Here is a 72089-nt window from a genome sequence, read left to right on the forward strand (position 1 = left end):
TCTATGTAGCTCATTCCACTCGTTTTTAGCGTACAAATAATCTACATCTTAAATATTAATAGTGCGCGCAGGTTGATCACATATTATATTTATGTGTTGATCCTTAACATTAAAACTGCGCGAACAGGGATCTTATACTTTGCGAGTGTGCATATTTGGTTGTTATGTATTGGTGTGTGTACACTGTACACACTCAAACCCTAAATATCCCTTCAAACCTGTATCCCCAAACTTCAACCCATAATTGATACCGCACAAATGCAAAAAAATGCATTTCTCTAGCAAGAATGCATCTCTCTTAAAGAGCAAGTTTTGGGGGCGTTTTCCCATTTTCGAGGGATAAAGATGTAGTTTATGAAATTATTGGAAGTATTCTGTTAATTTAACTTTATTTCGGGTCTATTGATGAAAATCCCATCATCCTAGCATTAAATACAATTTTAGAACCTAATCTTTCTAGCATGTATAAAAAAAAAAACGTAATTTAAGGAGGTGTTTTTTTTTCGAATTTTAGGGGGGTTTCGATGTGAATAATGAAATTTTTCGAAGAATTCAGTTAATATGACTTTTTATGAGTCATGGTTGAGAAACCCATCTTTCACGTATAAACTAAAAATTGCAATTTTAGGGATTGTTTTTTCATTACTCCGGGTGGCTGCGATGTTTTCAATGATATTTTTGGACATATTCAGTTAATTTGACTTTATTTCGAGTCGATTAGTGAAAAAGCCATCTTTCTAGGATGTATTGAACAGAAAATCGTTATTTGGGGGTGAGTTTTCCTATTTGGGTGGGAGGGAGTTGCAATGAAAAAGTTTAAGTTTTCAGTTTTTTCCTGTAGGTTTCAAGCGATTTAATGTCGAATGCAAAATACCGCATGTTTCTATCATGTCTAGAAGTGCCTTATAATTAATATACTTTGGTCAGTCCGTCAGTCAGCTTCACTTTTAATAGAAGGGATTTAAAAAAAATTTTTTTCTCTACGATTGTTGTCTGTAATTTTTTAAGAAAAGTCCAATTTTAATATTTCTTTCTGAAATTTAATTTTTTTGATTTAATCTGAGCGTTTCTAGGGCTGAAAGTGTGCATTTTAAGGGAAAATTGGTCTGAAAAAGTTAGGCCTAAAATATGCTCTGCAACTTTTTTTGCTATTTTCAAAATATAACTCAAAAGTGGTATTTCGGAGTAGTTTTTCATTATTTTCACCCCCTTCCCGGGTGCTGAGAACTTTTTTACATTGTCCATCGTTTTTTTTTTTTTTTTTTTTTTTTTTTTTTAATTTTTTTTGCTTATACCCATATAATTTTAACCGTATCAGAGAAAAACTCGATATCAGAGTCTTCTTTACTGGACTAATCACCAATATACTGCTACAGTCTCCTAGAGAAGAATCACATTAATCCATTGATGATATTACAATACATTAAGAACTACCCTCAAACAAAATTATTTCAAATTTAACAACAAAATATACAGACAAACATCTGACCTTGGTATGGGATCCCCCTTAGCCCCTTTTGACTGAAATTTACATGGCGTCATTTGAAGAAGAAATATTAAAATCGGACCAAGCAAAAAATATCAAGTTTTGGTATCGTTACGTTGACGATATCATAATATGCTTTGAAGGATCGAACAGATTGTTGCAGAATTTAGTGGTTTGGTTGAACATTATCAACTCTTAACATTATCAAATTAAGTTCACATTAGAAAAAGAACTGAATAGTTGCATCAACTTTTTAGACTTGGCTGTTATTAGAGCTAATAATGGTTTAGAGTTTGACAACTATAGAAAACCATCGTTTAGTGATGTACTGATTCATGCCACTACAATCAAGAAAATTGCTACTAACAACGGCTTTGAAACCAGTACGATAGACAATTTGCTTTTGAAAAAAAAAAATATCGCATAGCCCTGATGTCTGTAATCCCTACTACACAAGAAACTCTGATTCCCTTCAAATCAATTACCTACTTCGGAGTTATATTAGTTAAAATAAAAAACTTGCTACAGCTAAATGGTCTTAATGTTGTATTTAAGTCCCGTATACAATTCGGAAAAAAAAATTATTAATCAATTCTAAATCAAAAATTGATAACATGAACCAGTCGGATATCTATTTTGGGATTTCATGTGGGAACTGTGATGGAATTTACATCGGGCAAACAGTTAGAAACTTCAGCACTAGGAAGAAAAAGCACCTCCGGTCATTTAAAAAGAAGAAAACAGATTCAGCTTATGCCAATCATCTCCTTGAAAATTTACATAATCCCTCATCGTCAATGGAAATGTTGCTCCAAAAGGATATAAACTTGACGTCTAAGCGGCAATGGAAATTTACAAGTATAATAATGTTGATAGTACTCTGCTTAATGACCAAACAGAAGTCATGACATCTTCTTTAGTTTGACAATAGATATTTTTAGAACAAAAATTTAAATGTAAAAATTGTTCCCTATTAAAAATAAACAACTTTTGTTTGAAACACTTTTTCGTAAACATCACTTTTTACCTGTGAAGGCGCAAATTAGGTTAAAAACACAAACTATTACAAAAAGAAACTCGCGAAAAAATTTTGACTTTGAACACAAAGAATTTTTTGCTATCAATAGTAGCGTGTACTTTGACATTAAAGAGTTAGAAGATAAAAGGCAGACCAGTCCAACGACATCAAAATCATCAAATTTGAATGAATAGAACCTTAAGATATAAGTCAAAACGTAAAGAAATTCATTTTCCAAGATGGCGGCGAAAGGGTAAATTTCCCTAATACGCAAAATCAGATTTAAGGTCTCCAAACAATCCCATATCGAATGAGCAAATAAAAAAATCTAGCGTCAAAACTTTTGGGTCACACCTCTACGATTTATGCAAGTGCACTGGACTAAAATGTCATCATATTTTCAAATGCATATAATTATTGAAAATTGATATATTTCGTTTATTTCGATAATTCCTCTCAGAGTCTCAGAACACAGAATTGGAATTTCCAGGTTGCCTCGCATGAGCCTGTCACACTCAAATGTCATTAAGATAAACATTGATTGGAAATTTCGACGTCAAAATTATGTATTGAATTAAATGAGTACTATGTAGGAGTTGTTTTTTTCTCAAGAGTTAGGAGATAGGAACTTGTTCGGAGGAATTTTAAAATGTATGGGATTTTCTATGTTATCGTTGTTATTATTTAATAATTCAAAATATCTACTCCTATTAGAAATTTTGTTGCTAGGAATAGGATATAGTCTACAGTACGGTGTCCTTTTTAATAAATAATTACTGACAGACTAACTGGCTTCATTATGGAAAGACTGTAACTTTTTAATTTTTGGAAAAAATTTTGGCAGATTTTTTAATTGTCACATTTATCAATCATTTATCACAATTTTGAAATTGATTAATAACCGTTTATATATATATATATATATATATATATTCTAATAAGGAGATAATTGCAATAAAAATAGAAAAGTACGAAAAAAGTGCGATAAGATATTTTACAAAATAAGGTATCCGTCATCCTACACACAAACTTTCCCGATGTCGACGACGTGAGGTGTTGTAAAATAACAGAACATTTCACTTTTCTATTTATTATTTAATTAATTTCTTTTTATAGGCTAAAAAACAAAGGTTATTAATTAATTTAAAGACAATTTTAAACATTTTCGGAGTCAAGCGAAAGAAAACTTTTCAGAGTTTTTCCAAATGAAAAATATTCTAAATATCTACATCACATACGAAATTTCAGCCTATTAGTAATCACTTAGAAAAAAGGGCGTTATACCGTGGAATAATAATATTACTAAATTTGTGTTGTTTATTATTTAATCACTATTTATAAATAAAATAAAATTTCTTTTTATTAAATGGAACAGTTTCTTGTGCTGATATTTTTGAAAATGCTCAAACTGCCCTAAAAGAATAAAAACAAAAAATTTTGAGTCGTTTGAATATACATAAAAAATTAAAGCAGCTAGGTCAATTTTCGCATTACTTAAAAAATAAAAGCAGCTAGAACAATTTTGACATCACTGTCCGTCAAAAAAATGCACTTGAAAAAATTGCATTGTTCCCAGAATTTCAAACAGCTGTAACTGAGCGAAAAATGAACAAATCCGTTTTACTCACAGTTCTATCGAAAGCTTGTACTTTTCAGTTTTTGAGTTGCTAGCTCATAAATTTATTGGGCTAGGGGTTGAAAATATGAAAAAAATTATCCCTCTTTTTTTTCAGAGCAGACATTATTTAGCAAAATATTCAATAAAATTGTCCTTTTTAATAAATAAATTTTGTGCTTTTCCGTACGCTGTTTTTTGACCGAGTTTTAGACTGAGAAAGCAAAATTGACGCTTTTGAATTGAAATTACTGTATCTAACATTCGGTCTTGTAAATTAAATTTCTCCTCTTGCAATTTTGGTAAAAATAAAATATATCTTTTTTTTTATTTATTAGTTTTTTTTTAAAAAGCAGGTTGCAGTTGCTTTTCGTTCAAGAACAGATTTTATTATTGAAAAACAAAGAAAAATAATTTTTAATTGCTGTATCTCTGAATAAAATTGATCAACAAGGCTTTCTTAAAGTTTTTACTTCTTATTTTTTGTAAAGTTAATTTAACAAATTTGGTTACACCCCATTATTATATTACAAACATTAGCATATGGTCTAATAAAATTAAATAGAGTATTAAGGTAATAAAGAAAAAATTAATGTATCTTTGAAATTTCCCACAGCTGTTTATTAGGTTGTTAACACTTTATCAAAAAAGGTCGACCTCTAACCCGAGGCGTATCTAACCCCCTTTTTGAGGGTAGATGGGATTTAAATTACAAAAAAAAAAACAACTAAGCATCAATCAAAATTTCTAGCTGTGTGTAGTTGTACACATTTTCGTTTTTTTCGACTTTCTAGCTTCAAAATTGACTGAGATATGCCAATTTTAAAATGAAATTTTTTTTGCCCATTCAATCAAATGAAAAAGTATCCATCTTGTAGTAAGCCGTTAGAGATAGAGAAAAGTTTAAATGTAAAAATTACTCCTTATAAAAAAAATTAACAACTTTTATTTGAATCATTCTTTCGTAAACATCACTATTTTAATCGTGAGGGCGCGCGCAACTTAAGAAAAAATTTTAGTGTCCATTTTCTCCAAAACTATAAAAACAGTGTGTTGATTTTTTTCAGGTTAACTTGAACTGGTTTTGTGAAACATTTTAGAAAAGCATAAAAAATTTCCAGAAAATACAATATTTTTCGAAAAAAATTAATTTTCGAAAAATATTTTATAGAACTTTTTGCTCATTTCAGTGAAATGAAAAAAAAAGCCATCTTTGTAAACCGTTAGAGAATAGAGATAGAACAAAAGTTTAAATATAAAAGTTTTTTCTTATAAAAAGTTAAACAACTTTTGTTTGAAATATCTTTTTCTAAACATCACTTTTTACCCGTGAGGTCTCCAAAATACTTTAAAAAATTTCGAAAATTTCCAAATTTTTTTTTTTCTGGAATTTTTTTGCATAATATCCACTAGTTGAAGTTAACCTGCAAAAAATCAACACACTTTTTTTATAGTTTTTTTTTTTATATCTCTAACGGTTTACAAGATGGATACTTTTTCATTTGATTGAATGAGCAAAAAAATTCCATTTTAAAATTGCCATCTCGCGTTAATTAATTTGAAGCTAAAAGTCGAAAAAAAAAAAAACGAAAAGTTGCACAAATACTTCACCTAGAACTTTTAATTGAATTTTGTTTTTTAATTGATGAATAGTTTTTTTGTAATTTGTAAAAAACTGATTAAAACCCTCAACTCTCATCTAAAAAAGGGGGTTAGATACGCCCCTAAGAGGTTGACTTTTTTTGTCGAGTGTTTACACCCTAATAAGCAACTGTGGAAAATTTCAAAGATGAATTAATTTTTTCCTTTTAGATATTTAGTTTATGGTCCTAATATAACAGCAAGTTTTGCTATGCAAATAACAAAATATGTATTACAGTTGAATTCAAAATTTCAGTTTTACTTTGACAGTGATTAAATCTATAAAAACGGGCATTACAAAAAGAAACAAACAGGTTTCCGAATGTATTTATTGGATTTATTGCAAAATAATTTTAGGTCGTGTATATTTTGAAACTCATACAGAAATTAAGTGATAATTTTCTCACTTTTTCAACTCTTAGCACAAAGCTGCAGGATATAAATCATAATTTTGAAGCTAGTAATTCAAAAACTAGAAAATGCAAACTACTAGTTATTTGAACTTTTGAAAAAAAAATAAAAATTTTCTTTTTTTCTACGGGGTAGTGTAGTTTTGCAGTTTACAGAGCAAAATTTTTTCATTTCAATAGAATCATCATGAAGCAAAGAAATTTGTCATTATAATTTTTTTAAATAAAAAATATTTACAGAAAAACTAAAAAAACACATGCAAATTAGTTGTTAATAATCATGTCATACATTTTCTTTGCTCTTGCTTTCAGAAATCAACATTCAAAAACCAAAACATTGTTTATAAAAAAATAATAATAATAAAGGTGAACTATACAAATTTGTAAAAAATTATTCGTTTATTTATCACATTTCGTTTTTACAATTGGAATGTACTTTTTAAATAGAATCTATGGTACCCTCTTGTCAGGGGCAATTTTTACTTTCAATACATATATTAAATAAATAAATAAAGAATCGAAATAAGTAAATTTTCGAAAATTATGAAAAATATTTAGAAAATTTATCGAAAAGGTGGTACATCGTTCTTTCTCCGTGTCTCATATAATATTGTAATATCAAATTTTTTTTATAAATTTTAGAAAATAAAACTAAACGTGTCCGAAAACTGATTGCTTTTAAAGTGTTAAAAAAATAGTCTTTTATACAATTATTACTTTACGAGATTACGTAATTATATTCGATATTACCCCAAATCATCATGAATTGTAACTACAGATATTTTATTAATTTCCATTTTCAATGAATTATATTTTACTAATTTTAAAAATAGTAGCTATAGTGGTATAATAATTTATTTATTCTTTTTTCTCTTTACTGTAACTTAATTTTTTATTTTTTTGTTGAAAACTTGAAAAAAAAACTATGGTTATAAAAAAAATTGTTACACCATCAGCCAGCCATTGAGGTAGTAAACGATCTGCTTACATATATTCAAAGTTTCAACTAATAATAAAATATAGTAGACAAACCAGGTTATAAAAGATTCTCAAAAAATGGGCTTCATAATATTTAAAACAAAACATTTTTAAATCTTAATACTTAAATAGTTTGTATTAAAACAATGTATGGGACAGAGAGAAAGGTCGCGAAATCAGCTACATTTTTTCATTTGTGACATCACATTTTCCAAATTTATTGAAGTATATTCATTTAGTTATTCCTAAACCCTAGCGGTTTCCAGAATGTCGTAAAAATACCGTAATTATTTGGCATTTACGCAATGCCGTACATTTACCGTTATAATTCGGTAATAATTTGGTTATATTATAGTTGTGTTGGCCAGTTTTTATACTATAGTTATCTATACATACACTGCACTTACGCTGTTCAGTTACCAAAATTATACTACTGCATTAATACCCAAATTTAAACTAAAAAATAGCCGCAATACAATAATTTTTCTGGCCATCATAACCTCAAATTTTGAATCATTTTTCGCGATTAACATCATTTTTTGTACATTGTAGATCAGAGAATGGACGCACTGAACATCATAACCTCAAATTTTGAAATATTCATTTTTTGCGATTAAATAATATTCATTTTTTGTATATTTTAAGCATATTTAATATTAAAAAAGATAATTAATAACTTATTTTAACTAACGTAATTCATTTGTTCATTGTTAGGTACGAAAGATTACTTTTATTGACAATGAAAATTTGCGATTTTCGATAATTAAAGAAAAACTGTTTATTTTCACCAGCTTCGACAACGAATTCGCAACCTAAGTAAAATATTATTTACCATAAATCTATATATATAAAAAGAGAGTGTTTGTTTGTATGTCCCCGATTTTCCCTAAAACTAACCATTGACCTTCGGTAGGGGATTATGTCATTGGGTAGCCCTTAGGCTCCCATTGTGAATAAGAGAGTTTGGTGGGGGTGGAATTAAAAATGATCTAGGAATTCATAGAAAATAGATTAAAAAAATAGTTCTAATAGTACAATAGGCCCCACTGTCAATAGTACAATTTTCACTAGATGGCGCTACTGGCGCAAATGTCTTTCGATTTTTCTCGAAAATTCTGGAATGTTCCATGGATTTCTATCGAATTTTCTCGAACATTCTGGAATGTTCTATGGATTTCTATCGAATTTTCTAGAACTTTCTCGAATATTCTCGAATGTTGTATGGATTTTTATTGAATTTTATCAAACTTTCTCGAACTATCTGGAATGTTCCATGGGTTTCTGTCGAATTTTCTAGAATTTTCTCGAACATTCTGGAATGTTCTATGGATTTCTATCGAATTTTCTAGAATTTTCTCAAACATTCTGGAATGTTCTATGGATTTCTATCGAATTTTCTAGAACTTTCTCGAATATTCTGGAATGTTCCATGGGTTTCTATCGATCTTTCCCTTACTTTTCCGTACACACAGAGTGTAGACATAATATTGGGATCGGGCAAAAAAATCTTACTGTTCCGTATACACAGAGAGAATTAAAAAAAAAGTCTTTCATTTAACAATTTTGATATTTAAATGTGCAAAAACAACCCAGCGAAGCGGGTTTAACAGCTAGTGATACTATAAATATTTCGTATCTGTACAGTATTATTGCTACCTATTTTACCACCTTATTGTCGTAAACATTTCGTAAATTTACCTTAAGTATATCGTAAATTTTTCGCAATGTTTCGAAGAAAAAACTGACCGAAACAACTAAACACTTGCTGAAAAATACAGTATTAATACTTTATAACTGCGATATTTTCGGAACTTAAAAACCCGCTAGAGCTAAGTCAAGTGTGCCTAAAGAAGTTTTACGTCAAAAGTCAAAGTATTTTTCGTCTTAATATAAACAATTTATAATTTCTATCTAACTTTTTAAAAAAATTTTCGAAGTTGTAGATAAATGTTGAAGTTGTAGATAAATGTGTAAGTTAACGCACCTATTTTCACTATCTTTACAATCAATCAGAGTTAATAAACATTCAAATTATTCATGATCGCAAAGCCAACCTATCTACAATAAATTATTGAAAAATGGTTTCAAAACTCATTATTGATAATGTGTTTTTGTGTTAATTGAATAGGTCACTAAGTTGTAAGCAAAAAAGATAATTATTATTCGGAGGAAGAGAAAGAGGAATAAATATTTAGTTAGTTAAAAAGTTATTCAAACAAACTGCAGTTATTTTGTAAACACAGCAACAACGTATTCTTATTCATTTACCAAACACGTTGAGATGAGTTTGCTATATTATTTATAATACTCTGAACTACATCGGTACTCGTGTATGTTCCACCCAAATCTGAAATTATCAAAATCATCCATTATTTATTTATATTCAATTTACATCAATGTTTTAAGGTACACTGAAAAAAAATTAAAATAATGACAACCTCATCCCGAAGTTGACCGTTTCATATTGAAATAAAGTAAAAATAATTTCAAACAATTGCCTAACGATTGGAACAAGTACAGCTAAATATTTTTATTTACAATGGAATGGGATTTAATTTAAAATATGAATTCATTGATACAAAATCACTGAAGTTAAATTAACAAAATTATTACTTCTATGAAAGAGATTAATTTTAGTTTAAAGTCATGCATTTTATTGATGGAAAAAAAATTGTTCTTATTTGGAATATATAATCGTGTAAATAAAGCGAATCGATGCATTAAAAGAAAATTTCTTTGCATTTCTTTAAATAGAGTTTTTGGTTATTATGATCGCATATTTATCTTGTCTAGTCCATATGTGATTGAGCCAACTTCATGAAGATTGTTGTTACCAGTTTACAGAGAGTTTGAAATAAACATTGATCATTTTTATATGATTTACCATATTTTTTGGTACATAGGCTTAGAACAAGTCTACAGCTTAAGGTAGTACCTACACGAAAGTGATATTCCAAGAATTTCTCAAAACTCAGAATATAAAATATTTAATTCATAATACACTTGCTGTTAAAATTACAAGATGATTTACCATGCCATACATGAGATATTAGCAATTAAAAGTGACGCAATTTGTACGTGTACATGGGAGAAGTGTATAAAAATACACAAATTTACAAATATTATATTTATTTACCAATGAATGACGTCCACCATCTCTATGAAAAACTAATATAATGTAGAATACTTTATTTAGAAAATATATAAATAAAAATAAAAATTATTTACCATATAGTTTCGATAAAAAACTTAAATAAATAACTCGTTTTAGCGATATTTTTTTATGGAGAGGATATAATAACTAATGGTAAAGTTATATATCATAGTATGTGTGTGTATACGTATAGAAGATTTGTTAGTGAGGAACTACAGTCTTGTGAAAATAATATACGGTATATGTATAATAGTCATAGCACAGTTGATGCACTGAATGATAGTATTAGTCCAAAACTTTTTGACTGGACGGTCGCGGAGGAACTACCTTAACAATATTGATCAGTAATCAATAGTAATCCATATGTTGCTGGTTCAAATCCGATTTGAAGAAATCTATTTTTTTTAAATTACCAGGTATAAATCTTTTTTTTTTTACCTGCTCATGCAGTTGTGACAATTACATCACTATTTTGTTACAATATTTATAAGTGTTAGAACTAATCAAAAAGCGATTGTTTAAAACTATGCTGCATTTCAAAACAACAATATTTGAAATTTGTTAGACAGTATATTACTTTCATACAAACAAATCATTACGTTAGGTTGAGACAACCTCATATCAATTTTGCTTCCTGATCAGATAGACATATTTCATAACTCATTGTCAGAAATTAAAAGTCACCTTAATAGTATTTAATCTTTTCAATGCAGTTTATTCTTGTTTTTAATTTAAGTTTTGGACAAAAAAAAAACTAATAAATTTATTTTATTTATTTTTAAACTGTTATTATTGTTGTTATTTTATTTTTGTTGATGTTATTATTATTGTTACTATTTTATTTCTTTTTTTTTAAATTTTAATACTTTCATTCTTGTTATTTTATTATTCTACGCTGTTAAAGCCATCATTTTATAATTAACTATTGTATAATTTTGTAACTGGGTATTACCCGTTAAATAAATAAATAAATTGGTATGAAGAATTTTTTTTCAGTGTGGACTCATTGAATCAATTATATTAAAATTACCAAAATGCTTACCTGGTGTATGGATGCGGTCAATACTAATAGTTTTATCAATTGCTCGTCGTAATATACCAGCATGCTGTTTGTGTCCTAAATGCTCCAACATATCAACACTTGCATTCAACATGGCAATTGGATTTGCAATATTTTTTCCAGCGATAGCTGTACCCGTATTTCTGGTACCAGGTTCAAAAACCGCATACTATAAACGAATAAATAAAATACATAAAAATACAATAATTCAAAATGATTATAATGGGTTTAATTTTTTAATGGCTTAAATTTTAGTTTTTGATTTTGTGATTTCGAGACAAAGTTACGAATGTCGTGTCCATAACTATATACGCAGCAATTAACCATGATTAGTATTAATTTAACTAACACAACAATCACTATTAATAAAAAATTTTCAAATAAAAATTATTAATCTTAACTCTTGGACCCTAGTAATTTAGAGACAAAATACAGAAAACGAACTGAATTTTAAATATGTTTTAAACGATAGTAAGTTTAGTCCTATTGAAAAAAAAATTCGACAATCTACAAAAATGTCACCAATAAAAAATTCGATAGTGTGCGATTGAATTTTAATATGGTTCGCTAGCTTAGCTATCCGTAACCAAAACTATTTACACGTCATCAATAAATCTTTTGAGGAGAGTCTTTTTCCTGGCCAACTAAAAGTACTGCCATTAAACAAAAGTTTTGCCATTACACAAGAAAGGTGACATTAATGAACTTGATAATTTTAGACCTATTTCGATTTTTCTAAAATAATAGAAGCTATTATGAACGACCGTCTGGTTGGATATTTTGAAAAGTAATTAAAACAATACCGAGTTATCAAAAACTAAACATTCAACATAACAAGAAAGAAGTAGATTAAACAAATTCAATACAATAACATGTGATCATAAATTATAAAAAATAATTTGTGACTACTGCTGGATTTGAACAAGTAATGACTAAAATAATAAAACACATACTCGTGACGCTGCTATCTAATGCATAAAGAATTGACCATAACATAAGATATATATTATACTAATGTCATTACTATCATTATACTACAATATTTTTCATAGCTTTTTCGTTTTTATTCAAGGTTTAAAACTGAATTGACGTCTGGCAAATAAATTTTAGGTATTTGTATGCTTAAATAACATAATATTAAAATAGACGTACTAAAATACTTTGAATTTTTTTTTAAACAAACAAAAAATTTGCGTATAGCACATACTTTGCAATATAAAAATGTCTGGCAACAACAAATTTATGTCTGATAAACCTATCTTAAGTCAAAAATTGAAAACTAGACTTCTTAAAATTCTTTTAAAATTTAGGATTATTCCCTAATTCTTCAGGTAGGATGGTCACTGCTAAACGCAGCGAGATGGCCCAAGCTCTAACTGAAAGAGCAAGAAGAACGACATATCATAAAATCAGCTGACCTGAAATTCTTGTTTTCCCGACGTTGCGAGCTCCAATATTATTCATTTCACTATTTTCTCATCATCCTTGTTATTATTAGGGGACTTAATAATTGAAATAATGTATTGTAGTAAAAAATTTTATTCCATATATTTTTGACTTCTCAGTTGAATTCATAGCAAAGGCCATTGCAATTATCATAATAATCTTTAGCGATTAGTATCAATATCGATAAAATGGGAGCTAAATATTTTTAATCATAAAAAGATTAAGATATTACATTAAGAAACAAAAATTTTTAACATAATGAAATAAAGAGCAAATATTATCAATACCATTTATTATCATAATCGACTACAAATATTGCATATAACGACTAAAAATATTGCATATATAACTAGCAGCATTTATTATAAAATCGATCCCAATTATTATTAAAATGTAAACCCTTCAGGCTGATCATCTTTCGTACCACAATCATTACTCTTGTGATAAGAGAAAATCCCATGCTATTCCGCAAGCACGAAAAACAAAATTTCAACTTTGTTTACTTTCAAAATTTCGAAGGATTTCGAGTTCTGGCTATCTGAAAATGACGTTTTTTTAATGTTCGATCGGCTTTAGATAGCTATAACTTAACAAAATAGAAGCAATCAAGTAGGTTAGGTTGGGCTAGAGTCCCTGTCCTGGGGTGGGACACACTTAGACCATAGGATCCGTTGTAATTCCGAAAAAGGGTTGGCTCATCCCCGGCTACTACTCCATGAACCCTTTGGAGCTGTTTGAAAACAGCAGGAGTGCTTTGAAGTCGACGTACCTTAAGCCGGAAAGGTCGTCAAAGAGAGTCTGGCGCAAGTTAGTCCATCATATAGCAAGAGTTGGGCAATGACCGAGAGGGTGAGACTTTACCTCCTCCTCCTCTCCACTGTGACAGCTCCTGCAGTAGTCGTGATACACTGCCAGGCTCAGGCGTTCAGCATGCCTGTCGCCCAACCAGGGTCCTGCCTTAGCCACAGAAACTTTGCTAACAGAGGCCCTTGAAAGGAATATAAATAAGCTCTTCGGAACGCCTACGATTGTACTCGGACCATGTCTGTCTTGTAGTACCACAAGTGCGCTCCTCCCTCCATCTAAGATTGACCCTTTTTAAGGTATTATCTTTAAAGAGCAGCTTGCAGTTATCGAACGAAACTCCCGGATGCCTATTGATGCTTGTGTCCGACAGTATTTTGTCATTTTTAGCAAGCTCGTCGGCTTCACAATTTCCTGCAATTTTTCTGTGTCCCGATATCCATACCAGGTTTACATTCATTTGTTCCGCCAGTTCATTTAACAACCTACTCTCCTCTGTAACTTAAATCCGTCGGTATAAAATTTGATTTACGTATTTTAAAAATAGGCAAAATTTTTCCAAAACAGTGGCTTAGAGAGCAGCTCCCAGCGAGAACGGATTTGAGTGTAAACCAATGACCAATTTTTTTCTTAATAGTAGAGGGTTTACAGGGAAGAATGTCTTCTCAAACAAGTCTCTCAATTGTATAGATGCTGAGATATAGCCTTTTGAATTTACTGAAAAATGGAATGTTTTTCAAAATCAGAATGATATTTTTTCTGATGTTCCTTCGAGGTAAAAATCGGTATTAAAACCAGTGACCCATCTCCGCACACTTTTGTCGAAAAGTTAAGAATCTGTCCATATACATATAATATGTTATATATTTTTTTAATTCTAGCCACTAATTTGCAGAAACTCTCTCTATCACAAATGCAGAAATTCAGACCCATTTCAATAGTTATATAGAGATCCGTGCTGAATATCTACCTGTATATAATTTATAATATGGCGGTTGAAAACTAAGGAATATTTAAGTATTTCGAAGCCATCCGAATAGGGTATTCCACTATTTTTGAAAAAGTACTTCAAAATGTTGATTTTGCTAATAAAAAGCCACCAAAAATTTATTTGGGAAAAATACACCCACTTTCTTGCCAAAAACTTAAATTAAATTTTAAACCTTTTTTAAACTGTCAAAAACGCGGGCATCCAATTTGATGACGTAATATGGGTCTCACTATACGAAATAACACAAATAAGTTTGACAGATATATTCATAGACATCTGATTATAATAAATATAAATACTTATTCTCTATGAATACATTATACCCAGCTGCCTACATTGAACTAACTGATGGTTTATGACTCATATCGCTATGACATCACAGCAGGGCTTACCCGCGTTTTAGGTCACGTGATATACAGTTGAAAAATAAAAATAAATATTTTAAAAGAAAAATATGCTTTTATGACTCGAAATCAGAATATTTAAGTATATTTTTACAAAAATTTTAACTTTTTCCAAATTTCATGATTTATTTTTGACTAACGATAATACCCTATTGCGGTGATTGAAGTGATGCGAAAAACTCTCACAGACGTTAATAAGTGAACTTTTAGTTTTAAACTAAACTTTTACTATAATTTTTTTTGTTTGCTTTATATTTTGAGTTAAAATTAAAATAAATTTATTCACTATCCTGTAAATCATAGAATTTTGTAAACGTAACAAAATCTTGAAGTGCCCATTCCGTTAGAAATATTGAAAAACTTTTTTTTAAATAAACTTGAGAGAATCTCTCTACGAAACCGTTCATTCTGAAGGGTTAACTAATTTAACAAAGATATTAAAATAACGGGACTTTGAATCCAGTGTATAGTACTCTCAGGGGATGTAATGGGGTTTAATCTCCGTTTTTCAGACATCCATCTATAACAGAGGCAACCCACATCATTATTTTAATATTTATTTATTTTAAACTACATTCGATTACACAATTAAATTTATAATGTGGTCGGAATCGGTTACTTCGTACTTATTGGAAGGACGATAGTGTGATCAATTTACCTCCCGTTAATGATAATTGATCAGACTGCCGTTGCCTGGATTTGAAGCCGCAACCTCTAAGTCAGTAGTCAAACGGTTAAAGGCGATTGCGCCTTTACTCGCTCGGTCACTGAGCCGAATCACTATGAACAACATTGAAATTGAATAATTATTGTTAATGGAGTTCCTGGGAGTTTTGACCTCGGATTTCCGTAATAGTGAATGAATTTGTATGGTCGAAGTGGGATTGTATTTTTTATAACATAAATTGCAAAGTTTACCACATTTTTTCACGCCTTCACAGGTAAACCAGTGATGTTTACGAAAAAATATTTCAAACAAAAGTTGTTTATTTTTTTATAAGAAATATTTTTGATTTTTAAACTTCTAAAACTTCTAAACGGTCTATCTCTATCGGCTTACAAGATGGGTCTTTTCTCATTTGAGTGAATGAGAAAAAATTTTTTAAAGTATTTTCTAGACGCCTTCACGGGTAAACAGTGATGTTTACGAAAAAATATTTCATATTTCAAACAAAAGTTGTTAGAAAGTTAGAGTTGTTTGAAAGTTACTTTTTTAAAAGAAAACTTTTGTTCTATGTCGAACGGCTAGCAAGAAAGGTTCTTTTTTATTTGATTTAATGAGCAGTCAATCAATTTTGAAGCTAAAAAGTTGACAAAACAAATAAAATTCAGATATCATAATTGTGTTGGTTATTTGAACCTTTAAATTTACCGTTTAAACGATAGTTCTACCCTTTTTAGCCATTTCAACCATTTTACAGGCTCTTTTCTGAATCTACCGTTTTTTAGAAATTTTTTTGGTAAATAAAAATAGGAAAATAATTTATATATAAAAAATGGAAAATATTTACATAAACAAGTATTCTATTTCCCGATTTCTATCTCTATATAAATTAGTTAGCTTTAACATGTATTAAACTATTTGAATTAATGCAATTATTAATTGTTTTCAATACGAAATTTACAAAATTAAAGAAAAAACTGACTAATATTAGTTTAGGGTGCGGAAACCTAATATCGCACTTGAAACGTAGCTAAGAACACTCTCCATTAAATTACCTTTGTTACTCATAGCTTTCTCCAAACTGAACCGATTTTGCTTATCATCGCCTCTTTTTAAGTTTGTTCGTATAAGTAACCCTAAACTCAGATTTGAAACATAACTAAGAACGCTCTCCGTTATTAAATTTCGATTTTTGGCCCAATTTCCTAGATCAGTTATTTGTATTTTATAAATACGTATTTCGACTACCAATTAGTTATCATCAGTACGAATTAGCTAATCGTAATTACTCTAATTAAGTATGTTACTCGTTGCTAATTTGGTGGCGGAATGCACACTGATATTTTCGTGTACCTACAATTTATACTGTTCAAAGTATCTGTCAAATGTAGCGTCAGTAACGCCAGCCAATCAGCTTCCTTCAGTTGATTAGTGCTTGGCCAATGAGCATGATTCGTATGCGCAAGCCTATTCGAGTATTTTTTACGTTTCAATTTTGACGTTTAAAATAACATATTACAAATCAAATTTAAATTAAAAATTATAAATAAATCATAAAAGTAAATAATCTTATATTTTTAAAACGCATTAATAATTTGAGAAATTTAACCTTGATTTTGCAATTTTTATTAAATCCCAATTTGGAATAGGTACCTTGCCCAAGTTCATTATTTTTTTACCTAGTTTTTGAATGTGGATGCTTTCATAAGCGTCTAATTCGCAAGGATTGGGTACTGACTTTAGGAGTTTTATGTTCGATTTGTCAATTTTATGGTCATTTTCGATAACGTGAGCGGGTACACATGATTTTTCTATTCTTCCATTCATTAATTTGTCTTCTACTTTGAAGTACATATTTCTTCGAACAATTTTGTTATCCAATGCAACAATGTGTATTCCCAATTGTTGTTCGATGTTAACTTGATCTTTCGGATTTCCAAGTAATTGTTTCAATTTAGTTCTACTGATTGGAGCTATTTTCAGATCTCCGTTAATTTACATTTCGAACAAAAAAAAAAAGTCAAAATCGGTTCATCCGTGTAGGAGCTACGAAGCCACAGGCAGGCATGAATAGCAGTCAAACTTATAACACGCCTCTTCGGCGTGAACTTTTTCATATATATTATATGTCAGCTAAACATTCTATGCATTTTTATTTATTTTTTATTCACTATCTCGGATATTCGAGCTTTTTATGTTTTTATACTCCCGGAGGTCCACTATGAACATTCAATCATTTACTAGTTGATGCTTTACTTAACAGTGTTTTAAATATATTTTTTAAAGCTTGTATAACAGCAACATCGTGCGTATTCAAATCAGACAAATCATTTGTACGAAATTCCCAACGTTGTTTAATTTGTAACCAAACACGTTCGATAGTTAAACCCATTGGTATATTTAATAAAAGATTCCAATCTGGTTGCCATTCTTTTGTTAAAATTCGATCAAATGATTTATCATTAATATAAAATGCATTATATAAAAAAGGTACTTCTTGTATACGCATATTATTTGGTTCAATATTTACACTATTTTGTTGATTTTTATCAATTAAATCATTATATAATTGTTTAAATATCCAACTTTTATTATGTTTAATAAAATGATATAAGACTTTTAAACAAAATTTCCCAATATATGTATTCAATATAGTATTTGTTTGAATTTCAATAAAATACGTTGTCTCAATTAAATTTTGATCATCATTGAATTGTTGTTTTTGTTCATGTTCTAATAATTGATCATTTGTATATTGAATAAAATCATTAATTTGATCTGTATGTTTGTTATCTTCATCAATTGTACATAAAGATTCTAATAATATATTAATATTATTATTATTTGAACTAATCATAATATTATATAATTTCTCATATAAAGCTAATATTAAAAATTGAAATAATACTGAATTATTTAACGGGTATACATTAATTGGTATTAAATTTGTTAATAATTTTGCTATAATTGATATATTAATTGGTATTAAATCCCATAATTGTTTAAATAATTCAATAATTATCGACATACATTGATAGATTGATGCACCCGTGTTAAAAGCATTTAATAAATATTTAATTATAATTGGTAAAATATGATTAACATTTATTAAAATTGATTGAAGCCATGCGGGTTTATTAATATTCCAAATGTGTTTTTTATCTAAATATAAAGCCCATTCGTCATTATTAAATGATTGTTCTAACGTAAAAATAAGTGTATCTTTAATATTATTCGTAGGTATGTTAATTATAATATAAATAATTGAATAAATAATTTCATAATAATAAGAGTCAATATTAAATGGTTGATATTCACAACATAATTTATCCATATCACATAAGAATTTATCACATTTTACATTTCTTTGATTACTGTTATTATTATTTATTAATAGAATCGATTGATATGGTTTATTTGTTTTATTTAAAATATACTTTAATATTAATTTCGATATTTTATAATCATGTATTAATAAAATTTTTAGTAATAATGACCAATTTGTTTGAGGTTGTGATAATAATATATAAATTTCAAAGTAAATTGATTCATATGTATTTAAGGTTATGTTATTGTTATTATAACTAAATAATTCTGGTAGTGTAAATAATAACCAATGATTTGATGATTTATTTGTTTTAACATTAAGTACACCCAAATTTAAGTTATATTTATTAAAAATTTTATATAATTCATGTAATGGAATTGCTCGAAATAGGAAACAGATAAATAATTCATTACATTTGGAGTGTATATCTTTAATTATCTTATTATTAGGACTATTATTAATATATTCATTTATATTATAAGTGATATATGGTAATAAATACGTCACAGATAATAAGATATTTGATATATCTGAGATATATTGTATGTGATTTAATTGGTTCGATTGAATTTGTGTATAACGAACTGTTAAAATCGTTAACGATTCGTTTAACATTCCACTGAAGATACGTTGAGATATTTTGGGTGAGACTGTATGCCATAAATCGTTTTTGGTACCATACATATAAAAATACCACATTTGGATTGTATAAGAAGATCGTTCATTATCATAGAAGATTTTATTCGATGTATTATAATTAATTGACTCGTAATCTTGTAAAATATACAATGATATTAAGCGTATATGTAAATCTAGTAAACGTTCTGCTAACGATTCGGACATGCTTGTATAAAATTTATAACAGTTGTATAAGTCTTGTATATCAGTTGAAGTGTATAATTGAATATAATACCATAAACTATTTTTGATTAACAGTGCGGCACCTAATGTAGAGGTTAGTACAGTTAAATCCGCATGATCTAGCGCCTCTTGTGTTAAAATGTGTAAGTGTTTTAACAGTTGATCACTTGATTTAATTAACATTGTTTTAAACTTGATAGGATCGGATGATTTCACAATTCCACCACATCCAATGATGTTGTTAATATCATCGTTATTTAATTCATCATCGTTTAAATCCGTCACATCGTTTTGTTTTAGATCGTTGTTGTTGATCATTTTTAATAATCCAGAACACTTATTATACGCTGCCATATATTCTTCTTCCCACCATTTAACTAACTTGACGGATGCAAATGATGCATTATGGGGGAAATCTAATTTACCACCAACAACATTTGGACACATTGATTCTTGAAGTACGGTTTGATTATCTCTATAATATTGTAAATCTCTTTGGATAAGTATATGGATACGATCCATAAGATTACCTTCTTCCATAACCTCCATTTTGATCGATGTTTATAAGTTACTTTTATAAACAGCTATACATACAATTTATCTTCTACTGGTTGCAAAAAAGACACTGTTTTAAAATTCTTTTTAACTGTTAATGAACATTCAAACATTTTATCACAAGAATTTTTTTTTCTTGGCAGAAAACATCAATATTATCGGTTAAACATCTAATTTTTTTTCTTTTGATCGCAAAAAAAAAATCAGTTAATGAATTTAGCATATACACATTTTAATTTTTTTCAGTAAGTAGTAGAAAAAAGTACTATCCCTAGCGGTTTCGAGAATGCCATAAAAATACCGTAATTATTCGGCATTTAAGCAAAGCCGTATATTTACCGTTAAAATTTGGTTATTTTATAGTTGTGTTGGCCAGTTTTTATACTATAGTTATCTAGTATGCATATTGCACTTACGCTTTACAGTTACCGAAAATATACTATACGATTACTACATTAACACCCAAATACGATACGATTACTGCATTAATACCCAAATACGGTACGATTAACCCAAAAAATTTCGAATAATAGCCGTAATAACACAATAATTTTGCTGGACATTATAACCTCAAATTTTGAATCATTTTTCGCGATTAACATCATTTTTTGTACATTATAGATCAGAGAATGGACGCACTGAACATCATTACCTCAAATTTGAAATTATCATTTTTAGGGATTAACATCATTTTTTATACATTTTAAGTATATTTAATATTAAATAGGGTAATTAATAACCTATTTTAATTAACGTAATTCATTTGTTCATTGTTAGGTACGAAAAATAATTTTTATTGACCATGAAACTTTGTGATTTTTGTTAATTAAAAAAAAACTGTTCATTTTTACCAGCTTCGACAACGGATTCGTAAACTACGTAAAAAATTATTTACCATAAATAATACCATAAATGTCTCTTATCTGTATAGTTTTATTGCCACTTAAATATAGTTACTTTACCACCTTATTACCGTAAATATTCCGCAAATGTTTCGTAATGTTTCGCTGAAAAAACTGACCGAAACAACTAAAAAATATGCTGAAAAATACAGTATTAATATTGTATAACCTGATATTTTTTCGGAACATACAAAACCGCTATTGATTATACCATGTATATATGAAATATATCATAGTATATTAAGTTTAGTCCCAAGTTTTTAACGCTTAAAAATTTTGATGCTACGACCAAAATTTTGGTATAATTGTTCATAAAATAGGCTAATTAATCCATTTTCGGTTGTCTGTCCGTCTATCTGTAAACACGATAGCTCAAAAACGAAAAATGACATCAAGCTGAAATTTTTTCAGCGTGCTCAGAACATGAAAAGTAAGGTCGAATTCGTAAATGGCCAACATAGGTCAGTTGGGTCTTGGGTCCGTAGGACCCATTTTGTAAACCGTTAGAGATAGAACAAAAGTTTAAATGTATAAAATTTTCCTTATAAAAAAATAAACAACTTTGTTTGAAACATTTTTTTGTAAACATCAGTGTTTACTCGTGATAGCGCAAATTATATGTATTATATGGGAATATCATTTATGCATGTGTGGCATGTATATATGTGTAATGTGACAGTGTAATCAACACAGTCTGTCTATACATGGTATTTCAACAATTAACCCAGCAATTGTTTATTTTCACTTGTTTTAAAATAATTTTTTATCGTTTTTGTAATGATAAAATATATAATGATATAATGACATTCGAAACAACTGTACATCAAAGTTTTTTCGGTTGATGGCAGAAAATGCACTATTTTAAGATTAATTATATCTGTTTTTCATTAAGTTAGGAACAGCGGCATTCACCTTAAATTTTTCGAGTTTAAAATATACATAACATTGGCAGGGTTTATAGTTACCTACTATTTAAAAAAAATTATTCAGAGCATCATAGTTAAGAGAAAAAATCAGATATTTTTACCTCATCGTTTAACAGATATAATCGTTTAACTTACAATTATGGAAAATTATATAGACTCTTATAAAAATACATATAATATATAAAAATGGTCTCTGTTCAATAACGCCGAAAACTGATAGTTTGTAAAAAATATTGGCGCATTTAATAAAAAAAAAAAAAATTGAATGGATTATAGCGCGTTGGATTCAGAATGATGTCTAGAAAAATATGCTAGGTCGTTTTTCGACAATATTTCATAAAATATTAATATTTAAGAATAAAAAAATTCTTAAAAAGAAGGAAATTTTCAATAAAAAACTCCCACTTCCGAAAATATATCTCCATTGTTTATAATTTTAATTTAACGCTGAAAATAGCTCTTTTTACGTCATTTTTAGATTGTAATATTAACATCAAAAACGAGATCTCACTCTAAATAACTTTTTAAAGGTATAAAATATTAATTTAAAATTTAGAAAAAAATTATGGTGTATTCTAAATACTTTAAAGAATTTATTACCGTTGGAAATTTATATTAAAGTTAATTTTCAACAAGCGAGACAATTGTTTATTAACAAAATTTTCTTTAATTTTTGTTTTCATTGTAAACTAACAAAAATGTTTAAATAATTGGCGTAAAATTTTTTTGGTTTAGAGGAGCACTTTAAAAAATTACGTCAAAAATAAGTTAATACTTTTGTTACTTTTGTGATATTGTTAAGCAATATATATATATAAGAAAGACTCACGTCAATTAAAAAAAAAAAAAAATCCACGAAATTTTCTTAATAAACAATTGTCTAACTTGTTGAAAAATTACCTTTAAGATAAATTTCCATGTGTAATAAATTCTTTAAAGTATTTAGAATACGCTATAATTTGTTCAAATTTTTAAGTTAATATTTAATAACTTAAAATTATTTTTAGTATGAGATACTCGTATTTTTTACAATATTACAACAATATAAAAATGACGCAAAAAAACCTACTTTCAGCTTTAAATTAAAATTATAAATAATAGAGATAGACTTTCTGGAGGAGGAATTTTTATTGGAAATTTAAAAATCTTTTTTTTAAAATTTATTAAATATTAATATATTATGAAATATTGGCGAAAAACGAAATACCTATAAGCAATTAAAGATGAAAAAAAAACACCTTTAATTGTTTATAACTTTTACAATTTTTTATTTGCTGAAAAATGTTTCTGGCACATTTTTGTAGACATCATTCCGTATAATTTTGATTTAATTTAATTTTTATTATAATAACTAACGGCCAACACCCGCTGCGGTGGGCAAACAGTAATGTTTACGAAAAAATATTTCAAACAAAAGTTATTGTTCCCAAATCAGTTTTCTCAGAAATTATTATGAATTATAAATTTTACAAATAAACCTCATTAAAAAAAATTTTAATTGATTTGTGCTTTGTGATTTTATTTTGTTTGTTTTTTGTTTGTTTTTTTGTTTTTTTTTTGTTGTTAAAAATGACGTAAGTAGTTGTGGATTTAAAAAAGAGGAATTCGCCTGTGATTGAATGATCAAAAAAAATGCACGACCTTAAAATTGGCATATCTAGGGCCAATTTTGAAGCAAGAAACTCTAATAAAAAACTAAAATGTGTACAATTACTTCTGCTATAAATTTTTATTTTTATTTGCAAAAAAGTGATTTAATAAACCAAATAAACAACTGAGCCAAATTATTGTAGGTAAAAAATTTTCCTAATTTTTTGTTTGATTAAATATTAATTCTTTAGAGCTTAAAACAGTACACGAAACTAGTGTCTTTTGTTATACTTTGTCGGTTTTGCATGTTAATTAAGCGCACTTTAATTAATAAAAACCTCGTTAACCTCGTTCACAATCGATTGAAAAACTTTCTTTTTCGATAAATTTTTTTTTCGATAAATAAATTAACACTAGATTTTAATTTCATCAAATTCTTAAGAAAAGTGTGTTTTTGACCAAATCACGCTAAGTGAGTTTCACACAATAAACACTATTAAGTTAAACTAAATTTTTTAAAATTTTTAATAACTTTTTATTATTTAAGTAGGCATCTCACTTCGAGAACAATAATACAGTTGGACTTAATAAAATTATTTTGTTTTCTTTCTTATATAATGCTTATTTAATTGATTTGTTTACAAAATTATTGATTTTTTTAGAATATCTGTATGTAGGAAAATAGGTTATTTCCAGCGCATATATTTGCGTTTATTAAATATAAATATGTTTTATTCAATGCCGATTGATATAATGGGTGATTCTATGAAAAAGTGTACCATGAACGGAAAAAAATTTTACTAGTATAAAAAAATAAAGCATTTAAAATTGCAATTTTATAAAAAAATAATCGGAAAAAATAGAGGGAACATTTTATAGACCCGGAATATTGTTATAATAACGAATTGGTTTGGTTGAGTTTGTCGACTTTAGACGAGTTGATTGGGTTCTGAAGTTTTTAGGTCTTGCGTTCAAAAATGGGACACTATTAAAGAAATTTTTTTTTGGTGTATTTTTTCCTAAATCCTTATAGAACATTATGATTTTTTTTATAGCGCCCGACCCAAAATTTTCGCAAGTGTGTGTAGAACACACATAGGCAAACGTGGCTTAGTGAAGTTCCTCAGACTTCTGTAACTAATATACGATACGACAGTGATAACCTATTCAGTAACTACCAAAAATACGAGTAAGACAGAGAGAAATCATTATTTTCTACCTATTAGAGAAACTGGGATAGGTAGAAGAATCGTATATCCGTCTCGATTCCTCCTCTGTGAGCAATGCGGACTTGGATAAGGAGACACACATTAAAGTTTATGGCACACAATAAGGTTATAACAATGATTTAAAACAATATTTGTCTCTTAACTTTTACCCTCACCGTTTTTGATAAATAATAAGCACTATAAAAAATTTTAAGAAAAAATTTCGCAATTTTATGCTAAAAATTTGTTATCAACATAATTGACGATTATTCTATAATCAAAAATAAGTGATTCTACGACTTTTTATTTTCAAGCTTAAGGCCTAAAGTTTAAACATTTAATTTAAGTATCATGCATTTCTCAAATATTGTTTAAAAGTTTCTTCGGTTAAAAAACATGAAATTCTACCAAAAAATTGAATGTAATTTGTTAAAATGTTTTTTACTTATAGTTAAAAATAAAATACGAACAAGTGAAAACAAACAATTGACTGAGTTAATTGTTAAAATACTCTGTATTGAAAGTATTCAATATCAGTGCTTGCATTACTTTTTATAAATTAGAAGAGTTTAAAAAACTAACAAAACTATGGCGCTCTTTCGGCAGCCATTTATCTTGTCTTCGAATTTTCGAAGTATTTTCTAGAATTTGTTTTTTGTTTTTCGAGAATGTTTTACAAGACTACTAGTTGAAACTGCCTGCAAATTTTCAATTCTTCATCTTTTTTAGTTTTGGAGAAAATGGACACGAAAGTTTTGTCCTAATTTGCGCCCACACTAACAAACAGTGCAGTTTACAAAAAATGTTTCAAACAAAAGCTGTTTAGTTTTTTAAATGGAACATTTTTTAGATTTAAGCTTTTGTACTTTCTCTAACGGTGTACAAGATGGGTCCTACGGACCCAAAACCTAATTGACCTATAGTGCTCATTTACGAACTTAGCCTCCTATTTTTAGGCACACCTTTTTTTAAGTACACCTATTTTTAGGCGTTACAAACTTGGGGTTAAACTTAATATACTTTGATATATATTACATATAAACAGGGTATAATACTATAAATATGTCATACTAGAAGACATACATATATTTTCCACTTTACTAAACATCAAGTTAAAGATATCTAGTAAAGTGGAAAGTAAAGATGTCTAGTAAAGTGGAAGATTTTTCCCGGAGATATGATCATTAGAAGATAGATGCCATTACTCGAATTAGCCGCATTTACTGTAGCAGTAATTTTTTTTTCAATCACTTGTATCTCAAAAGTGGTGAGTTTTAGGAAAAAATGTGACGAGATAAAAATGATTAGAATAGCCCTATATATAAAATACAATTTCATGGTTTCTTTTCATAATTGACTTTTCTCACATTTCATGAATTTTCAACAAAATTAGCTTCGGCACACACATCGTAAAAGCACACTTTCTAATAAATATGACTTAGTTCTACACATTCATACGAACATTTTGAACCGGGTCCCATAAAAAATCATATTTATCCATAGAATTGCAACATTTTAGCACTCATTTCTTAGATTATACTATTTTTAATGGTAAAAATATTGTAGTATGATGCCAAAATTGTTCCAAAATGTTAAATTTTCATTAAAATATTTAATATTTATGTTTGTAAGAACGTTAAGATTCCAATTATTTTAAATTGTAATAAATTTCAATTTTTTTCCCAACTTCCTAGATCAATTTTTGTATTATATAAATATATTTCAACGATTTGATCCAAAAATAGTAAATAATATTCAACAACATTTAAACAATCCAGAACAGCACATATATATGGCAAATGCTGCCACGAATGTGATACAACTACCATACGGGGTAGAGTGGTAAAGTTGATACAAGCTCATGACTTGTTTGTATGAAAGTATGTAATGTCTTAAAAAATTTCAAATTTTCTTGTTTTGAAATGCTACATAGTTTTAAACAATATTTTTTTAATTGGTTCTACCGCTTATAAATATTATAACAAAATGGTGACGAGATTGTCACAACTACAAGAGCAGGTTAAAAAAAATAAAAGATATCTGTTAATAGCTTTATTAAAAAAAAAATTGATTTCTTCAAGTGGGATTTGAACCAGCGACATTTTGATTACTATTGATTTTAACTCTCCGTTAACAGGTAACAACAATCTTCATGAAGTTGGATCAATCACAAATGGACTAGACATGATATATATGCGATCATAATAATCAAATACTCTATTTAAAACAAACGCAAAGAAATTTTCTTACAACTCATCGATTCGCTTTATTTGCACGATTATATATTCCAACTAAGTACAATTTTATTTTCCATCAATAAAGTACATGACTTTAAACTAAAATTAATCTCTTTCATAGAAGTAATAATTTTGTTAATTTACCTTCAGTGATTTTGAATCAATGAATTCATATTTTAAAATGTAAAAATAGCTCCCATCAAGTAGAACTAAATTTAAAAAATTACTTGGGAATCCAGAAGATGTGGGTCAAAGTAGAAGACAAATTGTTATCAGATTTAAAAAACATATGGGAATCTTAAAACATTGTAGAATCGAAAAATCATGCGAAGCCGCTTACGTTATCGAAAATGATCATAAAATTGACAAATCTAGTTTAAAAATACTAAAATCAGTACCCAACCCAAGCAAATTAGATGCTTATGAAAGCATCTGCATTCAAAAACTGGGCAATGAAACAATGAACTTAGACAAGGGACCTATTTCATTCGGATGTAATAAAAATTGGAAAGTCAAGGTTGAATTTCTAGAATTAATAATAGTTTTTAGGTTAGGATAGGTTATATTGGCTGTCCACAAAGGGTACAATTAGGCTATACAGCCCATTGTGATACCATATATGTGTTTTACTTTTTCCGCTGCTAATTTCATTTATCAGCAACTCACTTATTTTGAGAGGCTGAATGCACTTACTTCATACATGCAACGGCGGAAATCGAAATTGCCACCCTAAGCATGCCGCATACGGAATTTATCAAAGTGATAAATTGTTTACTTCATGATTTATTTTTATACCTTGTATATATGAAATATATCATAGTATATTAAGTTTAGTCCCAAGTTTGTAACGCTTAAAAATATTGATGCTACTACCAAAATTTTGGTATATGTGTTCATAAAATCACCTAATTAGTCCATTTCCGGTTGTTCGCCCGTCTGCCTGTCGTAACCACTATAAATCAGAAACGAAAAGACATATCAAGCTGAAATTATTATTTCGTTCTTAAGACTTAAAAAGTGAGGTCGAGTTTGTAAATGAGCAAGATAGGTCAATTGGGTATTCTCTCTTACTATATCTTGTAAACCGTTAGCGATAGAACAAGAGTTTAAATATAAAAAATGTTCCTTATAAAAAAAATTAACTTTTGTTTGAAACATTTTTTCGTAAAAATCAGTGTTTACCCGTGAGTGCGCAAACTATGTAGTATGTATTATATGGGGATATCAGTTATGTGTGTGTGATATGTATGTATGTGTAATGTGACAGTGTAGTCAACACATTCTATGCATGATATTTCAAAAATTAACTCAGTCAATTGTTTGTTTTTACTTGTTTATTTTTAACTTCTTTTTTTTTTAAAGGTCAAAATCAGAAGACCAAAGATTATGCTCATTGGCCAAGCTCTTATCACCTGGTTTGAGAATGAAACCATCAATGTGCAGTCCGTCACCAAATTAGCAACATACACAATAATAGTATTTGTGATTAGCTAATTTATACTGACGATGACAATTTGGTAGTAGAAATACGTATCTTGATAGTTAAAATCACATTTATATTTTTGGTTCCTGGACGGCGTCATCCTGAAAATTGTAGTTCTAACACACTAAATCAATCATATTATTATTAAGTAATAATATTTAATGTAAATGTTAAACATGTAAATATCACCTAATTTTAGTATTTATAAACACAAATATATTTTCTAATTATTTGGCTAGTCAGCAAAAATTAAAATGAATTATTTTGATTTTACATAATATTTGATATACTAATTTTTACATTTAAAGACTCTCTAAATGATTAGATTTCATATAGTTATTATACGAACTTAGACATTAACTACTGTAATTATAAACTTTGAATCAACATACTCTCACACGTCTACGCTAACTCAATATAACCGTTCAAATTCGAAACAATACCAATAGGTCAACAAATAAAATATTTATAGTGGTATATTTGGGTTTTTTTCTATTTAGTTTTCTTCAAATAATCCTCAAGGATGTCCAAGTCTGCTTTATAAAGTTTTATCGTCTACAGCCCTTAAAACTAGAGGGTACTTAATAATATATTACAAAAATAATTCTAGGAAATTGAGGCTAAAATTGAAATTTATTTCGAAATATTCTTTGTCATTTATTATCTTTGATAATATTGACTGCACTAACATGGGCTACATTCCGGAGGTGTTTTTATACCACCTGCACCGGTTATTCTTACATGGTTTTTCCGTTTCCCAATACGTAGCTAAGGTAAATTACACAATGCCCCTCCTCTTTTTATTGACGTATTCTTATACAAAATTTATATTTAAAAGAATAAATGTTTTTATTATCATTATAATTTTTAAATTTTAAATTGTATATATAAGTGACTTTTTGATTCTTATTACCTGTGCTCAAAAATGGGATTTTAGTACATTTTCATATCTTTAAAATGGTTTTGAAGTTGCTATGTTGTGTCCTGTAATATTAATTTTCTAAGGTTTCTTTTAAAATACAACTAGCAATTGAAAGTGACGGTAGTGCCAGCCATGTTTTGACCTGTACTATCAGTAACGATTGATTTTTCTAATACATTTGATTCTAAAATACTTACGGATATATTTTACCATTTTCAAATAATTATTTGAAAATGGTAATTTTCAATTTGTTTTATGTAATGTAACACCAGATACCATTTAAAATTGTAAATCTTGCGCATAGGAAGACATTCGAAGTTTAAAAACACTCTCGAACGCGACTTTCTTTTGCAAGTAATGTCAGTCACATTTGCATTTTCTTAAATAAATCATATATCATAAAGTTTTATGATCACATTTTTTACTACAGAGGAATAAATGTAGAATCAAAAATAAAACTACTAAAATTAAAACCGTTAACATAATAGTATTCATAATAAGACGCATTTAATCAAATGTAGTCTTCGATTCTTCAAAAAAAAAGATTATTCGAAAAAAAAAAAACATAGAATTTCAAGCAAATTGGAAATTCATTATTCGTGTATTCAATTATGAAACGAGCAGTGTAAAGTTGCACATTTTCAATTTATTATAAAACAAGTGAAAAGAAACAATTGACTGAGTTAATTGTTGAAATATCATGTATAGACAGTGTTGATTACGCCGTATATAAATTATATATTACCGTCTTTTCTTTACGTATTTACGTATCTTCTTCTCTCTTCCTCAGTGGATATAGTATATGCTATAATAAATAAACACACACATAGTATATGTAACGTATAAATTTTAAAAAATTTACAAAACCTGTATACATGTCTGTAGGATTCATTATTTTCAAGCCAGGCTTGATGGTATGTTCGAAATGCTTGTTGCGTTGCTGCTCCTCCAGTCAGGGGCAAATTTTCTAATTGAAATGAAGATTTTTCAGAAAAATTTTTATTAAACTGAAACCTCAAATTAATCAATTTTTTGTTTCTCTTCCGACTCTAAAAATATGCGATCAATTGCTGACCAATGATTGCAATATTACTATATCAGCATCTCTACTATAAAAAAATATCAATCAGTTCGCTCAAATTTTGCATTTCTGCAACAATTTTACTTTTGATCTTTTTCCTCTTCTAACAAAACCACCCAAGAAGTTGGATCGCAGCCAGAAATGCGAGATATTTTTATATAAATTTATTTTATAGCAGTTGGATGAGTAGTAGGTATCTCTTATGTTACCCGATACTAGTTTGAACAATTAAATGTCCAAATTTTCATTGGCGTAACCAATGACAATTAAGTAACTATAATTTAATTGGTGTAACAAAACAAGATGATCGATATCTTGCCCAACAACAACAAAACTTTTATCATCGTCGGCAATTTAAAATTCAGTATTAATTATTAATGAATCTGTCTCTTCTTCTGCTTGAATAGATGTAAATACTTTATCCTTTAAAAGTTTCTGAAAAATATTCATTTCAAATTTTCCCTTGACTGAAGGAGCTGCATCGCAACACGCATTTCGAACATACCATCAACTTCAAGCGTGGCTTGAAAATAGACTGATTCCTACAGACTGGGTCTAGAAAACATCAAAAGAAGATATTTTATTGCCAAAATATTCAGATGACAGAATGATTCCCGAAAACCTACTGAATAAAATTTGTTGCAAATGTTGATGTACAACTGAGGAGGTATGACCGTGATTGAAAATGAAGAACAGCCAAGTTATTTATTAAACATTCAATTTAACGAAGGAATGACTATAGATCCAGCGTTAATAATCGACCAGGAAAGGAAAAAAACCCGAAGAAAAACGAAGAAGAAAATTAAAGGCGGCAAAATAATTGAATGACTTACTTAAATATGTATAATATTAAAAATTTGTATAATATAACTATTCCAAATTCAAAACTTTTTAATTTTTCTATCAATTATTCTTAAAATCTAATATTTCATTCCTAGCAATGATAATGGAATTTTTTTTAATAATTATACATAAAATGACAGATAACAAATAGAGAAAGTAAAAATTTTAATTATGAAAACGTTTTAATTTTTAATGTTATATTATATCATAGACATTATACATTGAAAAATGTATACATGAAAAATTGAATTTTTAGTTTTTGGCGATTTTAACAATGTTTTTCCATTGCAATGATACGTTTTTATTTTTTAAAATAAAAATATACACTCGTACGAAGAAAATGAGACCATGTTCAACTCTGTACGACGAAAAAAAATAGATTGTTCATCGAGCTCGAAAAAGGGGTAGTTTTTGTCAAAAAATTGAATATCTCAAAAACTATTCAACTTTTTTGAAAAAAGAAAAATTCTACTTGTTTTTAATAAAAAAAAAGAACGTTTCCTGAAAATTTCAAAATTTTCCGATTTTTTTTCTGAAAAAGAAAAGCTAAAAAAATTAGTATTTTACATTTTACTCGTTAAATTTGAGGTTATGTAAAAAAAAAAATGGTAAGTACAAAAATTACAGATTTTTTTATTACCAAAAACTTTACTATTTAATTTTTTTCTCTAAAGTAAATACTTTAGAAACAAGTCGCTAAAAACCTCCTATCACTCTTTTTCACCCCCGGCGCACCCCTTTTCGGCCAAATTTAGCTGTTTTAATCAGGGTTCGAGGATATGTATCAATGGATATATATCATGATATATATCCGATAAATTTCACGTGAATTTTTATGATATATATCAATACAAAAATGATTTAAAAAAATTTAATATTATTTAGTAATTTTTGGCGTTTATTACCGTATTTCTACTTCTCAAATTTTGATGGCATTGGAGTAGAGTTAAAACCTACTAATACTAAGCTCTAATCGTGTCGTGTCAGAAAAAGGTCGTTACTAAAGAATAAGTTTAAGTAAGCTTCATAATCGGAAGATGATCTAGCTTTATCTTAGTTGCAGTCAAACCAAGCACAATTATGAAAAGACATTTTTTTTTTTATTTGATAATTAACAGTTTATTACGAAGGACTGATGACTGATTTGATAATTAAAAGACTGATTATACTCTAGAATTATTATTTGTAATGTTTATTGTTTAGTTGCCTAAGTGTAGCTATGACCACTGACTGATAACAATTTATAAAATTGTTTTTTGTTTTAAAGTTGATTTTTATTTATAAAAATTTTATGATTTTTAATTGATTTTATCTGATCTAGAAGAATATTTTATGTTTTGGTTTCATTTGTCTGATTTGAAGTGCCTAAGTAAATAAAACCAATAAAAAATTTTAGTTTTTTTTTAATATCAAAATTTTGATATATATCGGATATATATCAAAAATATCCGATATTTTGATATTTATAATAAATATCGGATATTTTCGAACCCTGGTTTTAATAGGGTATTCCACTATTTTTGAAAAAGTACTACAAAATGTTGATTTTGGTAATAAAAAGCCACCAAAAATTTATTTCGGAAAAATACACACGCTTTCTTGCCAAACACTTAAATTAAATTTTAAACCTTTTTTAAACTGTCAAAAACGCGGCCATCCATTATTTAAAAATTACGATTTTTGATTTTAATATTTTTAAAGGAAAAGTGTGCTTTGATGACTCGAAATCAGAATATTTAAGTATATTTTTACATAAATTTTAACTTTTTTCAAATTTCATGATTTAGTAAAATAAATGACTAACGATAATATCCTATTATTTTACCTGAGTTATATATATTATGTCCTACACTAAAATATGGGTCCGGTCTTGCAACTAATTTTTTCTAAAAATAATTAATTTCAGATATATTTAGCCTAGTGTAATAGTACAAAGAAACTAAATATCTAGAAGGAAAAAAGTGTGGCACCTTTGAAATTTTTCCAGTTGTTTATTAGGTTGTAAAAACTTCTTCCCAAAAAATCGGCATTGCTGGGATGGCCTAACCCCCTTTTTGGAGATAGTAGGAGGTTTTCATAAATTTTTTACAGATTACAAAAAAGCAATGTACCAAATAAAATCAAAAACTGTTCTAGCTGATTTAATTGTGCACATTTTTGTTTTTTATCGTCTTTTTAGCTTCAAAATTGACCGAGATATGCCAATTTTAAAATGGTACATGACTTGAAGATTTGCAGGTGGTTCAATTTCCTAATTATTGGAACAAGAACAGCTAAATATTTGTATGTACAATAGAATGGGATTAATTTTAAAATATGAATTTATTGGTACAAAATCACTGAGGTAAAATAAACGAAATCAGTACTTCTATGAAAGAGACTGATTTTAGTTTAAAGTCATGCATTTTATTGATGAAAAATAAAATTGTACTTAGTTGGAATATATAATCGTGTAAATAAAGCGAATGAATTGTAAGAAAATTTCTTTGCGTTTGCTTTAAGAAGATGTGGTTATTACGAACACATACCAGTGAAGTCTAGTCTATATGTGATTGTGTCAACTACATGAAGATTATTGTTACTAACTTACAGAGAGTTTGAAATAAACCTATTGATCATTTTTATAATATATTTGTGTACATATATAACAACCATAGGTAATGCAGTTGGTACAGCGTTGGTATAGCATCAATATTTTGTGGTAGAACCAATCAAAAAAACATTGTCTAAAACTATGTTGCATTTCAAAACAAGAATATTTGAAATTTCTTAGACAGTATATTACAAACAACTCATGCGTTTGTGTCAACTTTAGCACTCAACTCCAGACGGTAGTTGAGTCACATTCGTGGCCCTATTCGACATATTTGATCTCGCGATGAGACAACCTCATATCGATTGATATTAGGAATATTTTTCCAGTCCAATATTAATTGTCCAAAATTATTATTATTTTTATTATGACGTCATGTATCATGGTGCACGATTCTGAAGTGTTTTAATGTCACAATTTTTATAAACGAGTATATTTATTGCAATACACTTTTAAATGTAAATATTTTATTATAAGAATCAATTTTTTTTGCTCCTACAATGGATTCGACGTTTTTTTGGTACATGGAAAAATTTACTGGAAGTGTCTATTATTATCGAATTTTTTCCCAGATTCTTAAATAACATGCTGTAATAATTGTGGACCCACACAACTTTTGTGGGTCCTGAAGCGGATATTTTTTAACAAAATGCATAATACAGTCCACAGAAATGGTCATCTTAATTTGAATAATGCTATAATAATTAGAAGAAGAAAAGAAAATTTAATTATGTACAATAAAGATTTTTGTCTTTTTTGGCCTTAAGTGCACGATTGTGCAAGAATTATGCTCCCATATCATACTTTTGTAGAAAGGATTTTAAGAATGGCGGGTGTTTAATTTTAACTGCGAACAACTTTGTTGGAAAAATAAAAGTAAAAGAGAGTCTGAATAATTTAAGCATTGAAAAAGTTTTTGAATGCGCAGCTATCGAAGCTTCTATTGACGATAAGTCAATTGTACTAGTTTGTATTTATAGACCACCTAGTGGTAATATTGAAACGTTTTTTAGTAGATTGTAACAATGTCTTAATATTATTAAAAGTGAAAAAAAAACACTTTGTGGTTTGTGGTGATTTTAATATAAATCAACTAGATATTCAGGATGAGAAGGTTAAGACATTAGTTAATTTGCTAACAACTTTTGACAGTAAATTGGCAATTACTGATAATTTAACAAGAATTACTACAAGCTCTTCCAGCTTGTTAGATAATTTTTTCGTTAATTTACCAAACTTCTGTGCTTATGTGGAAGACTGCGCATTTTCCGATCATGACTCCATTGTTCTGCAATTTAAGGCTTTGAAACCACAATCTAAGAAATGTAAAATAACGGCAAAAACATAATTGAAATAAAAAATTTTGAAAAAACTATTTTTATTGATGAAATCGATTCCCGTGACATAGAATAAATTATTGGAAGTATGAAATGCAAAGACTCCATGGACTACTTAGGCATTTCCAGTAATGTTTTAAAATCGGTTTCAAAAACCTTATTGGCTCCTTTAGTCGAAATTGTTAATTGTATGTTAAGGGAGGGAATATTTCCTGATCGTGGCAAATTTGCACGAATAGTACCCCTTCAAAAGAAACCCAATAACATGGATGTCAGTAATTTTCGTCCGATATCATGTTTACCTATCTATAGCAAAGTTCTAGAGAGAGTTATATTTAATAAAATTTCAAATTTTCTAACTCGGTTCAACATATTGACACCCGATCAATTTGGATATCGAGAAAGTACAAGAACTACAAATGCAATTTTTACCGTCACGGATCATATTCTCACAAAAATTAATGAAGGTTTTAAAGTAGCCTCTTTATTTTTTGATCTTTCTAAAGCCTTCGATCGCGTGAATCATAATTAACTCCTCTCCAAAATTTATGCATATGGTATTCGTGGCCAATGTTATAAACTTATAGAGTCATATTTATCTAATAGAGCTCAATTTGTTGAATTAAACATAAACGGAAATACTTTCAAGTCAAGTTGGGGTGCAATCAGGTCTGGGGTCCCACAAGGGTCTATTCTTGGGCCATTACTGTTTCTCCTATTTATTAATGACTTGCCAAATTCATTTAGTAAATTATTTTGTAAAGTTGCACTCTTTGCCGAAGGTACGACCATCGTTGTTTCACATAAAGATACCGATGAACTTATGAAAGTCATTAACAATGTACTGGAATTAATGGACAGCTGGTGCCATGAAAACGATTTGCTTCTAAATCGTAACAAAACAGCAATTGTGTTTTTTGGTGGTGGAGTCACCTTTACGCATAATGTGTTTGTAAGTAAAACGACTTTTCTAGGAGTTGAAATAGATGCAGAAATGAATTGGAAATCTCATATTGACACCTTATGTGTAAGATTGAGCCGAGTGTGCTTTCAATTAAGAGCGTTAAGATCAAGAGTTGACCAAAAGACACTACTGTCAGTTTACTATGCAAATTTTGCTTCAATTATGACATATGGCATAGTAATATGGGGTGCTTCAGTAAATGCCTCAAAAATATTTAAAATAAAGAAAAGAGCCATTAGAATTATTTTTAACTTAAAAAAAAAACTGAACGTTGTAAAATATTCTTTCTGAACAACAGAATACTGACATTTCACTCTCATTATATTTTTGAAATCTACAAATTTTTTATCCAAAATATAAATGTGTTCGAAATTAATATACATCATATACAATCGTTATATGATTTGAAATCCATCTGAATATGTTCATCCCAGGTGTAAATATTCATTTAAAAAAAAAATACGAGGTATCTTGCAATTCTTTTTTATAGTAAAATCAGTAAAGGGTCAACCGTTAATGACATTATGAGAGATAATAGAATGGCTCCGATCAATGCAGTTCGAAGTTCCCTGCAACAGCAGTGTTTCTATTCATTGGAGGAAGGACTAAAAAGTAATTTTTAAACTTAATATATGTATTAAGTAATTGTATTTATAATTTTTAATTTCTGACACTTTTCGTGATGATCTTTAATCACCGGAATTCGATAATTTTATATTAATTTATTTATTTTTTAATTAAATGACATTTACCGTGGAAATTTTTGTATACACCGGTAATCATATTTTTTTCTTTTTTATTATATAACATGTACCGTGGAAATTTTTATACACCGGTATCAATATTTATTTTTTTTAATAATACTTGACACTTTCCTTTAGATTTTTTTTTATCACCGGAAAAAGAAATTTAATTAATATATTATTTTTTGTTTTAGGTAAACAAATTTCATATTTATTTTTTTTAGACATTCTTACTTTTACGGATGTCAGCTATCCTACTCGTGAGTTTTTGATGGTTTTCCACGATGTTTAAGGTGAATACCGGGATAGTCTACGAAAAGTCGGCCATCACCGCATTATCTTTCATTATTTTTTTTTACATGATTTTTTTTTTCTTTGACGAATTCTATGTATACATTGTATATCGAAAGACAACGAATAAAATATTATTATTATTAATGACGGCATCAAAATGGCGGCACTTTCGCCCTCCAAATTTGTAAGGATTATGTGCTTTTACATGCAGTACGTGATACTTTTTTAACCTCCTATAGTTTAGTTATGGGCAAGAATACCGGGCTTCACTATTGTCTGTATTAAAACTAACACAAAAATATATTTCATTCTTTTAATAGGCATACCCGAATTTTTTCATCTTTGACTATTTATTATTGTTTAATATGAACGATTAAAAAGATTAACTAATTGGATAAATTTACCGGATTTGGATGGTGAATTAGAAAAATTTTTGCAAATGGCAAATTTTTTTAAATAGGTTCCTTTTGTTGAAAAAAATTCACAAATGGAATTTTCCGGTTCCGAAACGATCCGCACGACCTTCTGCACGTAGTTTTTATCTCGACATTGTTTACTTTGGTGACGTTTTCTTGAATATCTCTGCTTCTCTTGATTTGATTGAAACGAATAAAAAAAAGAATCGTCTGAAAATAGTAAAATAATCTCAAAATCTCAAGAAAACCGCAATAACCGCATATTTTCTACTTTCTCCGATAACTTTTCGAAAAAATGAAGGAATTGAGTAGCAATTCAGAAAAAAGATGTAACTTATGATAATAAATTTTAAATGGTCATAAATTTTAACCGGATACCAAACCTCAATTGTGAGAAAAATGAATTTTTCTGAGAGAAAAGTTAGTCAGAAAAATTAGTTTGTCTCAAAATTGAGTTTATGTATGCCAGAATTGCAAATCAATTCCTTCATTTTTCCAGTCAGGTTACTGCGTTTTTCTTGACATTTTTAGGTTAAGTCGTTTTTTGATATTTCTCCATAAGAGTAAACAGTTTATTTTACATCGATTTTCAATGATTTTTTTCTTAAAAATTTGCATGGATACTTAAGCTGAAATTTTAGCCACATATTCTTTGACTAAATCTATCGATACAAAATTTTTGAGCCTTTAAATCAAACATTGTTGTCATACTCATGCATCCTTAACGTGATCAAAAGATCATAATATTATAAAAAATAGAAAGTTTCTAAGATTTTTGCTTATCCTTATTTCGCTATTTCCAGGGTACGATAGCAGGCAAGGTGCAGAAATTCTTAACAAACAATTGGTTTTTTTGTTCGTCTCAATCCGATCAATAGAAACAAAGATATTCAAGAAAACGTCACCAAAGAAAACAAAGTAGAGGAAAAAACTGCGTGCAGAAGGTCGCGCGAATCTTTCTGGAACTGGAAAACTCCTTTTCTGTATATTTTTAAACAAAAAATAAAAAAATTAAAAAAAATTAAAAAAATTAGCTATTTGCAAAAATTTTTCGAATTTATTATCAAAATCCGGTAGATGTATCTAACTAAACATACTTAAAATAAAGTAAGAAAAAAACCTTACATGATCGCCATAATTTCTTCCTGATAATAAACCAGCGCCACCGACTAAACCACAAATCACATTTGAGACAATAGTACCATACAAATTGGTCATCATCATAACGTCAAACTGTTCAGGTTTGGATACCAACTGCATGCAACAGTTATCAATAATCATATCATTATGATTAATATCTGGATACTCTTTAGCAATTCTTCTAGATGTTTCCAAAAATAGACCATCTGATAATTTCCTGAAGCATTAAAATAAAGACATCATTACAATTAACACAGAAAACTTGTTTGGAAAACAGCGGAAAAATAAAACAAATCTGATAAAAATCATATTTTATCGTAATTTTTCTACAAATATTGTAGAATTCTTACATAAAATTTTATGAGTTGAAATTTAATTTTAACAAATGAAAACTGACTGAAAATTGCAACAACTGACTGAGTTACCTGTTGAAATACAATATTTAGACAGTGTTGATAACGCATTTTGTTAAAATATATCACCTTCAGGACCCATACATAATATATGTAACGTATAAATTTAAAATATAATCAATAGGTACCTGTATTTGAATACTATATAATGTTTCTAAGCTTGTTTGCGCCCTCACGGATAAAAAGTGATGTTTACGAAAAAATATTTTAAAAGTTGTTTATTTTTTTTTTACATTTTTTTTATTTAAACTTTTGTTCTATCTCTAACGGTTTACAAAATGGGTACTAAGACCTGGAACTATGTTGCTCATTTACGAACTTCAACCTCACTTTTCACGTCCTGAGCACGTTATAAAAATTTCAGCATGATATTTCTTTTCGTTTTTGAGTTATTGTATTAAACAAAAAAACGAAAAGAAATATCAAGCTGAAATGATTATAGCAGGCTCAGGACGTAAAAAAATGAAAAAAAAAAAAAAAACACAAACAAACAACTTTTGTTTAAAACATTTTTTCGTAAACGTCACTAATTAAGAAAAAAAAAATGCAAACACTAATATACAACACGTTTATCCTTTCACTTGTTTACTTTGTCTCAAATATAATAAGCAAGAGTGTGCGAGTTTTTGACCCTTGCGTGTACAATTCCTGTGATAAAGTATTCAAATATTAGAGCTGACTATTGACGTTTTTAGGAAATAATTTTAATTTCCATTTACTACAAAACTATTAAAGATAGGTTGTTTTAAATTTGTAGCTAGCTTCGATAGGTCTGTTGTATTGATTATAATTGTACACCAAACCTATTCGACAATATTAAGGACGTATGAGCACGTTAGTGGACGTATTTTAAATTTTGACGGTGAATCATGTTATAACTTGACGATAGAACACTAAAAGTAAGAAAAATTTTTTTCGATTTCTGGCGTAATTTTCAAAATATCGAAAATTGAAAGCCTTGTTTATCTATTCATCTTTCGTCTATATTCAGGAAGTTATAATAAAATTCAAATAGAAAAAAATTGAAAATAAGATAAAAGTAATTTTAACTCTAAATCTACCCTGCTCGTACATCCCTTATATAGATAGAGACACTTAGTTGTTTGCTGTTCTATGTCATTGTTAATATGTTTAATTTTTTTTATTTGTTTTAATTCGTTCCAAGTGAAAATATCAAAAACTTTCAAAATAAGTCGTTTTTGAATAAACAGTGTATTTTATATCGATTTTCAATGATAAGCTGAAATTTTAACCACATATTCTTTGAGTAAATCTATCGCTAAAATAATTTTGAGTCTTTAAATCAAACATTGTTGTCATGCTCATACATCCTTAACGTGATCAAAAGATCATAAGATCCCAGAAAATAAAAATTTCCTAACTACTTTTCCTTGAAAAATTTCGGAAATTTACGAAAACCATTATCCATTTTACAAATAATAATACAAGCACTGTTTTCAACACTGTCTAACGTTGTTTACGTTAAGTTTACCGCTTCTAAATTATAAAATTTTCTAGTGTTTCTATGCTCGTTAAAAAAAAAAAAATTGAGACAAGAAATTATTTCAAAATTACATAGAAGAGTTTTGAAAGAAAGCAGTTCTAGTTTTCTATTATTTTATTATTTTGTAGCTATTGCTAGATTTAAAAAACATTAAATAAATTAATAATCTACATTGAGTGCAGATTTAAAAAAAAAAATTGGTATAGGGATATTTTGAACCCTGGGGATGAACATAAGCTACTTTGTTTAAAAAAAAAAGGTATGTTATGTGTTGAAACGGACGAAGGATGCTTGCATACGAAAATAAAATTACTTTTAAAATCTTGAAATTGTTGAATTAATAAAATTGAAAGGCTATCTGTGTGTTTTCGATAATCTATAATCATATCTAAGGGGTACTTAAAGCGTCTTTGAAAATAAGAGGATATAAATTCAAATAACACATACTACATCGCGGGAAAAGGGAGCGTTGTGGCCGAAAGCTCAAGGATTGTATCGAGAGGTGTAAGAGAGTTAACAGGGCAAAAATATTGCGTATTGTATGTCAAATTCGAGGGTCTGGGGCATAGAGCATAGTTTTTAAACCAAGTATATAAGAAATACTGATTTGAAGAAAAAAAATTGTGGCTTCTGGTTTATTAATTTCCTATGAATCAATAATAACTTAGAAATTTACACGATTCATAGACATACATAATATATGAAATATATCAAGGTATAGTAAGTTTAGCCCCAAGTTTGTAACGCTTAAAAATATTGATACTACAAACACAATTTTCCTATAGGTATTCATAAAAACACTTAGTTCATTTCCGATAGTCTGTCTGTATGTCTGACCATCTGTAAACACGATAAGCCAAAAATGAAAAGAGATATCAAGCTTTGTATAGCATACATAGGACGTAAAAAGTGAGTTAATGACCAATTTCAAAAAAATCTCTTATAAAAAATTATTTTTCATAAAAATTCAGTCTTATTCGGTAATCAAGTAATAAAAAAAAAAACACCATCACGATGTTTCATGAAAATTAAATTTTTGTTGTGCGAGAAAAATAACAAAAGACAGAAAAACAATTTTCCCGGTCTTCTCATGAAACTTGCAGTTATGTTGAAAAAAAGTCCCACACAAAAGTTTTACAATTTTTTATTATCTAGAAGTTTTCTGCTGAACGTTTTTCGATAGGAGGTGATTTTCTCCTGAAATCGCAAAAAAACTATTTCAACTCCTAAAATCAACCCCCATTTCAAAATTTCCAAGTTTCTCGAGTTTAATTGCTTTTTACCATGCTACTTACACCTCAAACTAACATTTCCACCAAGTCGCTGCCTGTTAGTAATTTATAAAATTTGGACGAAAAAAAATATTTATTACACTAGTGTATTATAACTTGTAAGTTTTTAAAGTAACATAGTAATTAAAGTTGTAAAAAACTTTTGTGTAAGTCATTTTCAGTTTTCCAATAATTTTTATCTTGATAAACAATGACTTGTTATGAGAAAACAATTTGAGTTGTAAATGAATTGAAAGTTTACTTACATAATATTTGCTTTATGAATTGTTGTAATTGTTTTTCTTCCATTTTTTCTGGCATAATCGAAAGCATATCGAGCAACTCGTTCTGAATTCGATGCAGTTACTACTTTCATACTTTCAACAATACCGTGGGCACTCTAAAATAAAAATATTTCCGATAGATTAATATAAAAAAATGTTTTTTACATATTTTAATTTCAAAATAAGAAAATTTGTTTAGGAATTGCTAATTGAAATAAATTACCAAAATACGAAAAATGGTAAATTTCATTTGGTAAATATTATTTTAAGTTAGATATTTTTCTAGTTTTTGTTTATTTCCATTTCTTATAATTTATATTGTCTATTACAGGATTTTGTAATTTTTAAATTATTTATTCTGTTTTAGGTACACCGAGGATAAAATTTTCTTCTGTTTTTGGTAATATATATTTCTTTTTAATTTGTTGATTTCTGGTTTACAATTTTGCTTATTATTTTCAATTAAGCTTATTATTTTCAATTAAGCTTTTACTTTCAGGCTTAACCCTCATTTTGTTTTTTTTATACATTTTTATAATAGTACTCACAACGATAACCTTAGGATTTAAACTTAATATTTTATTGTGCTTCAGGTGAAGGCAGGTAATTATATTGTTTTAGAGAGTGTTACATATATATTTATTTTATTCGTATCATATTCTGGTAAATAAATTTATTTTAATTTTAAGTTTTATATTTTATTATTGTTTTAGCTACTGGAGAAGGTTGCCAAAGCAATCGAAATCGGTCTAGCTAATTAATAATTATTTTATAATTAGCTAAATATTTTTATTGTGGGATCTGAAGGGGGCATATTTTAACAAAATGCATAAATAACGGGTGTTAAATTAACAGAGAAATTTGGAATGAATTTCGGTTATTGTTTTAATACTAATGTCGGGATTTTACCACAGTCTGATACGAGTTACAGATTGTTAAAAAATTATACGGAACTCTTCAAATAATTAAACTACGTTGCTATTTTATTCGCCTCCCATCCGAAAACACATTTAAATAGAAATGCTACATTTCGATTTTTCCTAAATAGTAATTTTCCTAAATTTCAGCCCTATTGCACCCTCAATAAGCCATCTACAAATCCAAATTTGTTAAAATATCTTATAAATAGTTGTAGCGATGTAGCGATTTAAAAAAAAAAAAAAAAAACCGAAAAAAATGAGACTAGCTTAAGTTAAATTCGATATTTGCCACGCTTTTAAGCCACTGCGCAAAGCAGTAAAGGATGATTATAATTTTTGAGCTACAAAGTTGAAAGTACATGCACTTTTGCTTGAGCTGTGCACATCTATATTAAGATAGGGTTTTAAAACTCGTTCTGGAAATTAGTAAAGTGGTCCACTATCTTGATATTAACGGGCCACTTTACTAATTTCCAGACTTGACCATACTAAGAATTTGTCATATTTTATACCCGTATTATCCGTATATAAGTCTTGAACTTTTTTATTTTGTCGCTCATTTTTTTTTTCAAAAACCCAGAGTGGTAGGCTCACTCAATATTAAGTTAGAGAATCATTTTCTCAAGAAATAAAAATTTCCAAACCTTACCATGCTGAGAATTTGCCGTTTCTTATTCGTAAATTAATTATTCGTGAGATTTTGAATGTTGCAGCTTACTTACTTTTCAATAAATCAGGATAGTCCGCTAACTTAATATTAAGTAATGGGATCCTTACCTTAAGAAATAAAAATTTCTCATCTTTACTATAATCAGTTTTTTCTCAGAAATGCATACATAAATATTTTGTGAATTGTAATTATTCCATATGAACTAAGAATTTCTAATAAATGCAAGTCATCAACTCGCGTTGATTAAGGGGTTATATCCAGTTAGAAATACTCCTAGGCACAGCGTATAAAGTTTTCACTATTTTACAGAATCAAGATGCTAACAAATGACAAAATTGGCGAATAACAACGTGGCTTCCGAGAAGCCAGAGACTCAACGGACCAATTTTTTGTTGTTAGACAAATTATATAAAAATGCATCGAATATGATATAGACCAATACGCCTTATTCATCGACTTTTCCGAGTCATTTTATGAGGAAAAAATCTGTTTACAAAATTAAACTAGAAAAAATTTCCTACAATTTATGTCCAGACCATTTTTTCATAAATTAAGCGCCGCAAAATGTCCTTCTAAGGGGTATAAAAATATATGTTGAAAATGACAACGGGAATCGATAGAGTGATGAAATCTAAGCAAAAAATGTCATTTAAGTATATTTCGAAAAGTCAATACTTTAACTACGAGTAATTGACGATTTATATTCGGATATTCGGATGAATTTACCACGGGAACTCAAATTAATTCTTGCCACTTTCCAATTTACTTTATTAAAATACTGACAACATGCTTAAAATGTTATAACAGTTTCGGATAAAATTTTTTTGAAATATTGGAATTTAAATAAAAAAAATTGTTTCGAAAAAATAAAAAAAATATCTCTATTGTTAAATAGCTCGAGAAAATAATAAAGTTACAAAAAAAAGTTTGGGAGGTAAAATATTCTGCGTAAGAGCTAAATTTTTTCTTTCTAAACTTTTTTTTTGTTACTTTAGTTTTTTGAGTTATTTAACGATAAAGACAATTGTTTCGTTTTTTTCTAAATTTTTTTATTCATTTAAATTGCAATATTTCTGAAACGCTGTATTCGAAACTGTTTAAACTTTTTGAGCATGTTGTCAGTACCTAAATAAAGTAAATTGGAAAGCGGCAAGCATTAATTTTAGTTCCCGCGGAAAATTCATCAGGTTTTGTGTTGTATAAAACATAAAAAAAAGGTACGAGAAACTTTTAATTGTAACTCCGTTAATTTTCGTGAAAATGATTTGAAACTTTTTTCATTTGCAAGGTTTTTTATATTACTTTTAATTTTTCAGTTATAACGTTAAATACTCGAATAAAAATATATAATCATTAACTTAATTCTATCACTTAGCGGCGCTCGTACGCCGAAACTATTGATTTTACCAAAAAAATTTTAAAGACATAAATTGTAGGAAATTTTTGGAGGTTTAATTTTGTACGTATATATTTTCCTCGTAAAATGACTCAAAAAGGAGATATTGTCAAAAAACTGCTTTTCGGCGCCATTTTTTTAATATAGCGGCGCGAGCGGCAAAGATGCAAGGTAGCAAGTGGTTATTCGAAAAGAAAACCTCTCAATCTATAAAATCACCCGTTTTCAAAACGGGATCTTAAAGTTAAAGAAATGGTCCTATATGTATATGTTTTTTATATTTATGTTAAATAAATGGTCTTCCCAAAAAAACTCATAAAAAACGTGTTTTTTGCGCTCGCAACTGGATATAGCCTTTTAAGTCAATGCTCTTTGAACACATCGCCCGTCGCTGCTACCGAATGAATGAATAATTTAATAAAATTTTTACGACTGAGTTCGTGATAATATTTCTAGTAAATGATTTGTAAAAGTTTTAATATTGTCGCTCCTTTACTTTTCAAGAAAGCCAGAGTGGTCCGGTAACTTAATATTAAATCAGTGGGTCGTTATCTTAATATTTAGTTACCGGACCAGCTTGATTTTTTTTAATTAATTGACCGAAAAAATAAAAATTTTATGAATAATTTATGGATAAAAAACAGCAAATTTCCCGGTTGGAAAAGTGGTCCACTACATTAATGTAGGTGGTGTATAAGGTCAAGATTGGATCATTTTTCGCGGAGATACTAATATCTGAAAAGAGATGATGACTAAATTATCACCTCAGGTGAAGAATTCTCACTAGACGGACATAAAAGCGAAGTTGGTTTTTGAAAATCATTAGAAGTACGAAAAATATGAATGTTTAAAACTCTTAATTACACAAAGAGGAAGATACTTTGTGTAATTAAGTAAAAGTGACGTCATTGTTGATTTTCGCCATATAAACTAATTAATTACATATAAAACTCTAATTTGCAAGAAAGAGACGGGAAAAAATCTTTGAATGCTTATAACTTCTTCGTTTTTTAATCAATTTTAATTTTACTTTCAAATTTTGTTATGGTAGAAAATCTGATTTTACATTTTTATGGTTAATGTGGCAAATTCAATATCAGTTGTCTCCCCAATTATGACAACTTTTTTGATAATTCAGTGCCGGTGTACCAGTGAATTCATATTTTTAATTCAATCCCATTCTATTGTAAATACAAATATTTAGCTGTACTTGTTCCAATCGGTAGGCAATTGTTTGAAAGTATTTTTACTTTATTTCAATATGAAACGGCCAACTTCGGGATGAGGTTGTCATTTATTTTTCAGAGATTTTTCAGTGTATGATTCATTCAATGTCGTTACAACCGCTTTTTGTCTTTATAAGCTTTTATGTTTTAATTTTCAATTACCAGAGATTGAATTTACGTTATTAACAGTCTAAATACTCAAATCGAACATAAAAAGTAAAAAAGAATAAAATTAAAAGCATACCTCGTGTTCTAACATAGCATATTCGCCTTCAGTGTTTTGTCTAATAATTACTATGTCAATATTCTTTTGACGTGCAGTTAACGCTGGTACTGATTTACAATGTAAGACATTCACGTACAAATCTAATTCATTACGAAGTGCAACGTTACGTGAAATTGTTCCAAGTGTTCGCTTTCCAGTTTCAATATTTCCTAAACACATATAAAAATATTTGATATTATTTTTATCAAACAAATTAAATCGGCTCAATTATTTTCAATCAAAATTTGCTCGAAAATTTCAACTGTGAGGAGTAGGATGACATTATAAATCCATTTTAAAAGGCTTACCTACAATGCGATTTTGGAGACGCATGATATATATCTATTTATAACAGAGAGCCATAAGGGATGGCTCTCTATTATAAAAATTATATGAATCTTTATAAAAACTGTTCGACTACATTTTTTAAAGCTTACTTAAAGAAGTTAAAAACAAAAATTTTTGCTTTGGTCCAGAGGGTGGGAGCCACTCCTTCTCGGGAGTGAAAGTGTTTATGTTGAAAATGACAACGGAAATCAATATACATATTCCAAAACGTCAATACTTTCCGAGTTATTAGCGATTGGAATTCGGAGTATTTAACGTCAAATAACTGAAAAATATGCAGTTTGTGAAGAAAGTCGGTCATACACTTTTTAAAGTACTTTAAAAAACTATGAAAATGAAAAAAGGTTCAAGTCATTTTCACGAAAATTGACGGAGTTATAATAAAGAAAAAAAGTTTATCGTACCTTTCTTTTTATGTTTTATTCAGCACAAAAACTAATTAATTTACCACAGGAACTAAAATTAACGCTTGTTACTTTCCAATTTACTTTATTAAGGTATTGGCAACATTTTCGAAAAACAAAAAAATTTCTTTAAATTAATCGAAAAAAATAAAAATAAAAATAAAGTTACAAAAAGTTTAGAAGGTAAAATATTTTGCTGAAAAAAGCTAAATTTTTTCCCTCAAACTTTTTTCTGTAACTTAATTATTTTTCGACTTATTTAACGACAAAGAAATTTTTTTTTATTTTACGAAAAAACATTTGGCATTTAAATTACAATATTTAAAAAAAAAAAGTGTCCGAAACTGCTAAAACTTTTTAGCATGTTGCCAGTATCTAAATAAAGTTAATTGGAAAGCGGCAAGCATTAATTTTAGTTCCTGTGGTAAATTTATCAGATTTTGTGCTGAATAAAACATAAAAAGAACGGTTCGAGAAGCTTTGTTTCATTATAACTCCGTTAATTTTAGTGCAAATGACTTGAAACTTTTTACATTTTCAAGGTTTGTTCTACTACTTTGAAAAGCAATGACATGCTTTCTTCAAAAAACGTCGAATATTTCAGTTATTTGACGTTAAATACTCTGAATTTCAATCGCCAATAACTCGGAAAGTATAGCCTTGTCGAGAAATATGTTCCAATGGCACTTTTTTCTTAAAATTTTTTCCTGTATCGATTCCCGTTATCATTTTCTGCATAGACTTTTCCACCCCCAAGAAGGGGTGGTTCCCATCTCCCAGGGCAAGATCGCAGACATTTTTGTTTTTAACTTCTTTAAGTTAGTTTTAAATAATGCAGTCGAACAGTTTTTGTGAAAATTCATTGACTGTCCATGGATTTCGAGGTAAAAATCTAATATCTCTCTACTATTATATATTTTGACTCTTCCTGCGTTCTTCTATTTTTTATTCAAATAAGATGAAGTTCAATATGTAGAACCCCGAACCCCCTTTTTAACCAGTTTTTTACTAATTTAAAAAAAAACTATGCATCAACTAATAAAAAAAGTGAAGAATTTGTGCACATTTTCGTTTATTTTTCGACTTTCTAGCTTCAAAGTTGACCGAGATATGGAAATTTTAAAATGGAATTTTTTTGCTCATTCAATCAAATGAAAAAGTAGCCATCTTGAAAACCGTTAGAGATAAAACAAAAGTTTATAAATTTAAGTATGTTATTCCTCATAAGAAAATTAACAACTTTTGAGGACGCAACTTAAGGAAAAACTCCAAAAATATAAAAAAAAAAAGTGTGTTGATTTTTTTCAGGTTAACTTTAACTAGTGGTTTTGTGAACATTCTAGAAAAGCAAACAAAAATTCAAAAAAATACTTGCAAAAATTTCGAAATTTTTGAAAGTATTTTGGAGACGCCCTTACGGGTAAAAATGGATGTTTAGAAAAAAAATATTTCAAACAAAAGTTGTTTATTTTTTATTAGAAATAACTTTTAGATTTAAACTTTTTTTCTGTCTCTAACGGTTTACAAGATGGTTATTTTTTTCACTTGATCGAATGAGCAGAAACTTCTAGAAAATATTTTCAAAAATTTTCGAGTATTTTCTGGAATTTTTTTTCTGCTTTTATGGAATGTTTTACAAAACCACTAGTTGAAGTTGAAATGAAAATGTGCACAAATACTTCGGCTAGATCTTTAAATTTAACTTTTTGCTTAGTTAATGCATAGTTTTTTTGTAATTTGTAAAAAACTGATTAAAACCCCCAACTACTCCCCAAAAAAGGGGGTTAGGTACGTCGCTAAGAGGTCGACTTTTTTTTACAAAGTGTTTCCAACATAATAAACAACTGTGAAAAATTTCAAAGATCCATTAATTTTTTCTTTTTCCATGATATTCTATCTTATTTTATTAGACTCATTTCATTCCAATTAATAAATCTTGAAATTAATTGTAATTGTCCTGTGACTACAAAAATGCGATGCTCTGTCTTTTACACGACCAAAGTCTAGTAGCTGATTTCAAGTACAGCGTTGTCACATACTTATTATATAAACTATAGTTCCATCAGATTAGGTAAATTGGTTGAAGTTTTGGATTAAGCAATGCCTATGTCAATTTTTAGCTTTTTATCTGTAGAATAAGAAATTTCATTTGCGCAGAAAACAACAAAGGTGATTTCGGAAAATCAACGATTATACACGTTTTTTTTCAGTTTTTTGCAATTTACTCGAAAACTATGCATTTAAGAGAAAAAATTTCCGATCGATTTTTATACATAAACGTTTTCTTACCTTTCATATTTAAAAAATTTCTTTCTTTCCTTAAATTTTGATTTTTCCCAATCTTTCACATTTTACAATTTTCCGTGTTTTTGGTGGATTTTTAATTTTCCTTAATAACTGTGCATTTTAGGGAAAAAATTATTGCATAAAAGTTGTTAAACATAAAATTTCCAACCGATCTGTATATTTTGATTGTATCTAATCATTCGCATTTCGGAAAAATCACTATTGAAATAAATATGTATGAGGCATACATAAATATGTTCGTATATTATATGAGGCATACATAAATATGTTCGTATATTATATGAGGCATACATAAATATGTTCGTTTATTATATGAGGCATACATACTTATATTTGTTTTCTGCACTCTAGTGAAAAATGTAAGCCGAGAAAATCTATATATACATATCGATTGAAAATTTTACGCTTTGCATCCTTGAATTGGACTTTTTTTTCCAAAATACAGAGTTTTTGATTAAATCAAAAAAAAAAAAACTGCCTAAAAATGGGGAAAATTTTATCAATATTTCCTAAAATGCGAAAGATTGGGAACAATCAAAATACAAGGATCGCTTAGAAATTTTTTATGCTTAACTACTTTTATTCAAAGTATCTTTCCCCTAAAATACAGTTTTAAATAAAAAAAAAAATAAAAAATAAAAAAACACCTAAAACACGGAAAATTGTATATTGACGTAGATTTTTAAGAAAATATGAAAGGTAAGAAAAACTTTATATATACAAATCGGTCTGAAATTTTACTCCCAATATCTTTGGACTGGTTTATTTATTTTCTAAAATGCACAGTTTTCGAGTAAATTGGATAAAATTGTTGGAAATCGTAGTTTTTTCCGAAACCATTCTTTTTATTCTACAGGTAAAAAAACTGAAAATTGGCATATGTATTTTTATATTGGCCTGTATCGTATCCATAACTTCAGTAAATCATATAAAATTTCATTTAACCTTCAGCAGTCCCAGCTTTATCTAATTATGATTTATAAATTTAAGTTTTATTTTTGTTATAAAATTTGATTACAAATCAAATCTTTGAGGTATTGTTCAGTTAATTAATGTTTATATTCATAGGTTTATATTATTAGGAAAAATCTTTGCATAATTATATTTTCAACAATTATCACATGTTTTTTTTTTTTTTTAATAATTCGTTTAAAAAAAAAAAAAACTTAAAGAAGTTATTTATTTTCAATATTCTGTAAACGAGTGAAAACAAACAATTAACTGAGTAAATTGTTGAAATAACATGACAGTGTTGAAAGCTTGTTTTTTTTTTTTTACGTCAGATAAGTAAAGAAAGATAGTCAAACAACCATACATACACGCCACACACACTTATATTCCCATATAATACATACTATATAATTTGCGCTCCCACGGATAACAGTTTTAACATTTTTATAGTTTAGTCACAACTTTGTAACGCTTAAAAATATTGGCGCTATGAACAATATTTTGGTATAGGTGTTCATAAAATCACCTAATTAGTCCGTTTTCTGTTGTCTGTCCGTCTGTCTGTCAACATAATAGCTAAAAAATGAAAAAAGAAATCATCAAGCTGAAATTTTTATAGCGTGATCAGGATAAAAAAAGTGAGGTCGAGTTCTTAAATGAGCAACATAGGTCAATTTTAGATATAACAAAAGTTTAAATGTACTTGGAGTGCTTTGGGGATGCGAAAACTACAATAATTTCCTCAGTTTTTTCTGTTATGCTAAGGTTAATGCGGCTGAATGTTCCTAAAAGTCTAAGGAACACGTACACAAAAAATTTTTAAAATCGGAGTTGTTCCACCACTTTTCCACATTTGATGGTATTTTCCGGCTTATTTATTGCACTATAAGGGTTATAAAAAAAATTCGCATTTTGTCATCAACAAAATTGTTGATTATCATACGATTGTGATCAAATATTTTATTTAAAAAACGAATAGAAATTATATTTTGGACCATTCTAAGAACTTTTTTTGACATGTCATTTTTCACTTTACCTCACCATTTTCGAGATATAAACGTTAAAAAGAGCGTAAAGCGCTTAAATCTCCAAAAAGTGCGGTAACGGTTAAGTAAGTTAAAAAGTGATAAGACACAAAGAGTCCTTAGAATAGTCCAAAATATAAATTAAATCGTTTTTAAATCAAATACTTGATCACAATCACATGATAAGCACCAATTTTGTTGATGACAAAATTGATTCTATAAAATGCGAATTTTTTTATGAGGAGAACTGAAAAGAGTCAAGAGACAAAAATTGTTTAAAATCATTCAAAGTATGAGATTTCAAAGTATGAGAACAAATTTAAAGTAAAATATTTGCTCGAAACTACACAATAATCGTTAATTTCGACAAAATCAAATTTCCATCCAAGTTAGGTTTTGTTTTCTTCTATCACTTGTATTTCAAAAACGATAAGTTTTAGGAAAAAATGTCATGAGACAAAAATGCTTAGAATATCCCAAAATAATAAGAACAATGACTGCTTTCTCAAATTTTATGATTTTTCAGCAGAATTAGCTTGGTTGAACTTGCAAGCAAGCGCGCGTGTGCGTATAGTAAAAGCACACTTTCTAATCAATATAACTTGGTTCTGCGCGCTCATACAAACATTTTGAGCCTGGACCAGTTCCTATAAAGTCTTATTGTTTGTTTCATAGAATTGCAATAGTGTTCGAAGGTTCGGATTCGGCCAGTTTCTGCAGAGTTTCGCATCAGTTTCGGTTTCGACAGAAAATCTGCCGAACTTTCGGCCACACCGAAACTCTGTGTCCGTGAGTTATCGCGCGTCTTATGGCTAACTTTGAGTGAGTTCATGTCTGCTGAGTTTGCCGGCCAGCCCGGTGTAATTTTGTTGAGACTTTATGTGTTGTGTTGTGTATGCGTTCTTGGATTTGGTTTTATTAAATTTAACCACCCAAACATTGAAACAACTGCCTGCTATCGCTATGATTTAATTGTGTGTAATTTCAGATACTTGTTTGTTGATTATAACTGTGAAAAAACACAGTATGTAAATATTATTCATTTAATAAACCTCAATTCTTGTTTTTTATTTGATTAAACAAGTGTTAACAGTCTGTATAAGTGTAAAAAATAAGCCAAATTTCAATAAACAATCAATTTTTAACATGTCTAAAAAAGTAACAAAAACGGGGTTTTCATGATTTTCAGCAAAACAGTAAGTTTTATCTTAAAATTAGAGCAGACAAAAATTGTAGATCAGATAATTATATAAAATAATGTTTTAATACTTTTTTTCCCTCAGAGCTAACGTTTCTGAGATTCAAGAAGTTGGAAGAGTTTTAATCGTTAAATATGTATAACTTACGTACACATCACTGAAGCTGCAATACAAGTAAAAATATTTTTCTATCGGTGTAACTTACATATATAAAATTTTTACTTTGATACATACGTTAAGTGTAGCGCTTGCAGTGGATAATTTTGGCATAAAGGTGACTCTTATCACTATTTTTAAAATCTTTACATGTAAATGGTATAGTAAATGCCCAGTGAAAATTATTAAAATAGAGCAATTAATTAAACCTCCTGCATTAGAAATTGTAAAATAAGATACGAAATTGTATAAATAATATTTTTAATATATAAGTTCACATAATTACTGATTTAAATTTTTTAGAAAATATTATAAAGCAATGTAAGCCATAAAATTAATGTGCATCCATAAAATCATATAACGATTACAACTCTTTCAACTTTTTGAATCGTTATATCTCAGAAACGGTGGCTCTTAGTGAAAAAAGTATTGAGACATTTTTTATATTTAATTAGCTGATCGACACTTTTTGTCTAAACTAATTTTATGATAAAACTTACCGTTTCGCTGAAAATCGCGAAAAACTTGTTTTTGTGACCTTAGACAACGCGTAAATTTTTTTTTCACATCTCGGATCGATGAATACTTTTTAGATTTCATTTAAGGTGTTTTGACCAATCGTACCAAATTTCAGCCGGGTGGGAATTTTTGTACCTTCGAATGTTAAATTGACCGGATCATCAAAAATAATAAAATATATATTATATTAAAGAATAATAACGTACATAACAATTAAATATCAACATTAATTCAAAATAATTGCTTATATTTTAGTCGATAAAAAATTTGTCTATGTTTAAATCAGCACGCTTATAAACTGGCACAATGTGACAACGCTGTAAAAAAAATTAATATTACGACACATCGCCTCGACGCGATCGTATATGAGCGGAAATTTCACTTTGGATGGGCGAAGGGTTAAGGAGAATTCTATTGTTAGTATTTTCTTTGTTAAATTATTAACATACCTTTGATAGCAACACCGTTACGTTTAATTGATGTGGTCGCATATTCCATTTCCTCATCAGGAGAATGTTTGTCTACTTGAATGACTTCAAAATCAATTGGACAACCAGCAAATTTAAAAATATCAGCCACATGTTGCATTAATTCTGGACCAATACCAGCACCTGGCAACATTGTAACTGCATGTCGTCCACCATATTGGGCTTTGGGAATTTGACTCTGCAAACGCGAATTAAATATTTTTATTAATAGTATTATCAAATTTTTAAAGCGACCAAAATATTAATTTTCGATGTAATCAGTATGAGCACATAATGGAAACAATGTAAGTTAGTTTGAAAGTTTAAATCCGTGCAAATTGGAATTGGGTAAAAAACCCACGATACCGAGTTAAGACCGATTACATAATAAATTTCTCGAATACTCCAGGAAACGATGGGGAACCGTTTACCTTGAGCACCAAAAGTTAGAAAAGTTCCTGACGATCTAACGAATCGAATGCCGAAAACCACAATCAAATCCGACTTATTGCTCAAATTTTTCTAACATTATTCCTTCGTTCCTTCGTGTAAAAACACAAAATTTACAATAACTTTGCACGTTAAATTAAAAATATTTATATTTTATAAAAGGTAAGTAAAGTTAATTGTAAAAAAATTCAGAAAAATTAAAAGAGATTTATGTCAGTAGACTTAGAATTTGACCCAGAAAAAAATAATAACAACAATTTTCGTTCGGAAGTCGTTGGGGGGGAGGGGATAGGCTTACTGGCAGTCTGCGGTTTTCGGAAATCCAACTCTGTTGCGTCATCCGCCATCTTGAATTTGAGAGTGAATTTTGGTTATTGGGAAAATAAAAAACCTCGTACTTCTATGTGTAGGATGAAAAAGAGCAAGTGTAACCAGGTTTTAGCTTTATCGATTTAGAAATTACGCACGTCGGTTTATATCAAAAGAAGGACCGAACCGAAAAAAAATGAACCTTTCACCAATTTTTCTTCGGATATCGTTGGGGGGCCTTACTGGCAGTCTAAATTTTGATTTTCGGGAATCCAACCCTGTTGCGTGATCTGCCTTCTTGAATTTAAAGGTGTATTTGTTTATAGAATAACTCGTTTATTTTCAATTTTACATGGAAAATGATTATTACCAAAGTTATTTGTAATTAAATTTCAAATAGATACCTCGTTCATTTTTAATTTTACGGGAAAAATGGTTATCATCAAAGTTGTCAGGAATTAAATTTCCTACAATTTTGGTCCTCATCAATTTTTACTAGGAAGGAAATTTTTCGATTTAGATAAAAAAAGAGGTGGGGTGAGTTCTTGTTTTTAAAGAAAAAATGAAAATTTATTTATTTTTTTTTTTCAGGAAATACTTTTGAAAAACCTTCAAAATTCAAATTCTGTTCGTTTTGAACGTTTAGTCGATGGTACGACCAAGTTTGGGTCGTCTGCGTCTTCATCATTTCTATAGATGATTTCGTCTAGAAGCCCGGAATCCATGTCGTCTACGTATCTATTTGAAATTGAATTACAAATAACTTTCATAATAACCATTTTTCGTGTAAAATTGAAAAAGAATTTTTCAATAAACAGAAATTCGCCCTCAAATTCAAGATGGCGGATGACGCAAAAGGATTGAATTCCCGAAAACCGAAATGTAGGCTACCAGTAAGACCCATAACGAATTCTGAAGGATCATTTTTTTCCGGTTCAATCCTTCTTTTGATACAAATCGACTGGCGTCATTTCTAAACCGAAACTTGGTTACACTCACTCTACTTCATCCTATACATAGAAGTACAAGATTTTTTATTTTCTCATCTACTCCTAGATCATATAATGATTTTCCTGATGTTGCGAATATTTCTAGGATATCAATTTATTATACAAAATATATTTAAAAAACACTACACTTGTGTTTTTTTACCGGGGCTAACCTTGGGAACTTCAAAGTGTGTTTTCGAGTCTAAAAATACAATTTAATTGAATCGAATTTATATTTTGTTCTAAATACAAGTTATATTATAGCACAACAAAATTATATAAAAAATCATGGTAAAAACAAAAAAGTCTTTTACTTTTTAAATTTCCCACAGTTGTTTATTAACTTATAAAAACTTCTTACCAAAAAATCGCCCACTCAGAGAGGACAAATCAATTTTTTACCAATTAAAAAAAAAGTATGCATGAAATAAATATAAAAGTTATAACTGATTTAATTGTGCACATTTTTGTTTTTTGTTTTTTTACTTTCTAGCTTAAAAATTAACCACTTAATTAGATTTACCAATTTTTCAATGAAAATTTTTTGCTCATTCAATTAAATAAAAAATGATTCATCTTGTAAACCGTTAGATATAGAACAAAAGTTTAAATGTAAAAGTTAGTCCTTATAAAAAAATTACCAACTTTTGTTCGAAACATTCTTTCGTAAACAATACTATTTACTCGTGAATGCTCAACTTAGGACAAAACTTTGTGTGCAATTGCTCTAAAATTATACAAGATTCGGAGTTCAAAATTTGCACGTAGCATCAACTATTGGTCTTGCGAAACATTCCAGAAGAACGAAAAAAATTCTAGAAAATAGTGTTGGAAATTTTAAAAGTATTTTCTAATTTTTTTGCATGTTCAATCAAATGAAAAAAAAAACCTTCTTGTAAACCGTTAAAGATACAAAAAAAAGTTTAAATGTAAGTTATTCTTGTAAAAAATAAACAATTTTTGTTGGAAACATTTTTTCGATAACATCACTGTTTATCCGTGAGGGCGTCTCAAAAATATTTATTAAACTCTCAAAAATTTTGAAAGTATTTTCTAAAAATCTCTTTCGGTTTTCCAGAATGTTTCACAAGACCACTAGTTGAAGTTACCTGAACTCTTTATCTTTTACAGTTAAGGAGAAAATGTACCCATTGATTTTTACGAAAGAATGATTCAAACAAAAGTTGTTAAATTTTTTATAAATAATATCATTTGTATTTAAACTTTTGTTCTATCTCTAACGGTTTGCAAGATAGATCACTTTTCATTTGATTGAATGAGCAAAAAATTACAATTTGAAAATGGGCATATGAGCAAAATGTGCACAATTAAATCGGTTAAAACTTTTATCTGAACTTTTTTTTTATTTGATGTCTAGTTTTCTTTTAATTTGTAAAAACTGATTAAAACCACCTAGCTACTCACAAAAAGTAGAGTAAACACCCCTGGTCGATTTTTGGTACCAAGTTTTTACAACCTAATAAACAACTGTCAAAAATTTCAAAGAGGCAACACTTTTTCCTTTTAGTTATTTAGTATCATTGTACTATTAACACAGAATTAAAAGATCGAACCACTTAAATTAAACCGTGTTTTAAAAATGTACTTAAATTTTTTCTATGTTGACTTCTGTGAAACTCAAGTGTATATTTTATAGGTTCCAAGACTCCGATATTCAGTAATTGTAGCATAATATAAATGTAAAAACAAAAAAAAAATCAATTTGTGGAAAATTCTGGCGAACCCTAACTTCTTCAATCGATCACTATGTATTCACTGATACATTTGTGTAACAAAAATAATTTTTAGCCAAAGAATTAGGTTGTTTTTTCAAGGAGGTAGCAAAATTCTTGAATTTATTAAATATTACTAAAATTTATCCAATTAAAAACAACACTTCATTCATTTTTTCCTCACAATACTATTGTATAAAATATCTATTTCGCACTTCGTCCATTCACAAAATCATTAACTAAGCCCAAACGTTGTTAGGTCCTTATAAAAATTTTTAATGCATCGTTATTAACATTTATTAGTAGGAAAATTTTTTTAGATTTATTAATAGGAAAACAATTATATAATATTAGCCAAAGCACATCATAGTTAATATTATTTCACTACTTACAATTTTCTTAATTAACGGAGTTTTGTGTTGTACATCGAATGCACTTGCGGCTGAGGAATTCTAAAAATACATATATCGGTATAAAATAATAAAAAATAACCAAAAATAAAAATGAAAAAAAATTAATATCTGTTATGTGCTATTATATTTACCAAACGATATTTTGATATTGGAATGCCAATTATTTTGCTCAAACTTCGTACTCCATATGAAGTCATTTTTATTAAAAATCAATTTTAACTTTATTTCTTGATGTATTATGTCACTTCTCAAATTAAAAATTGTCTAGAATCTAGAGTACGATTTCAACGTGATAGAGTTGCATTTATAATTAATTATGTTTAGTTTGGACATAACTTCACTTTGAACTACAGCTCTATATATGTGAGTATGATCGTTCGCCATTTTTGTGGCAAGGCAATTAGTCAAAATTATATAAATTGGTTGAACTATATATATATATATATATATAGAATGAATATATATATATATGAATTTAATTATATATTTATTTTTATAATATTTCACTGTAAAATAACGTCCCTAAAATTCAAGCAATAAACTTTAATCAATTTAATACTTAAACTTTATAAACTTAAACTTTATAATATCATTAAAGCTAAAAAATAATGAATGCAAAATGTGAATAATTTGAAAAAAGTTTTTCAGGTGTAGATAATAATAAAAAAATTTATTCCTAATCAAAATTTTTTCATTCAGTAACATGTCAAAACTAAATAGATAAATTCTATAATAAATATAACTATTATTTTTTCTTACCTCTAATTTATAAAAAAGAAAAATGGCATTTTATTTTGTAAATAAATTAAATTTGTCAGGTACAGTAAAAACAATCATTCGTTTACCTAATTTATACAGAACATAGTTGTTTTTTAATTTCTTTTTTTTTTTTTTAGAGGTGATAGTATTAAATTGATTTAAAGAAAAAATATAATCAAGTTTATTGCTTGAATTTTTAGGGACACTTGAATTTTTGTTCACAATGAAATATTATAGAAATAAATAAATAATTAAATACACGCTTATGATGAGACCCAATAAAAATAAAAATATTATACGCATAGAGTCATCTATCGGTGAATATAAAAAACCAATGTATTTTTTTGTTGTTGTAACATGAGGAGTAGTTCAAACCATGAAGGTTATAAGAAGGAGAACGATCGCTATAGAAAATATTGTCCCTGAAATATGGATAAAATAAGTGAGGCGCTGCGACCGCTAAGTAGTATCAATAAAAGCGGGCTGTTGTGCGCTAATTTGAAATGATATATCAATCTGTACATTATGCAACTAACTTCATCTACTTGTACTCATAAACAGCTAACTTCGCAGATACTACTTCTTGATGACAGCGCGGCTGGTGGCTGAAAAATGAACTATAAATTCTACAAATTTTCGCGCTAATGCTTTCACACGTAGCGATCGTTCTCCTTCTTTATAACCTTCATGAGTTCAAACTACCAAATGGTGAGTTCTAATATGTGTATTCGACATGGGAACTGATTCTAGCGCTCTTTGGTGGGAGAAAATTGAAGCTGTCCATGACAAGTCAAATTTCAACAGAAATAGGAAATAAATCACATCACATAGTTTAAATAATTTATTTAATTTTTTATTTCACTCATCAAAATATAAATAAACAATTCAATCATAGCCATGCATAAATTTGACTTATCATAGACAGCTTCTATTTTCTACCACCAGACAGCGCTACAATCAGTTCCCATGGCGAATAGAATTGTTCTTCTATTTGCACCGTGCGTGAGTTTTTTTGGAGGCGTTTCCATGGTAACGATACACTAATTTAATTATAGAATTGTATGGATTCATATATAATTGTATGGATTGCATTAGAGACCTACATTGGAAATTTAATATTATTGTCTCACAAATTTAAATAAATAATTATGATAATTTACATTTGAAAAATAATATTTGTGCAATTTGATTTCTTATTTTCACAATTTTTAATGCATTAAGTATAATTAATTAGTGTTTTTCAATAATTTTAATTTAACATTTTCTATAATATTAACATGTAAAGAACTTCAAATGAGACATAACAGCCCCCTTTAACGCCAAAATATTTCACTAAAAGCGCTGGCATTGATTTTATTGTCCCTTCCATGGCTACGCACACAACGAATAATATATCTGTAATCTTTGCTGTTAGTAAATACGAGATCAATAAAATTCATTAACCCATAATTAATTATTTTAGAAAAACAACAAACATAATTAAAATACATTAGATAGATTATCAAAGAATATTATAAAGATTAGTGATATTACTAGTGTCCGACCGAAGGTCGATTTTTAGCCGAAGCCGATTAATCGGCTATCGCCACAACCTTCGGTCGAAGCCGAAGCCGAAGGTTTAAAAACATGATTTTAAAACTTTAATATTAAAGTTGATCTCTAGAAGTTGATTTAGAGGTTATGATCTTGAGAAGTTGATCTAGAAGTCAATCTAAAGATGATTAAAAAAATTACCTTGAAATTTATTTCAAAATAATAAAATTTATAACAATTCGGTCAATTCCGACGTTTGCAAAGAACCTTCGGCCAAAGCTTCGGCTTCGGCCTGAATTCAGGCCGAAAACGAATGTTTGGCCGAATGTGGTTTTTTGGCTGAAGGTGGCCGAAGCCGAAGCCGACGCTTCGGTCGGACACTAGATATTACCGAAGATTAGTAATAGTTACGGTAGTAAAAAAAAAAAAACCTCAGTCCATCCAGCTGATCATTTTCAATGAATAAAAAGATTATAGAATGCCCTAATATATTTATTTATTTTGTAGAAATTTTGTATTATTGGTTTAAACCACGCTTTTCCTTTCGTTATTTAAATTGCTTTCCTGTTTTGTTGATATTTCTAACTTTTGAGTGTTAAGTGTTTTTCTTGTTATTTTTGTACTTTATTGTGTTACCTTTTTCTTGTAAAATGAATTGAATAGTCTCTCATATTCTTCGTGTGAGCATCGTTCTGAAATTCCCAGTATAGCCATCCTAATTTCTCCTTGATTTATTAATTTCCCATTCCTTTTTACTTTTTGTTTTGCCTTGGAAAATTCAAGTAAAATAACATTTACTAAATTACATTCAGCTACATAGCAACCTTTATTCGCAGGCATTTTATTTGATATTCAAAAAATTGTTTGCTTGCCAAAAACAAACCAAAAAGAATATGTAAAAATACAGCCAACATAAATTATTTAATCAAAGTTAATCACTATAAATTGCATATAATTAACAACCATAATTATGGCGAAACATTACATCTGTATAAAATTCTATGGGCAATGGGCAGAATTGTGAAAAAAATTGAAACATAAAATTAGGTATTTATTTTGGCAGTTTCGCACACGTTTGTAACATCTAGAGTAAACTGAAAAGTTAAACCGGAAATGCAAGAAAATATTTGAAAGTTCTACAGAATAGTATGTCGAACTTAAACCATTAAGTACATGGACTGAGCGTAAAAAAATTAAAAGTGTGCCAACATCTGAGGTAATTGTTTGGATCAAATCCAATATGGTGGCGGTGTGGAAATGCCAAAACCAGTGCTGGATTACCCATTAGGCCGGACTAGGCCATGGTCTAGGGCCCCCGACGAGCAGGGGCCCCCACGAAAATCGAATAGGATTATTTTTGAACAAAAATTTTCAATTTCAAGTTTTTTTTTCAAATTTCGAAAAAAAAAATTTCTTTTCAACCAATTTATTTCATGATAATATGTATTTTGAAACTCAAAATACATATTATCATGAAAGTGAATATTATCTTTGTCACGCTAGACGCGACAAAGCGCTTAAAAACTGGAGCTTGTCTATATAAACAAACCGATTCAGTGTTTTTAACGTCCCAAATCTATTTGGTGCTTCGTCGTTTTGCAAAACACATTTGGTCGGTTTTCTCGATAAAAAAGAATGTTTTTTACAATGAGTGACAAATCGAGATGTTGTTTTATGTGAATTTGTGGTTCTGCGTTTTATGAAATTTCCTGAGTGAACCTAAGTTCACTCACTCTGACCTCTACGAAAGTTTGATACGAGATAATCTTGCATCTGTTTTTCCAAACGTTGAAATTGCTCTTCGCATTTTTTTAACTGTTATGATTACGAATTGTTCAACAGAGCGCTCTTTTTCGAAATTGAAACGCATAAAAAATGCGCAAAGAAGTGTTATGGGTCAAGGACGATTAGACATCTAAGTTTGATGTCCATTGAATCGGACATTCTTCGTCAAATTGATTTTGAAGACATCATCGATGAATTAGTGAATTGAAATGTCGAAAAAAAGTTTTTTAAAGACCAAGTTCGTTTTTATTTCCAAAGAGGTGTCCAAAGATTGTTTCATCAATAATTATAATTTATTGTTAATTATTTGAAATCAGAAAATATATAATTTAACAGAAAAAATTATTTTGTTCATTTTATTTCGTTTATAACCTTGGAATGATATGAATAGGCTGTACGTATGCTATGAATACACAAATAACGATTAATTTTACAATTATTAAAAAAAGGGGGGCCCCAAAATTTTATTGGCCTAATGCCCCCGATGAGCTTAATCCGGCACTGGCCAAAACAAAGTGTTGTTGTCATACTAATCATTGTAGATTCGTAAGAAAAAATGTATAGTGATCCGCGGTAAGTATTTTTTTAAGTCCAAAATCGAAAAAGTTCAGTGAAATCGATGTTTTATGTAAACATTATGTGATATAAACATTTTACATTCAATGTATGTTTTGATATGTGTCCCTACATTAAATAAATATTTTTTTAATAATTGTCCCTAGCTGACCCAAGCAATTAATTACCTTAGATGTTGGCACGCCTCTCACTGTACGCTACGGAAAGATAGGCGATTATCAGTCTATGTACTATCATGTCAATGGTAATGTAATGTATAATATATACTCCAGGGAATGAAGGTTTAGACCTCCGAAATCCCAGTAACTGCATCGATTTTGATGAAATTTTGGGAATATGCTTTACTTATCACCCTATTCAAAATCTATGTCACGCCGAAGGGCGCTCCTTCTTGAGGGTGGTTGCCACCCCTTCTCGGGGGTGAAAACAGTTTTGGTCAAAATAACCCCTGCAATCGATAGAGTGACCAATTTTGAGCAAAAAATGTCATATACACTTATTTATTAACCAAATACTTTTTGAGCTATTTGCAATAGAAAGCGCGCAGATTTGACATAAAAAAGACTGTTTTCAGTTGGTTTTTCGTGAATTACTCAAAAACTAGGCGTTTTTTCAGCATAGTTGTTGGAATAAAATTGTAGCCAATAAAAAAACAAAGAGAACGATTGCTTAATCGATTTATTAAATACAACAATCAGTAAGTAATACCGTATCAAAAAATCTTTTTTTTATTCATTTTTTTCTTTTTTTTTTTGGTGTTTGACGTTTAAAAACGGGGAAAAAAATTGAAATTTTATAGCTTTAGAAGCAAACTATTCTTTGTAATGCTTGAAAATTCCTTCAAAATGAGCTGCGTTAAAAGTCGATCGGACAAAAATTGAGTGAATTACAGTTGAAAGAACGTGGGCTATTAAAATTTTTAAAAGAAAAATCTCACACAGGATGGGTACCATTTTCAATTAAATTGTAATAAATCAATTTCCTTCCACAGTTCACTTCATTTGAGTCTCGTATATGTGATCAAGAAGTTACAATGGGTTTGAAGGCTTATTTTAAGAAATAGGCACCATCCACATTTTTAAAATTTTCGAATATAAAAAAAAAATTGTTTTTTTTTTCGAAATAACTAAAAAACTACTACAGTTACGAAAAACATACTCGGTAACAAAAATGTTGGCCTGTTTTTAACAAACATTTTCATTTTCTTTTTGTTTTTCTAAGATGAAATTTAACGGAGATATTATCGTTCTAAATCCGCATACACGCGTGAACACCCCATGTTTTGAGCCTTTTGACCCTTCACCTTTTCAAAACTAAGGGTTATAAAAAGATAAAACTTTCAGATGTTATAGTCCTTAAAATTACCTTCCAAACGCTTTTTGAAAAATCAAAATCGATGAAAAATTACGGAAGCTCTCGCAAAAAAACAAAAAAATTTTTTTTAAGCTTTTTGGAGTAAAGTAAATTTATAGCACCTATATGATGACAAAACGTATACTATGTGTTTTTGTACCATCTAGATATATGAATATCACTAGTATGACAGAATGCGTTAAGCAATGCATCTAAGTGAGAGGTATCAGAAGATCTGTCGTATCGTATCTGTAGAGGAATTTACATGCTAAACATATATATATATATATATATATATATATATATATATATATATATATATATATATATATATATATATATAATACCTCACTTAGTATTCTGTCATACTAGTGATATTCATATATGCAGATGGTACAAAAACACATAGTATAATACTCATATAACACACGCACATGGACACAGACTCACACACACACACACATATATATTTTTGCAATTTTGTAATTAGGCTCTACTTACAATCCTCTTCAAAGCCAGCCTCTCCCAAAGTGTACTTTTTGCCCTTAGAGGGAAAAACTTCCCCTTATAAAAAATGTGTAAAAAATAAATAAAAAGTGGTTTAAATTGCTTTGTTGGATTAGGTAATAATAAATCTTTGATTTTTAAATAGAGATGCAATTGAAATTTCACATAAAAGTATGTATCTTATTCCTTCGTAAGTTACACAATTTTATATGTGAAATTTTAATTGCATCTTTATTTTAAAATCAAGGATTTTTTATTACCTAATCCAGCAAAGCAATTTAAACCACTTTTTATTTATTTTTTATACATTCTTTTATAAGGGGTAGTTTCCTCCTCTAAGGGCCAAAAGTACACATTGGGAGAAGCAACTTTGAAAAGGATTGTAAGTAGAGCCTAATTACAAACTTGCAAAAAAGAAAAAGATAAATAAGATAAATTTGTTATTTTTATTCATTTTGATAAATACAAGGGATGATCTACGGATAAAGGGGATGTTTTTTGGGATTGAATGATGTTTCAAAGTATTTTTAACATAATTTATTATAGGTACTCAATCTTGCAAAGCACTTTAAAACACTTTTGTTATTATTGCATTTTTCTAATAAGGGATAGTTTTCTCCCTTAATTGAAAAAATAAAACATTGGCATGGGGTAGACTTTGAAGAGGATGGTTTGTAGAGCTTAATTACAAAATTTGAAAAAATTCCATGAATTTTAAGCATTGAATCTTGTGAAAATGTCGAAAAATCGTTTTTTTCAGCATAATTTATGGTAATTATTAAGGGTTGAAACCTTCTGAAAATTATACTTGTAATGATAAATCATGGTACAACTCATATTCAACATGATTTATCATTCCCCACTCTTACAAAGCCCTTAAAACACTTTTTATTAATTTTTATTGCATTTTTTCAATAAGGGGTAGTTTTCACCCCCTTAGGATAAAAAGCGCCCTTCGGCATGATATAGATTTTGAATAGGATGGTAAGTAGAGCTTATTTCAAAATTTCAACAAAATCGATTCAGTTACTTGGGTTTCGGAGGTTGTACCCTATTTTCAGCTTCATTCCACGGAGTAATAGTAAATTATTAATAACTAATAAAATATTATTTTTTTCAATCAAAATAAAAGACTATCAATCACCATCAATTGTCTTTACGTCGGTTGAACAAAATAAGGCTCAATAATTGTGAAATTTTGGTTGATTCGAAATTTTTTTTCTAAATAAACTAATTACCGTCAAATGATTTAAATAAACCATCAAACGATTGGAATGGGAAAAATAAGGTCGGGTTTTAATGAGCGGCTAAGTAAGTGGAGCTGTGAGGGGTGTGCCAATATCTGAGGTAATTGTATGGGTCAGCTAAGGACATATATATATATATATATATATATATACGAAATAACACAAATAAGTTTAACAGATATATTCATAGACATCTGATTATAATAAATATAAATACTTATTATCTATGAATATATTATACCCAGCTGTCTACACTGAACTAACTGATGGCCTATGGCTCATACCGATATGACATCACAGCAGTGCTTGCACACGTTTTAGATCACGTGATAAAGTTTAAAAATTACGATTTTTAATTTTAAAAGAAAAATGTGCTTTTATGACTCGAAATCAGAATATTTAAGTATATTTTTACATAAATTTTAACTTTTTTTCAAATTTCATAATTTATTTTTGAATAACGATAATACCCTATTGTCCACAGCCAAAATCTAGAATCTATTGATCCCATTATGATGAAGTTGAAACTTTTATTCTTTCCATGCTCCGAAACAAAACGGGTCAAGAAAAGATATGTATCAACAAAAGAAAGATGTTGGGACTTTTTCTCACTTGGTGATTTTTTCCATGAATACATTATCAAAATCAACATTTAATATAAAAACATGCTTTTTAAAGAATTTTTTTTGTACATTATTATCACAACCTAATTGTACTTGTTCATAGTATTCATGTCTTTGTTTTTAAATAAAATTTTCACCATCTTGGACTAAAAATGTTCTTTCAAGATACGCTCTTGTTGATTTTTCTATTGTCATTTTTTGGCAGTACAAGAAAACAAAACCTAGCTATTCCCCTTTTCTAAAAGAAAAATGAAAATAATTTTTTATTATATTATGCCAAACACAAATTAATAAAATAATATTAAGCTTCGACAATATGCTCAAAAACATTTAAAGTTAGAAAGTTTTATTCCTGTAGAAATATAACCAAGTGGCTACGACATGCTTGCATTTTTCACCTAAGTCTGCTTTATATGATTTTGCAACATAACTGTTAAATTATACCACTTTTTGTCACTGATCCATTCATTTCATGTGGTTGATCTCTTAAGCCGAATCTATACGAAACAAAGTAAACTTTGTCCGCCCAGAGCCCGCCACGGTATTTTAAATATTTTAGTTAAATTTATTACCCTTTCTTCTGAAAAGTATTTTTTTATTTTTGAGGAGAAATAATTTATAATAACATCAAGTAGCCAATAATGTATATTGTTGGGAACCACTGGTTTAAACATCAAGACAGGAAACGGAGGAAATTAGTCATCAATAATACAAAATCATTCTCTCCACGAGCAACACATGTCACGTTGCTTCCAAAATCGATGAATTGCAATAAATTAATATATAAGCAAATCAATTCAATCAATTTTCGTTCAGTCTTTTTCAGTATTTTGCATTGTTATAATATCGATAATTACTAAAGTTTAATTGTTAATATTTTAATTAATTGTTAATATTTTAATTAATAAAGTTAATTATTAAAAATATTCAAGTTCATTAATTAGAGTCAGTGCAATCAACATTCTAGTCAAACAAGTTGCCTAACGTCGATAATTAATATTCAAAGATATAGTAATTAATCAACATTCTAGGCAAACGAGTTGCCTAACGTCGATAATTAGTATTCAAGAAATAAGTAATTAATCAACAATCGTAAGTCAACTTCGTAACTAGATAATATACTAGTAGCCTAGTTATATCAGAAAAGGACGTGCCTGCCAATACAAGGATAATTAACCAAGGACCTACATCCAAGGATAAGTTCCCTAATTATTGGTATACAAGTTTCGGAATCGTACTTCAAACGGTTGACCTGGTGACAGCCCTGCCCAAGCAGTCTAGTTTGGAAACCTAACGACGGGAATCCAACAATATATATTCATTACAGATACAATCTCCTTTCTTCTATTAACTAAACACATATTCACTTAGTCATTTCACTTTAGAACAACAAAAACTTCATATATACTGTCCCTCTCATTTACTTATAAACATACATTATATATCTCACTCATTACAAAATCATATAAAAAAATCAAATAACATAATATATCTAAACATTATTTTTTTGAGATTTGTATTTTTTAACTATTGAAAGAAATTAATATGTACATTGTACACTTCATTTCACATAAAACGAACCAGTTATACCATTTTACTTGTTATGCTATAACGTTTATATATTAATCGCATGTAACTTTTTAGTTATAACTATTTATTTTTATATAGAGTTACACTGGAAAACAGTTTTTTTTAGTCAGTTGTTTTTTTTAACAGTTTTCGAAATTGATGTATCATACATGTTTTGTCACCCTGTTCCGTTTGCTACATTCTATGGATAAATGCATTGCCCGAGAGTTACCAGCGAGGAGGTGGAACTTGGATTTCCTGGAAATATGTTTAAATTTGCACATATGCCAGGCTTAAACTCTCAAAAATTGATATGGAATTATGACTTGTTCCATACACATTTATTGTCGTTTTTTTCGTATCTTCAATCCCTGCCTATTATCTATACTATTTTGGAAAACAAATTACAGGTTCGAATTGTCATGTCTCTTGGAATGCGGGCATCGATAATTTCTGGAAGAATGCAATTTAAATAAAATGCCTGCAATTTAGGAAGCATTACATTCTTCCAAAGATCATCATCCCTAACGATTTTTTCGACTGCAATTTCTTTTCCATTATAAATTACCAAATCGCAGAATTCACGTTTGGTAATATTTAACTGTCCTTGTATTTGATAATAGTAGGGATGCTTTCGTTTCAACCTGAAATGGATTTAAATGAATTTTAGTAAAATAATTTATTACATTTATAGATTTCATTAAATAAAAAGCTTACCGTATTTGATTTCCCTCCACAGTGTAACATTTTTTTTTATTTGTGGCCAAAATATCTTCTCCTATTAACGAAACGAGGCATTTAACCTCTACGATGCCTTCGGTCCCAACCAAACCATCGGGACTGGCCCCAAGATAAGGATTTTCAAAGTCAATAAACAGGCCGCATCTTTCAACTGCTACATTATTCTGTATTTCATACAGATTTAATGCCACCGTTTCATTGATACGACCATATTCCATTGATTTTGAAAATACTTCTCCACCATATAGCAAATTTTTAACTAAATTATGTGGGGAAGTTGTTTCTTTACGATTAATAACCCTACCGAAGTTGGAAGCAGTCAACATGTTTTTGCGAAGTTCTCGCCATTTTTCGTTGTCATGCTGACCCCTTGTTTCTTCCTCGAGTTTTCGTTGGGTAAATATTGTTGGTACGTTGTTTTTCAATCGTAAAAGAACTTTTTTTGCTTCCTCCAACATGGCTTCTTCACTGATATCTGGTTGGGAGGCATGAGGCCCGTAGTTTTTATCAGGTCCAGCAAAAACTTTTCTTCTCTTAAGGCATTTGGGAGCCGAGCTTGCTTTTCTTTTCATAGCTTTATTGGCCCTTCTTATAAATACTTTACCAAATGTTTGACCAATGGTCGTGCATTTATAAGAAGATGGGCCTAAATGCCAACTCGGTCCACTAATATGCGATAGAGCCGCGCCAACGCTACGCATTTCATATCCACCTCGTTTCGTTAAGTTTGTCCTCTTCCCCCCAGTAAACTTTGACACTAAGGACATGTATCTATAAAAAAGAAAAAAGAATTAAAACCTTCCACCCAAAAGCTTTCTTATAATTATTTAGTTTTCAGTTTGGTACTATACCTCTCTGCTTCATTGGTTGTTTCGTTGAAAGCTACGCGATCTGCTTTCCTAATAATTGGATCAAATATTGCTTTAATTTCCTCTAGAACTCCAGTTTTTTTAAGCTCAGGAATGAAATCCTCTTCATTCAAAATTTTGCGTTTGCAAAATGAATCACTAAAATAAAAATTTCAAACATGGTTTAATTTTTTTTCCATTATCTATTGATTAATTTGACATACAATTTTTAGAATGCTACATATATGGATGTTATGTGAATTACAAAACAAAATTATTCAAGTAATAACCTTTTGTAGGTATATTTTTGATTTACTAAGAAAAAGCCGAAAGTTGAAATTTATAGCAAAAATATTATACGCTGCTTTCTTATTTAAATCCTTATAAATAAAAAAGGGTGTGTATTATAAAAATTTGATAAGAAAATTAATCCTTTATTATTATTTTAAAATCAATCCTTTTTCACAAAACAATTTAAAATAAAAAGGATTTTATTTAATAAAAATTTCAGGTATAGGTATTATTTACCAAAAAAAGCCGATACGTTTTGCAATTAAAAAAATTTATATTAGGCGTAAGAGGTATATTTTATTATTTAAAAGTTAATAAAAATAAAATATTTAAATTTATTATCCAAAATAATATTAATAAACCATATTTTTTATTTACCTAAGAAAAGTTATTCGTATGGATTTAATAATTTGTAAAGATTGCTTCTTTGCTAATGATTTAAAATTTAAGACTCAAAAAATTTAAACAAAATTATAGATTACCTGCAGTCAGTGTGGTTTCCAAAGATATGGAACGGAGCATTAATTAAACGTCTCCTCAACTCTGCCACATTTTGATCACGGCCCGCATTTTTTATCAAAATGCGTATGGTTTTAACAAGACGCTCTAAATTTGATATGCCACTAACTTTTTTCGTCAAAATGCGCCTGGCGCTTAGTTGATACTTAGTATTTTTAGCCAATTTGTGTAGTTTGTCACTTGCACAACGAGTCATGTGATTTGCGCATTCAATTTTCTCAACTAGGCGGCCATATGGCACTTTTTCTTTTATTTTGGCAAATACATTTGAATCACCATCACCTACGAAAATATTTATTTTATGTATAACAATTATTATTATAACAAAAATTCATGTTAGCATTTATTTCATATTAGTTTAATTTTTCTTACCAATGTAAAATTTGTAAATAAGCCCGTGCTGTTCCAAACTATTACAAAATCCTTCAGTAATGATTTTGTGCTCCATTCCCGTAGAGGGGCCGTCATAATTTTTAAAACATGTATGTGCTTTTGTAACGTCTTGCCTTTTATAATAATGGCACATAGCACATACCTTATTTTTGACACCCAAAAATAAAATTTTTTTTGTTGCTGCTCCTATTATTACAGCCTAAAAATAATTTTAAAATAAACCAAAATTAGTATAGTAATAATTTAAAATTAAAGATTGTTTGGTGATATACTTACAACTCCTGATGAAGCGCTATAACCGTGGCCATATGACCTTTTGCTCCAACCGCCATCTCCTATAACGGTAATGAAGGGTATTCCATCAGAAGTAACGTGGCCTTTCTCAAGAGCAATCCTCTTCTCTTCTTCGCCAGCTTCCTTCATTTTGATTTCCAATAGATCATCCCATACCTTTAAGATAAAAAAATTTGTTTTGAATATCAAACTATTAATTATTATTATAAGTTATGTTATATTAGTCCCACCTTTTTCACATTTTTAGTATGTCTACTAAATGTTCGGAACGTGACCGGTGGAATGTTTAGAACACCAAGCAATTCTTCACATTGTTGATGCCCTATCCCAATGCTAGTGCACCCCCAAATCAACGAATCGTTTACATCCGAATCGTCTGCCGAATGTGTGGAAATTACAGTGGTTTTTTCACATGTATCACAATAAAAATGCAATAGACTTTTTAACCCCCGTCTAATTTCCTTTTGAAAAATCATTTTCCCAGAAGTACATTTTATTGAATGTTAAACCACAGATTCATATTGGCGAAGGACAAATCCTAAATCCACAACTCTTGAGCCCTTCAATAAATCCGCGATGTTTAGTGGAACTGCAGTGTCTTGTTCTACTATTAAACTGTACTCATCTGAAGAACTGTTAAAAAAAATCCGTAAATAAAATATATATTTTAGAAACTGAACAATTTAAGATAAATACCTTGAATTGGACTGGACTAATTGGCTAGTAGACGCATCAATA

At 28.7% G+C, this 72089-nt stretch overlaps 1 protein-coding gene across 1 annotated transcript; it reads right to left on the minus strand.

The window, feature by feature from the left end:
- Positions 1-3882: 3882 nt before the first annotated feature.
- On the minus strand, positions 3883-58605 carry LOC123302144 (isocitrate dehydrogenase [NAD] subunit gamma, mitochondrial). Its single transcript, XM_044884952.1, has 9 exons — positions 58445-58605; positions 58293-58352; positions 54402-54618; positions 47023-47213; positions 42549-42682; positions 39080-39311; positions 11345-11531; positions 9417-9495; positions 3883-3917 (listed from the first exon to the last, which is right to left on the minus strand). Exons 1-9 carry the CDS (start codon positions 58508-58510, stop codon positions 3908-3910), a joined length of 1176 nt encoding a protein of 391 aa, XP_044740887.1. The 5' UTR covers positions 58511-58605; the 3' UTR covers positions 3883-3907.
- Between the last annotated feature and the right edge of the window lie 13484 nt (positions 58606-72089).

This window comes from Chrysoperla carnea, chromosome X (assembly GCF_905475395.1).
Source record: "Chrysoperla carnea chromosome X, inChrCarn1.1, whole genome shotgun sequence".
In the NCBI taxonomy this organism is placed as follows: Eukaryota; Metazoa; Arthropoda; class Insecta; order Neuroptera; family Chrysopidae; genus Chrysoperla; species Chrysoperla carnea.

What these genes read in the sequence shown, in the direction of transcription:
- LOC123302144 (XM_044884952.1), bottom strand. Translation starts at nt 58,510, where the DNA reads ATGACTTCATATGGAGTACGAAGTTTGAGCAAAATAATTGGCATTCCA. An exon ending in ATTCATAAAGCAAATATTAT is followed by an intron (nt 39,312 to 42,548) that starts GTAAGTAAACTT and finishes TTAATGCTTCAG; the next exon opens with GAAATTATCAGATGGTCTAT. An exon ending in TGACCGCATCCATACACCAG is followed by an intron (nt 9,496 to 11,344) that starts GTAAGCATTTTG and finishes TGATAATTTCAG; the next exon opens with ATTTGGGTGGAACATACACG.